General features: G+C 42.3%; 1 protein-coding gene across 1 annotated transcript; it reads right to left on the reverse strand.

Annotated features, from left to right (window-relative positions):
* Window positions 1-14,124: 14,124 nt before the first annotated feature.
* On the reverse strand, window positions 14,125-43,587 carry LOC124775837. The gene is made up of 4 exons (XM_047250672.1): window positions 43,570-43,587; window positions 31,030-31,126; window positions 24,370-24,650; window positions 14,125-14,220 (listed from the first exon to the last, which is right to left on the reverse strand). The coding sequence occupies exons 1-4, from the start codon at window positions 43,585-43,587 to the stop codon at window positions 14,125-14,127; spliced, it is 492 nt and encodes a 163-aa protein (XP_047106628.1).
* Window positions 43,588-72,089: the final 28,502 nt, after the last annotated feature.

Raw genomic sequence — 72,089 nt, forward strand, 5'->3', positions numbered from 1 at the left:
CATACATAAAAGCGGACATAGTACCAGGGCCGTTGTCAAAAACTGGAGCTTGGTGTAAAAGAATGTTGCACAGTTGCGTGCGTTCGTCGCCTCTATTTGCACTGCTCTGTTTAACTATATCAGAAATCATTTGCATAACGTCATAGTCGGCTTCGTCTGGAGTATTATAGTTGTGTACGTACGTATCTGTGAACAATGTGGAATGACAGTCTATGTTACGTGATGCGGAAATGACCTCTGTACGATTAATTGTTTGTTCTTCTGCAGATAAAGAGTGCTGAAATTCTAATGCCAGTTGTACATTTTCATCCTTTAACATTAAATAGGAATTTTGAAAGTCAGTAATTGCGTCGTGTTGTACCAGAAAATTCGTACCTAAAATAACGTCTGTTGCCAATAAGGGAACAATCCAAAAATTTGAGTGAAACGTATGACCTGCTATACAAAATGATAAGTGTGTCTGTAACTTTACATCTACTCCTTTACCAGATACTGCTCCTTTTACTTTAGTTTTGCCTAATGGTAACGTAGGATAGGTATTCTTTTTGTTACATTCGTTGAAAATTTCCTCATTTATAACTGACATAGGTGATCCAGAATCGATTACTGCTGAAAATTTGGATGATCCAATCTTTACTTCAATGACAGGGTGTGAAATGGTTTTTTGAATAACTGGTCTTTCCTGCAAAAGAGTGTCTCGGATGTCGTCAAAAGTAATAACATTTTCGTGAACAAGAATCTGCGTGTCAAAAGTATTGCTTGCGTTGCTAGAAGATGCAACCTGTACTGTATCTAGTCGAATTCTACCTGACGTGCTATCATTTTCGGGAGAATGGTGTGGCATTTTCACCATTTGTACTGTTCTGTTATTTCTTCCTGACGTATTACGTTCGGGATGATATCTACTGTCTGGTTCATTGATGATAATATGTTGTTGCGGATGATTTTGCTGCTGATAAGACCGACTATTATTAAACGTACGCTGAAAATTGTGACCATTATTTTTACGTCTGTAATGATAGTCATTGCTATAAGGCGCGTTGCGATAGGAATTGAATTCTGTACGTACTGGTTTCCTTGTTGCAGTGCGTTACTATTTGGTGAAGCCGATGTTATACGTGCAGGCGGCGAAACATTAAAGCTTGGTTGACCTTGCAGACTACTTTGTGGGTTAGGTATGCTAACCGGCTGGTTTTGTTGCTGTTGCGTAGAAAAGCCTCTATTGTTACCAAAATGCTGTTTCTGTTGCTGATAATTTTGACGATACTGATAATTAAAATTTTGTCTGTTATTAAAGTTACACTGGTAGTTCTTGCCATTTCGGGAGTGTCTAATGAAAATTGTCACTTTCGGTAAAACTTGTCATATCGGGTTTTCTTTACACGTTTCTGATCCTAGATAGATCGATAGTTGTAGAGCTGTTTTTGATAGATTTAAAGGATAGTAGAAGAGAAGGCAGCAGTGCAGAAAACTAAAGATGAAATAGCACTACTTCGGCTCGGGGCCCTGTGCACGCTACGGCACATATTCATCGAAGTGTAATGAATCCCCTGAGGTCACTTACGCGCTGCAAATAAATTTTGGTTTCTGTGTTACAGGCAATGCCGGTGAAAATTCACAAGTAAATTGTCGTATCCAGTCGAAAGGGTGAATCTGTGTTCTGTCATTTTTAAATACCTTAAATTTCCTAACAGATAGAAAGTGTTTGTAATCAAAATTATCGTCTCTGTATGTCTGAACAGGATCAGGATTGTATGAGAATCTATTTGTCTGTGACTGTTCGGAATCTAACTCAGGTACTCTTTGTAAATTACCTAAATTATACTGGCTGTGTGAGTCCGACAAATTTTCGCAAAGTGGCGTATGCTGTGATGTGTTAAAGGCTGAAACATTTTTCATCTCTGTTACTTCTTGTTGTAAAGTTGACAATTTTCTACGGAATGTATTATTGGACGAATCTATCTCACTGATCGTCTGCTGTTAATTTTTGGAATTCAGGTGTTTGATTAAACGAAACTGGTGAACTATCGTCCGATTTGGTGTCATTATTGCTTTCGATAACGTCAATACGACTGGCCAATTCATCATATTTTTCAGTCAGTGTTTTTACCTGATCATCGTTTTTAGTATTGCAAGCATTAATTTGTTCTTGTATTTTACGTGTGGCTTTTTTTAATTTTTTAACGTCTGCTTTGATGGCATCGGGATCCTGTATTAGTTCTAAGTGTTCAAGTCTGTCGGTCACTGTCTGAAAGTCTACTATGTGTGTGTCTGTTTTTGTTTTAAGATCAGAGATTTCGTCATGTAATTCGGTGTTCAAATGTTTGATAGTATTAATTTCGTCTGTTACTGTAGCAATATTGTTGTCTACGTATGTTTTTGATTTCGTAAACAATTTATGCTTATCTTCCTGTCTCTGTACAGTAATTGTTTCCATGACTTGTCGCTTTACTTTATTCTGTTCCTGTATAAATTTACGGTAACGCGTTTCACTGTTTTGTAGGTGGTGATTAAAACGTTCGTCAATTTGGCTGTTCTGTTGGTCAAATTTCGTGTCTACTTTCGCATGCAGCGTGCGTGAAAGTTCTGGTGACATTAATTTAAACTCGTCGCGGAACTGTGTTGCGTTATCAGAGCATTGTTTAGCGACTGCACTAATATCGTCTCTAAGTATTTTAGTTGTGGCTGCTTGTGTATTACGTAATTCTTGTGCCACAGATCTAATTTCTTCACTACTGTTCCTAGCACAAACCAATTGTTATCTAGTTTTTCATTAAGTTGTTTGTAATTGTTGTCTTGCTTATCATTCGACTGTTTGAGACTTTCATTAATTTGTTGTTTGAGATTTTCACTAAGTTGTTTGTGATTGTTGTCTTGTTTTTCACTCGACTGTCTGAGTTTTTCATTAAGTTGTAGCAATACTGCCATAACTTGATCCATGCCAAAAGTAGCGACTCTATTTTCTATACTGTGTGATGGTGTATGTACCTTCGTCCCTTTTTGTGTAATCATTTGGTCATTTTCTGATTCTTGAAAAGGTTTGCCAATCGGGTGTGCACTGTGGGTCACTACCTCGGAATGAATTAAATCTGACGTATTTTGACTACATTGTTCATTTTCGTGAGAAAAGTTTGTCTGTTTACAATTCAAATTTTGCAAACCGGGTGTGTCAAACTGGGCAGCGTCCATTGTATCGGAACGTGCCGCGTCATCAATTGTTACATTTACTCTGACATAATTGCTTTTGTTTGCTCATCATTAGGTTCAAAATCAATATTAGTGGTCGGTACGCACTGATTGTCTGTAAATGGAGGATTATCATTATTACACTGAGTGTCGCAAATATTATCGGTCAAGCTATTCGAGTCGGCTATTTCACTCATTGCACATCGCGATGTACTGTTAACAGTTTTTCGTGTCATTTTTCACAAATCAAAACTAAGCACAAAAATGAAACAAAGACGAAGCAAAAATGGAACAACACAATTACAACAAAGAGCAATAAATTGCCGATGATCTGTGAAAGAAGGAGTGACAAATTAGTAAATGCGTTGCACCAGATGCAAACTACATTTAAGTAAATAAGAGCAGATATATGACTACTTCTCAGAGATTCACAAAGAAATACGATCCTGGCCGGATGTCGCCATGTGTAACCTCCCCACAAAAAATTTAGTAAATAATAATAATAATATGATTCTAATTTTAGTGTAACCTCAGAACAAAACTGGTGCCCATTTAATGTACACACAAAATTCGTTTCCCATTTAATATAAGCTCGAAACAGAAAAATTCCTAGACCTCGTAATAAAAAATAAATTCAGTAACCTGGTAAAATTTCGACGACAGCAGTGCTGCGTCATGGCCCTGTAAGATCATTCTGAATAAAAAGCAAAAATTCTCACCTCGATAAAGTCGGCAACTATCTGCTCTTACAATAGCTCTTTTCCGGCACAGCTCTGTGCAATGCTGGCCTATACATTTGTTATTTATGAAAGGAAGCAAATAATTTTTCTTTTGCAACAATCGGATTGATCATGCATTGAAAAAATTTTAAATTCTTTAAATTGAAATGAATGCTTGTTATTATTAGGACATTTTTAAAAGATATACATGGGAGTTTACATAATATTACTGGATATGCGCGAGGCTGCTTTCTTTTTACCTTATACAATAACACTCAGGCTCCGGCATCGCTGCACCGCGACCGGCCCAGCCAACATGATACACCAGACTAGAGCAGACTCCAGACCGGACACACACACTGGCAACAACTTACTGCTTCTGCTACACAGTTCGTACAGTCAACACTGCTCTCTGGTCAGCGATTCTCTTATACCTTGCATATCGCAGGCAGCGCATGAGCAATACATCGAAATTACATCTGCTCGGACCTCTTACATAAATTTACATCTGTATTACATCTGCTCGGACCTCTTACAATATTTTATTAGCAGCTGTGACGTAGCTTGTGAGAAAACATACCATACAAGTGACATAATTCCACACATAAAAATCGTAATATCAATTTATCTGTCATTCACTTCTTTGTTAAATCAATACGTGTGGTTTCTTTCCTGAACGATACGTTAGTCTTACATTTTCGGAATATGTATTTTATCTGATTTTCTTTTTGTGGTTTATGTCTGCTGAATAGAAATTTTAATACCGTGACACACCTTAAAGGTGTTAATGTTGAGCTACCACCACGGTGCAGTATAAATAAACACTGAAAGCCATGCTACTAAGGATCTCATTTTTACACGCAAGAAACGTAATTAGGATACGCTGTGACGTAAACCAAATGGAAACTAAAACGTATTTTACATATTGCGTAATCGGAAAGATTGCACAGCATTTTTCACACAAGAACATATACATATCCTAATGTTACTGATTAACAAATGTAGAAATATGTCTGTCGCTAAAATGAAGGACAATCATGGTAACAGGTTTTACACGAAATATAGCTTTCAAGAATAAAGACGGATGAATTCCGCTTTTTATAATTCAGAGGTAGATCGCTAGTGAGAACATCAATGGCGATTCTATATTATAACGGTAGAAACTTTTATTTGTGTTTTGCCAATGTAAGTGCTGACCCAAAGAAATATACGACAGCTACGGTTAGCTCAGAAGATAATCCTCCTAGTGACGAATAAAATAACAGAAAAGGGCACAAACAGGAGAAAAAGGAAACATAACGACGCGGAGAACCGTACCGAGAGTAAGGTTGAGACGTTCATTGTTTGCAGAAGTAACGTAACATGAACGGTCGGAGCAACTATTTGCATGTGAAGGTGTCAATAACTAGGAGAGAACGGCGAAGACATGCATGATCATCAAAATACGTTTAGTCTTTAGTAGGGAAATAGTTTCAGAAAGCGAATAATTTAAATGTGTATAGTTAAATTTATCCCACAATTTCTCCGCCTAAGTACACATTTTTGTAATGACTGGTTTCAATCAATATTTGAACATCTTCTGATCTAAAAGTAAAACAAAATAAAAATACAAAGTATCTACTTACCATTACCTTCAAGTAGGCAGAAATGTATTACAGGTAACACTTGCTTTCGCCTATGTAATTGTGCAAGCAAAGCGTCTTCTCCGCACAAAACTACCCATTACAACCATTCTACGCTCAATCTCCTACCCTCCCCCAACTTCCCGCAGGTTATTTTTTACACGACGGCGTTCTGTATACAAAGTTGTTCGGAAATTTTATGTGTTACGTTGTAACACTTCTCTACCTACTGTAAAGTGATGGAAAGTAGATACTTAGTATTTTTATTTTGTGTCTTTTTTAGTTCTGAATGTAATAAATTTTAGATCGAAAATACTAATCTTAAATGATGAAGCGATTAATGAAAATTCATACCAAGGACGCGATTCCAAACCGGCCTTGGTACGAACTTTCATTCGTCGCTTCAGTCTGCAAATACACGTCGTAGATGTTCTAAATTTGAAAAGTTCTCTGGAACCATACAGTCTGATTTGAGTACTAACAAAAACAAATGAGAATTGAGACGATAGGTTCAACCTGTGTTTGATCTATAGCGTCTATGTTTTTGAGCATCTCGGTGTTGCTATTGTGAAATAATGGCAGGACTAATTATACTAACGAGATATGAGCAGTTGGTGGACCAGTTGACATCACAGCAGCTAAGAAGAGTGCTCCACCTACCATCTGATGATGGTCATTTGATATCACCGAAACCGTTCACCAATGTTCTTGTAGCATACGTGGTGCGATCAAGACTGAATTTTAAAAATGTTTTGATCGCTGTTCCAAAAATTTTATTAAAATTGTTGAAAGTGTGTTTAGTTTGCTCTGCTACAGTGGTTAAGATTAAGGGCCACCCTCCATTGAAAGTAGTTCAAATGCATGAAGTCACTTACTTATAGGTAGTTCCAATTACTCTTGTTATTCAAGTCAAATTCTGTACAATATCAGGTTCCTCTTGTGTATTAAATGTGCATATTAATGGTGTAACAGGATCCACAATTTGTCTATTGTAATCATGCTAGATAACGATTTATAGGAAGACCACTATCTATGAAAACAGTAACATCTTTATTCAGAAGACAGTGAGAAGTAATTTGTTAGTGAACTACATTTAATTTTCATTCTAAGTAGAAAGGTGTTTAGCAGTGAGAGACTTAATCCATGCACAATAACTAATTTTTCTGTGAACCATATCCATATTTCATGTCAGATAGGAATATGCGTAAAAAGTAATATTGAACCTATGTCCAATTTACGATTCTACAGTGAATATTAAGAGTAACGTTATTGAGGCCGTTCACTGTGACTAAGTGCTCAAGGTAATAGTGTGTTTCGTTATCTGCTATATGTATGCAAATAGTTTGGTCTGCTCTGTCAGCTCCAACCTTAACGTGAACATATGTAGGTCCCAGAGTTCATTGCACTCTCGTGTGACAAAGTATAGACTGTGTTTGCCCATTGAAGTTACCTATTTTCAATTTCTTGAACAAGAATGTTACTCATTCTTATTCCTAATTAGGGTGGCGACCGTTTTTATTATCATTTGGACAGTGTGGATAGGTAAATTATTGTTTGTTACTGTCGAAATATTTACGTAATTCTGACTTTCACTTCCGATAAACCACCTCCGTTAGATACATCAAAGTCAACATAACAAAATTCCTTTCAAAGAGTAACACTGCACTGCTTCTTTATACTATAATTGCCTTGACTAATAATTACGTGATACAAATTCCCACCAGCTTTGAGGTCATAGTATAACAGTAGCAGACGGTAGTGTTATAAGTACCACACGCAACTAGGTGCTTCCAAAACTTCAATTGTATTTAACACGTATTTGCGGGTGTTCCAGCTGCAGTTCTTACTAAAATGGACAGTACTCTTCTAATGGTGGTCGCACATCCCAACGGACATAACCAATAAAGAAATTGCTTGTGGACACATGCCATGTCTTGAAAAGTAATAGGGATCACCACTGCAGCCACATACCCTTATAGGAGACAATAATATTTTATATGAATGCTTGGTGTCTGTTCTTTAGGACATGGCCAAAACAACAGACACCGCGCATTCTTATGATTCGTCTCGATAGGCAATGAATCCATAACCTTCACTGCGGATGCACAACTAAACCCAGCCTCCTGCGGTTATTTCAATATAGTGAGCATGGAGGACATGGGCGCGATCTGAGGCTAGGTGGCTAGGTGGCAATATGGGTCGGTATAGAAGTGTGCAGGGATAGTCTGCACAGTTGAGATAAAAATTGTGTCCGCGTGGCGCAGAACATACACCACACATTCCTGTAGTTGATTCTCCGGGATAGGCGATGAATACAGCACATTCATTGCGGATGAATAATTACGCGGAGCCTCCTGCTAGAATTTCAATGGTAGCGAGCATGGAGGGCATGGACGGGGCAGTGGATAGGTAGCGCTAGATTGAAATTTGGTCGCCTGAGAGGTGTGACGAGATAGTCTGAACAATTGCTGCAAATACTGTGACCGGGTGGCGCAGCAGTTAAGGCAACTGCGTACTAAGCCAGAGGTCCCAGTCCAGCACACATTTTCACTCGTCGCCGCTGGTTCTGTATGAAGTCTCGATGCAGGTGACATCAAGAGTCCCTTGCATTTCCTTTCCTTTCTCTGCCCTACATCTTCTATTTGTGTAACAATATTTTGTGTTGCACGATGTATTTCTCCGACATGTGGTTTGTACAGTAACTGTGCTGTAATACTGTCAGCATAGACACAAAATGCCCATGGAACAAGGCCTAGATTGATCAGACAACGCGCACAGGACGGGGAAAGTGCGTTGAACGTAAGTGACCAAACTCGTCTTTCGCAGCCCAATAAGTCAGATATTGCCAAACATCGTGTCTCCATACGACATTCCATGGATCATTCCATCACGGAAACCTTGACCTCGACAAGATCCTCTTGAGATTCTGGAAATTGTTCGGTACAAGAGTCTGTTAACCGTGATGGCAGCTTTCAACTGCATAACGCGTGGACTCCGGTGATCTTTTTAATATCTTCAGAAAGAAAATGTTTTATGTCTCGACAGGTAAGTTTTATCAGTTTGTCAGTTTGACATCTGACTCCGCGATCCCGCATTCCGAGAGAGAGCGGGGTTGCAACATCACCATTACGCATGCGTCTGCGCGCGATAGGCGGAGCACTATTCGAAGGCCGTGCAGAGGTTACTCGAGTAGCGGCTGCAGTGTGTATGCTTTGCAGGGTCAATTTTTGGGATAATCAATTTTTGGTGTAACATTAGCGATGTGAAGCAGCGATCTCCAGCGCAAAACACTCAGCTGAAGATGGCTGAATGGTTGTCAGCTCATATATCGCGGCAAGAAGTCTACGTCATCCGGCTGGAATCAGACATTTCACTGAACAAGAATTTTGTAGCGTCCGCATCATTACACTCCATTATGTCGCCACCATCTATCACGGATTAGGCCTTAAGGCGTCGGCATACGTGACAAGGCATCTAACGTTGACGTGCTCGCACCCAGGGTGTCCAATGTCACGGCAAAGAGTGAGCGCTGTCGCCACATGTGACGAGCTGCTTAATGTGATTTTGGACTCTTAGCTCTGTTCAGCGGAGGTGTCGGCTTTACTTTGAACGCAAACAATACAGTTGTTCACGGAAATGGGTGTGCCCAAAATTTCTACGTTAGGTCTATTAAAACGCCCCTTCTCTCCTTTGTTCATATGCTGGTCATGTTCTTCTGAATGTCTTATACATAAATAAAAGCATGTCCGTGAGCATGTAATAAGACAAACAAGAAAGATACATGTCCATTGTGGCCGAGCGGTTCTAGGGGCTACAGTCTGGAACCGCGCGACCGCTACGGTCGCAGGTTCGAATCCTGCCTCGGGCATGGATGTGTGTGATGTCTTTAGGTTAGTTAGGTTTAAGTAGTTCTAAGTTCTAGGGGACTGATGACCACAGCAGTTAAGTCCCTTAGTGCTCAGAGTCATTTGAACCATTTAAACCGAGTCAGCGAGGACATCGGCTTACAAAAGATCACCAAATCGATCAATCTTACTCCTGACAGAGAACACTCTTACATTTATATAACATTACTATTATAGAAATTATTTCTATTAATTTCATAAGAAAGTCCCACAACCTTTTACAGAGAGTGAAGATGAAAAAAAAAAAAAAAAAACAGATTAGATACAATAGGACACGAACTTTATGACCACATAACTTATGCACTATAAAATGGTGCTTCTACATACTAAACTGGGCTGAAGCTTCGTTATAAGAGGCTTTGAGTCTTATTTATAGTCTTCTGTAGGCTTTAAGCATCGATACGATACTTATTTACCTTTAATTATATCGTAACAAGAACGACACATTTCTCACGCACCTTTAACGTGCCTTAAAACGGCTTACTCTGGTAGCATGTGAATTATAGCGAGGTAATAACTAAATAGGAAAATCCTTTAAACATAATTATGACGTTACCCCAATAACAATTCATTCTCGAGATGTTGAATGCGCTGGTGCTTCAAAACAGCGTTTATTCATTGGGTGTCGAGTGTAGCGTAAAATTCACCAAATACGTGCTTCTGCTGAACAAATAAAATATGGCGTCTTGCTGACTGCGGGCCTCAAGCTTTCTGCTTGTGACGTAGGCAGCATTCTTGCTTCCTACTAGTTCTTTTTTACGTGACACGTCGCCGAAGTATCGCAGAACTTATTTTATGTTTCACGTGACGAAACGGCTCCTCAACGTAAAGCAGCAGGAAGTGACGTCACAAAACTAGTAGAGCGCCAAATCAACGTTAGCTAACTCGTCCAGTGTACCGACGGAGGAGGAGGAGATTAGCGTTTAACGTCCCGTCGACAACGAGATCATTAGAGACGAAGAACAAACTCGGATTAGGGAACGACGGAGAAGGAAAGCGACCCAGCCCTTAAGAAGGAATCATTCCGGAATTTTTCTTAAGCGATTTAGGCATATCACGGTAAATCTGAACCAGGACGGGCGGACACGGGTTTGAAGCGACGTCCTCCCGAATGCGAGTCCAGTGTGCCGACGTCCTTAGGCCTGTTCTGATTGACTGACCCCTGCTTACAAGACAGTACGGGGAGTGATCTATGATCGTGGGACACGTAATCATCATATCGTCAATCACTCTAGCCGTTATTGGCAGTGGATGAGTCCTGATGGTGCCACCTCTTCTTTATTCAAGCAGCTCTTAATATGGCCTCATGATGCTGACTGGACTCCGTTGCAGACCTCCCTGCTGCAGAAACACCACCGGAGGTACTCGATATCGAACCGGAAGTCTTCATCGGAGGCAACAATGCTAACCATTCGACTACGGAGGCGGCCCCGTCCATTATGTACTGCACTGGAAATACATCCTTTCGTGTGTTATACCACATTAGGTAATGTATGATCCCTTATTTGTAGCCTAGTTGCTCTGGCCAAAACATTGCTGGATGCGTGGTAGTCATCGTGAATGAAGTACGAAAGAGCTCAGACGAAGCACTTTCACGCAGTTCTGTAGTGGCAGCTTGACTCACACAAAAGCCACAAGTGTTCTTCTCTGCCCTCGCCGGTTCTTCTCCGAGACGTTTCTCGTAGCAGAGCAACTTTCATCCGACAACTTTCACTTGATTGGGTCCAGTAACAGCACTTTTACCTCCGAGGTCAATGCCATTCGCGGCACATTTTCTTCCCCTCGTCCACAGACTGGAGCGTCTCAGCTTTCCTGTCGCAGTCTCAGTTTCATAGGAAAATTTTGATAGTGACACATCCTCCGTATGCGTCATTCTCGGAGACAAAAGGCTATACTGTAGCTCAGAAGGAGCAGAACATCATGAAACGTTTTCATAAATAGTTTGAGACATAACAGTAGGTACAGAATGTAGGACAATTTTTCGTGGGAAAGTGTATTCAAACTAGGAGACGTGTGTCGTAGACGAAATATTCCTGTTCATCATTTCAGGGAAGTAATTCTTTGAATAAATACCTTCTAAAGCTATTATTAACACAGGAATAAAGTGATATTGGTATAAATCTCCAGTCAGGCATTTTCTGATGATTTGTTTTCGTTAGCGTTCGAAGTAAACCCAGAAAACTAGGAAATGTTTTATTTCCAGCGTCTGTGTTTCAGCAGTAAATTACTAGTCAAAAGAGTATGCAGGCATTAGTACTTGTTTTATGGTACGTTTCATTTTGTAAGAAAACGATGTAGCACCATTTCTGACATTTACCCTTATTATTTTAGGAATAGCTCATTCTTTTCAAATGTTTGCCAGAGTACTAAATACAGCAGCTGTCCGTCATACAGTAGTATAAGAGAGCACTGATCCGAGTAGGTAACAGCGTAATGCTCGTCTAGCGAACGGCAGGGAGAATTGATGTCCATTAGTCTCTGATTAGCGTAATAAAAACCTCAAAGCAGATGGCAGTTTCTCAGTCGTTACTCTGTTTCTCGTATTGTGTCTCAAGATAATATTAATAATAATAATAATAATAACAATAATTCAGTAATAAGGTTACCATAACTGACTGGAGCTCCCTCTTGCAATAGTTTCGCTGTCAACTCGTGTTCTATTGAACTCAATAATCAGATCACATTGCTAAGTTAGATTAGTTTCATCTTCAACTTTATCAATAATTTCCTACTGCATACTTACGAACGATGACGGAACTGATGTTACGTAACTTGCACGCACATTCAGACTTGGAAAAAAATATGTTCTATGAACTTTACCAAGATGCAGAAAGAACAAATGTTCTTGAATGGTAGGTTTTTGCGGTTACGGTTTAACATCAAGCTAATTAAGGGTCGCGCTGCCTTTGTATTCCTACTATTTCATTTAAGTATAATTTCAGCAAGATGAGATTGTATAAGTTCTATATCTTTGTTTCTGTGTTACGTTTGTTTCCTCGGGATACATGTAACCCTCATTTTAATTGAGAGTTCTACATTTAACTTACTTTTGTGTTTTGTCAGTTTTGTTAGGAATCGTTAGGATAGCTCTGCAAATCTATTCCATTTTTAAACTTCCCCCTGCGTTCGTTTGCGGAACTGTTACTGACGTATACATTTACTTATAAGGAAGTACTGTTGGGGTATGTACTCTGTTTCCCACAAACTGAACCAAAATCTCGGAAGATTACGATGCCTCCGTAGCCTAAAACAAGGATCGGACGAGGGGAAGTGGTTTTATGCTTCGTGTACCAATTTAATTGAAAGCAGGATCTGCTAAAGCTTTAAAGCAGCGGTGCATTATTCTGATAGTCTATCGCAGTAGACAAGTAGGGTGACGTATACATCATTCATGTAAACAGAGCTTCTAGCCCTTGCTTTAACATAACCCCCATCACATTTACACGTAAGCGTATAGAGCTGGGACTCGACAACATAGCTGGCAAATGTAATGTGCACATTTCCGCCATACAGTCATAGTGAGATGTAAAAAGATGTTAGGAGGAGCACGTAATTTATTGTCCAGTACGTTAAATAATATTTGTATTTGACGCAGAAATCCACATCAATTTTGCTGGCTTCGTTTACATGTGGACACTTATGAACACCATCACGAAATATGATACACTTGAGAGATCTTTTGCAGGCCTAATTTTCCATCCTGCACCCTCAGTAGAGATGTTTGAAGTTATTTACCCCGTGTAGTTACAGTGGGAAGGTACTGACCAGAGATCCCCTCCGATGACTACAGCCTATCAAAAATGGTTCAAATGGCTCTAAGCGCTAAGGGACTTAACATCTGAGGTCATCAGTCCCCTAGACTTAGAACTACCCAAACCTAACTAACCTAAGAACATCACACACATCTATGTCCAAGGCAGGATTCGAACCTGCGACCGTAGCAGCAGCGCGGTTCCGGACTGAAGCGCCTAGAACAGCTCGGCCACAGCTACAGCCTATCGATTATTGTCATTACCTTGTAATCTATATAAACACCTGCTATAATAATTTTGTTACATCGTAAGAAACTAAGCGTGGAATATATTAACGTTATCCATTGTATACATCCTGCACTTGGAGTCCATAATAGCCCTGGAGAGTCGTTTCTACACTGAACTTCGCGAAGTAGGTCTACACAACAGTAGATTAGGTTTGAATACCTACTCCTAAAAATATCCTATTCCTAAAAATCATACGTAAGTATCCAATTTACAGTATTAAAATGGCGGAAAATTTAATGCCTTTGTATCAAATTGATACTTACGACGCTACTGAAATGCCGTATTAGATGTGTTAGTATAGGATGCAATTCATTTTGCCGCCAACACATTGTTACAACACGCTTCCCTCGAATTCATTTATAACACATGATTTAAACCATTGATAATTGTTTCTAGAACTTAGAGTCCTTAGTTCTAGTTGACTAGTGCGTCGAAGTAGCAACAATAAGAGGAAATTGTGTCTCATGAAGACCCATCTGGTATGTTAAATGATGTACAGGAAGACGGTTGTGAACATTTTATTACAAAAGAGTTTGATCACTTACAAATGTATCAACAGAGAAACAGATAACAACAACAACAACAGTTAAAGCAGTCTATGGGCAGTGTGGTAAGGCACCGGGAGCTGGGAGCGGCAGCGGCGGCGGCGGCTTCAGTGGTGGTGGTGCGGTGCGTGGTGCAGCACCGGCTCGTGGTGTTTGGGGATGTGGTAGATGTGCTTGTAGACGGGCACGTGCACGGGGAAGGGCTGCGGCACGGGCACCGGCACGTGGCGCGCCACCGCGATCGGCACCGGCTTGTCCACCGCGTACGGCACCTGTCAACAGAGAGGTCCGCTGTAGTCACTCACTGCAGCTTCATGGCTCTTTTCTTGCAAGCGTCAGGTCTCCTTTGGGGATGACCAGGAAGACAAATTGGTGGAACCCAGACATCATATAAGGAGTTATGCAAAACCACATTAAGGAAGCACGATCATAAGAAACGGTAGAAGCTAGGAAGCTACATTACAAAATTCATCAGCAGTTTAGTACCTATGACCACTAGGTGAATGGTATAATTCAGAATGGTTGAAATAATAACAAATGAGAAACAATCACAATCAGTATAGTTCACGTAAATACTTTTCCCACACATATCACATATCCTATAGATCCATAAAATTGCATAAACACCGCTACAAAGCTGCTGAAGCTCTACAACAAACCTCGTTTGTCAAATGGTTTCTAAAAGAGCAGACACGTTATTTATCGTACGACTCCTCAATGTTTGATTTCTAAAGTTTTGTACCTGAACTGTGAACAAACAGAAATAAGTGCAGTTACACTCACTCATCCAGTAAGCTAGTGATGTACTGGGTGATCAGAAAGTCAGTATAAATTTGAAAACTTAAAAAACCATGGAATAATGTAGATAGAGAGGTAAAAATTGACACACATGCTTGGAATGACATGGGGTTTTATTAGAACCACCCCATATTGCTAGACGCGTGAAAGATCTCTTGTACGCGTCGTTTTGTGATGATCGTGTGCTCAGCCGCCACTTACGTCGTGCTTGCCCTCCCAGGTCCCCAGACCTCAGTCCGTGCGATTATTGGCTTTGGGGTTGCCTGAAGTAGCAAGTGTATCGTGATCGACCGACATCTCTAGGGATGCTGAAAGACAACATCCGACGACAATGCCTCACCAAAACATCGGACATGCTTGACAGTGCTGTTCACAACATTATTCCTCGACTAAAGCTATTGTTGAGGAATGATGGTGGACATATTGAGCATTTCCTGTAAAGAACATCATCTTTGCTTTGTCTTACTTTGTTATGCTAACTATTGCTATTCTGATCAGATGAAGCGCCATCTGTCGCCAATATTTTGAACTTATGTTTTTTTTTTTTTTTTTTTTCGTCCTGATAAAACTCCATATCATTCCAAGCATGTATGTCAATTTGAACCTCCCTATCTACATTATTCCGTGATTTATTCAGTTTTCAAATTTATACTGACTTTTTGATCACCCGGTATATGAAAATATATTGAGATGGGAAAAAACATTTTACATGAAAATACATTTTAACTGATATTGGGAACTAGGAAAGGAAGGATAATAGCAAAGTTGATACCGACGTTGAATGTAAAACGAATAGAATGGCTGAAATTTGATATGAGAAACGCAGTCAGTGGCTAGCAAGACGTATGTTTTTGTTCAAATCGTTTGTAATAGCTTACATATTCATCACCGCTGCGATAATTTTATCGCAAAAATTACATTTACTATCCTCTCATTAGATCTGTAAGGTGTTGTGGTTGTTGTCTTCAGTCCTGAGACTGGTTTGTTGCAGCTCCCCATGCTACTCTATCCTGTGCAAGCTTCTTCATCTCACAGTACCTACTGCAACCTACATCCTTCTGAATCTCCTTGGTGTATTCATCTCTTGGTCTCCCTCTACGATTTTTACGCTCTACGCTGCCCTCCAATACTAAATTGGTGATCCCTTGATGCCTCAGAACACGTCCTACCAACCGACTCCTTCTTCTAGTCAAGTTGTGCCACAAACTTCTCTTCTCCCCAATCCTATTCAACACCTCCTCATTAGTTATGTGATCTACCCACCTAATCTTCAGCATTCTTCTGTAGCACCACGTTTCGAAAGCTTCTATTCTCTTCTTGTCTAAACTATTTATCGTCCATGTTTCACTTCCATACATGGCTACACTCCATACAAATACTTTCAGAAACGACTTCCTGACACTTAAATCTGTACTCGATTTTACCAAATTTCTCTTCTTCAGAAACGCTTTCCTTCCCACTGCCAGTCTACATTTTATATCCTCTCTACTTCGACCATCATGAGTTACTTTGCTCCCCAAATAGCAAAACTCCTTTACTACTTTAAGTGTCTCATTTCCTAATCTAACACCCTCAGCATCACCAGACTTAATTCGACTACATTCCATTATCCTCGTTTTGCTTTTGTTGATGTTCATCTTATATCCTCCTTTCAGGACACTATCCATTCCGCTCAACTGCTCTTCCACGTCCTTTGCTGTCTCTGACACAATTACAATGTCATCGGAGAACCTCAAAGTTTTTATTTCTTCTCCATGTATTTTAATACCTACTCCGAATATTTCTTTTGTTTCCTTCACTGCTTGCTCAATATACAGATTGAATAACATCGGGGAAAGGCTACAACCCTGTCTCACTCCCTTCTCAACCACTGCTTCCCTTTCATGCCCCTCAACTCTCATAACTGCCATTTGGTTTCTATACAAATTGTAAATAGCCTTTCTCTCCCTGTATTTTACCCCTGCCACCTTCAGAATTTGAAAGAGAGTATTCCAGTCAACATTGTCAAAAGCTTTCTCTAAGTCTACAAATGCTAGAAACGTAGGTTTGCCTTTACTTAATCTTTCTTCTAAGATAATTCGTAGGGTCAGTATTGCCTCACGTGTTCCAACATTTCTACGGAATCCAAACAGGTCTTCCCCTAGGTCGGCTTCTACCAGTTTTTCCATTCGTCTATAAAGAATTCGTGTAAGTATTTTGCAGCCGTGGCTTATTAAACTGATAGTTCGGTAATTTTCACATCTGTCAGCACCTACTTTCTTTGGGATTGGAATTATAATATTCTTCTTGAAGTCTGAGGGTATTTCGCCTGTCTCATACCTCTTGCTCACAATATGGTAGAGTTTTGTCAGGACTGGCTCTCCCAAGGACCTCAGTAGTTCTAATGGAACGTTGTCTACTCCCGGGGCCTTGTTTCGACTCAGGTCAAACTCTTCACGCAGTATCATATCTCCCATTTCATCTTCATTTGTATCCTCTTCCATTTCCATAATATTGTCCTCAAGTAAATCGCCCTTGTATAGACCCTCTATATACTCCTTCCACCTTTCTGCTTTCCCTTCTTTGCTTAGAACTGGTTTTCCATCTGAGCTCTTAATATTCATACAAGTGGTTCTCTTTTCTCCAAAGGTCTCTTTAATTTTCCTGTAGGCAGTATCTATCTTACCCCTAGTGAGATAAGCCTCTACATCATTACATTTATCCTCTAGCCATCCCTGCTTAGCCATTTTGCACTTCCTGTCGATCTCATTTTTGAGACGTTTGTATTCCGTTTTGCCTGCTTCATTTACTGCATTTTTATATTTTCTCCTCTCATCAATTAAATTCAACATTTCTTCTGTTACCCAAGGATTTGTACTAGCCCTCGTAGTTTTACCTACTTGACCCTCTGCTGCCTTCACTACTTCATCCCTCAAAGGTACCCATTCTTCCTCTACTGTATTTCTTTCTCCCATTTCTGCCATTTGTTCCCTTACGCTCTCCTTGAAACTCTGTACAACCTCTGGTTTATTCAGTTTATCCAGGTCTCATCTCCTTAAATTCCCACCTTTTTGCAGTTTCTTCAGTTTTAATCTACAGCTCATAACCAATAGATTGTGGTCGGAGTCCACATCTACCCCTGGAAATGTCTTACAATTTAAAACCTGGTTCCTAAATCTCTGTCTTACCATCATATAATCTATCTGAAATCTGTCAGTATCTCCAGGCTTCTTCCATGTATACAACCTTCTTTTATGATTCTTGAACCAAGTGTTAGCTATGATTAAGTTGTGCTCTGTGCAAAATTCTACCAGGCGGCTTCCTCTTTCATTTCTTAGCCCCAATCCATATTCATCTACTACGTTTCCTTCTCTCCCTTTACTTACTACCGAATTCCAGTCACCCATGACTATTAAATTTTCGTCTCCCTTCACTATCTCAATAATTCCTTTTATTTAGTCATACATTTCTTCAATTTCTTCGTCATCTGCAGAGCTAGTTGGCATATAAACTTGTACTACTGTAGTAGGCGTGGGCTTCGTGTCCATCTTGGCCACAATAATGCGTTCACTATGCTGTTTGTAGAAGCTTACCCGAATTCCTATTTTTTATTCAGTATTAAACCTACTCCTACATTACCCCTATTTGACTTTGTATTTATAATCCTGTATTCGCCTGACCAAAAGTCTTGTTCCTCCTGCCACCGAACTTCACTAATTCCCACTATATCTATCTTTAACCTTTCCATTTCCCTTTTTAAATTTTCTAACCTACCTGCCCGATTAAGGGATCTGACATTCCACGCTCCGATCCGTAGATTGCCAGTTTTCTTTTTCCTGATAACGACGCCCTTCTGAGAAGCCCCCTCCCGGAGATCCGAATGGGGGACTATTTTACCTCCGGAATATTTTACCCAAGAGGACGCCATCATCATTAACCATACAGTAGAGCTGCATGCCCTCGGGAAAAATTACGGCTGTAGTTTCCCCTTGCTTTCAACCGTTCGCAGTACCAGCATAGCGAGGCTGTTTTGGTTAGTGTTACAAGGCCAGATCAGTCAATCATCCAGACTGTGGCCCCTGCTACTACTGAAAAGGCTGCTGCCCCTATTCAGGAACCAAGCGTTTGTCTGGCCTCTCAACAGATACCCCTCCGTTGTGGTTGCACCTACGGTACGGCTATTTGTATCGCTGAGGCACGCAAGCCTCCCCACCAACGGCAAGGTTCATGGTTCATTGGGGGAGGTATCCAAAATTAATAACCAAGTTTCTAATGCACTGTAGCTGAGTTGTATTGGACACGAAAGTAGTCAATTTGAATGCTATTAGTGGAAGAAATATTCAGTTTAGGAGAAGACATAGTTACGTGAAGATTTTTGTCACCGGAATCTGTGGTAATGACCTCGGCAATGAAATCGATTACAAAGAAAATAGCAGCGTGATAGCTGTATTAAAAAGTCGTAAAATGGCTATCCTACTAAACAAATGCTGCCGTGCGCCGTCACAATAATTGTCTAAACGAAGAAAACCTTTGATCTAACGCTGCATAATGATCGCACTGATGGTAAAGGTATAAATTCTCGGCAAAAGGTCTACGAATAGTAGGTCATTGCCCATCAGAAACGGTAGCGGTTTATCCCTGCGAATTCTTAATTATTGCTTCTGAATTATGCACGTGAAAAAATGAGAAAAGTTGTGGGGAATAGGTGGCGACATTCTTTTATCAAGTTCAGTTGTGATAGAAAATTCTGCCGATAACCAGCTTCAGATCGTACGAGAAAGTAATAATTCAAGCACAGTGGGGAATTATTTTCTCTGAAGATGACCAGCTACCTCAATTTGCATATTTATACTATTACACCGGACAATAAACCATGTTAAAATGAACTCAGACAGTCATAGACGCTTTCATAGCGACTGAGACGTCAGGACGGCCGAAACAGGAATTTATATTTCAAATCTTATGTGACTGTGTCGGACTATAAACTATTTTAAAATGAATATTATCCATATGTTACTCACGTTCTGCAGTGCGGGGTTTGGGCTGTCACCGGCGACGGTGTCGGCTTCAGCCTTTGATTACATCGGTTAATTAAAAAAGTGTTGTAGAAATATAAACGTTCCTAAGCTTGATGAAGTGACGTATCGTTGTTGAAATTTTTTAAGATGTTGGCGATAGGCGCTACTGGTCATATTTCGTAAATAAGACTACCAGTCAAGTTTTCTAAGTAAGGGAACTGAAAGCAGATGGATTGCAGAAGATGTGGTATAAGAACGCATGTGCTGTGAAGGGTTAAGAGAAGGAACAGAAGTGGTAGTAGACAGGAAGCACTGAAGCAGTGCAGGAAGTGAAATGTTAACAACAAGCTATTATTGTAATTACGTTAGTTAAGTAACGTCTGGAACCTGTCGCATGAATTCTGTATACCATCATTCTAATTCAGGTTGAAGTGATAACAACGAATGAAAATATGTACATTGTCATGTCAACAAGTTAAAAATATCATGCGGGCTTAAGACGTGTGATTCAGTATTGATTTGTATTTCGCTTAGTACGGTGCTGAATTTGGCACACCGTCAAAAAGTCCGTTATTTAAGATGTTCTGGAATATCGTATGACTTTCTTCCTTTTCTCCTAATACAGTTAACAGATAATTGTAACATACTCTGTCATTTTATTTCTGTTTTATCGACCAAAGGACAAGTGATCATTCACAGTACGTAGATAAGTAGCTGAGTCAATCTTTCTAAAGTTACTGCCTCCAACGACAGCGTGTGGGGATATTTCTAGGGTATTTACTTGAAAAATAATATGATTAACACATTTATTTACTAAAGTGATTAAGTTTGTAAATTATGAGGTGAACAGTAATTTGAAAGAGCATCTTCAGATTTCACTTTCGTCTTAGCATGCCACTCACCCCTCTGACAGCGGACAACTCTTGGCATGATCATAATATAGCACGAGCATAATGTCTTTCCGTGATAACAAAAATTTATTTCTAAGGGACCCTTTTAAATACAGCCATATGCATTGTTGCAAAAGGTAGCTTAACTCATAAGCTTATTTCTATAGACTTCTGCATGAGCTCTGATAGCATTTCATTTCTTTACTCTCTGTCTCTCTCTCTCTTTCCTTTTTTACAGGTCGCGTAATTTAGAAACGCCGCTCCCATAATGGCGACCATACAAGAGAAAACACGATGTGTATCTCAGTTTCGTGGAACAGATCTGAAGCGGGTGACGACAACGTTGATACGTGAATAGAATATTTCAGTGCACTCGGTGGAAACGGAAATGTTATTTTTGTAGAGAAACATGCATACCTCTGCCCAGTGGTGAAGATTTTACAAAAACTGCTGCATCTTCACATGTAAAAGATGTCACTTCTGCAAGCAGCGTAGCCAGATGATACGCCGAGTCGAGCTGAGTTTGCTAGGAAACGATGGAATGTAGCAATTCCATGACTATCTTACTAAATCTTGTTTTTCCTTTGAAGCAACTTTTCAAATCAATGGGAAAGTAAATAGGCATACCGTGCAGATCATGTGTTTGATACCCCGTATGTTGTCGTACACCAGGTAAGGGACAGCCCTACAGTGAATGTGTAGTGTGGCTGGGGGCACAACAAGCGTATTGTACGATTATTTTTGACTGAATCAAGCACTATCGCAACAGTTTACTTGAACATGTTGAAATTGTACGTTATACCGCAGTTACAGGGATGACAACCATGGACAGTGTATGAACAAGATGAAACATTTCCTGACAGATGGATCGGTAAAGTCGTTACAACATCGTGGCCATCACGTTCCCCAAACATAACCCACATTTTATGGAGACACATTCAGGACAAAGTGTTGAGTTCAACAATCCTGATGTGCAGACTCTTACAGCACGAATAGAAGGTAATGTGAAGGAAATAATGGAAGAGATGTTGGAAAAGACGTGGACAAAAACTGAGTGTCCTATAGACCTTCTACGCACAGCAAACGGAGCATGTGTGGAAGTGGATCCATCAAGTTCTTTGAATTTGAGTTGGAACCACATAACTGTATCAAATATGGTTCCTTAGAAATAGATTTTGTAATAAGGGATAGGCTGGCCCTGTACAGTAGTGTACTTTACAGATCTATTCGTCGGGAAAAGTTTCATCCAAGAACCCCCGGCGTGGCGGTACACCATCATGCTGAAAAGCTGTTATCCCTGTAACTGAGGAGCGACGTAGAGTTTCAACATGTTCAAGTAAACTGTTGCCGTTGTGGTAGGCTCGGTGAAAAAATAATCGAACAATACTAGTGAACTAAGTCACACTACACATCCACTGTAGGGCTGTCCATTATCTGGTATACCCCATTATATGCGTTTTCGGAACCTCTGATCTGGACATTACGCCTATTTACTTTCCCGGTGAAGTAAAAAATCGCTTCAGAGGAAAAACAAATTTTACTAAGATAGTCATGGCAACTGATTCAGTCCAGGGTTTCCTAGTAAACTCAGCACGTCTGCGCGTACCATCTGGCTAGGCAGCTTGCAATAGCGACATATTTTACAAATTCGAATGCAGCGATTTCCTCTAGAATAGTCACTGTCCCATTTTGTCGGACTGCATTGAAATGTGGTCTGCAGGGTTATGAACAGTGTAGTCTCTCACTACAGGTCTGTTCCACGAAATCTGTTCCACGAAACCGAAAAACGTGTCGCTTTTTCTTCCTGATGGGCGCCATTGTGAGAGCAGCATTCCTAAATTACGTTACACGTAAAGAGAATGTGTGTGTATGTTGCGGTTGTGTGCGTGTGTGTGTGTGTGTGTGTGAGAGAGAGAGAGAGAGAGAGAGAGAGAGAGAGAGAGAGAGAGAGAGAGAGAGACAGGGAGAGAGAGAGTAAAGAAATGAAATGCTATCGGAGCTCAAGTAGAGGTCTATATACATAAACTTATGAGTTGAACTATCTTCTAGAAGACACCATTTGGCTGTATTTAAAAAGTGGGTGCAATTAGAAATAAATTTTTGTAATGAGGGAAAGACATTATGCTAGAGCTTTATTATGATCATGCCACGAGTTGTTCGCTGTCAGAGGGGCCAATGGCATTTTGACCCTGCACCTCGAAGGATAGCAATGTGCGGCTGTTTGCTGATGATGCTGTGGTGTACGAGAAGGTGTCATCGTTGAGTGACTATAGGAGGATACAAGATGAGTTATACAGGATTTGTGATTGGTGTAAAGAATGGCAGCTACCTCTAAATATAGATAAATGTAAATTAATGCAGATGAATAGGAAAAAGATTCCTGTAATGTTTGAATACTCCATTAGTAGTGTTGCGCTCGACAGAGTCACGTCGATTAAATATTTGGGCGTAACACTGCAGAGCGATATGAAGTGGGACAAGCATGTAATGCCAGTTGTGGGGAAGGCGGATAGTCGTCTTCGTTTCATTGGTAGAATTTTGGGAAGATGTGGTTCATCTGTAAAGAGATCGCATATAAAACGCTAATACGACCTATTCTTGAGTAGTGCTCGAGCGTTTGGGATACCAATCAGGTCGGATTGATGGAGGACATAGAAACAATTCAGAGGCGGGCTGCTAAATTTGTTACTGGTAGGTTTGATCATCACGCGAGTGTTACGGAAATGCAGAACGACATTTTCACTCTGCAGCGGAGTGTGCGCTGATATGAAACTTCCTGGCAGATTAAAACTGTGTGCCGGACTGAGACTCGAACTCGGGACCTTTGCCTTTCGCGGGCAAGGGCTGTACCAACTGAGCTACCCAAGCACGACTCACGCCCCGTCCTCACAGCTTTACTTCTGCCAGTATCTCGTCTCCTACGTTCCAAACTTTACAGAAGCTCTCCTGTGACCCTTGCAGGACTAGCACTCCTGAAAGAAAGGATATTGCGGAGACATGGCTTAGCCACAGCCTGGGGGATGTTTCCAGAATGAGATTTTCACTCTGCAGCGGAGTGTGCGCTGATGTGAAACTTCCTGGCGGATTAAAACTGTGTGCCGGTCCGAGAGTCAAACTCGGGACCTTTGCCTTTCGCGGGGAAGTGCTGAGTCGTGCTTGGGTAGCTCAGTTGGTAGAGCACTTGCCCGCGAAAGGCCAAGGTCCCGAGTTCGAGTCTCGGTCCGGCACACAGTTTTGATCTGCTAGGAAGTTTCGTTACGGAAATGCTTTAGGAACTCGGGTGGGAGTCTCTAGAGGAAAGGAGGCCTTCTTTTCGTGAATCGCTACTGAGGATATTTAGAGAAGCAGCATTAGAGGCTGACTGCAGTACAATTTTACTGCCGCCAACTTACATTTCGCGGGAAGACAACAAAGATACAATAAGAGAGATTAGGGCTCGTACAGAGGCATATAGGCAGTCATTTTTCCCTCGTTCGGTTTGGGAGTGGAACAGGGAGAGAAGATGTAAGAGGTACCCTCCGCCACGCACCGTATGGTGGATTGCGGAGTATGTATGTAGATGTAGATGTAGTGTATTTAGATTTGATTTTGCAGCAATTCTGTGGAGGAAGAACGAATGTAGTGGTGCTGAGACGGTGTGGGCGGAAGGCAGAAGCGGGGCACGCACCTTCCTCTCGACCTCGACGGGGTAGTGCTTCTCGACGGGCACGTGCACCTGCCGCAGCACGGGCACCTCGACGGGCAGCGGCACGCGGATGTGCACGGGCACGGGCTGCGGCACGGGCACCAGCACGGCGTGCGGCACGGCCACGGGCACCGGCGCCGCCACCGGCACGCGCACCACCTTCACCACCGGCACCGCGTACGGCCGCAGCTTCTCCACCGTCTTGCCCAGGCCCTCGCCGCCCGCCGTGCCCGCGAAGCCCACGTCGCCCACCGCGTTCTGCTCTGTGAACACGGCGCGCGCGTACCATGTAGTCGAGCTAAAAAACCCTAAGGAAATGCAATCCGAAAACAAAGGAAGTAGGTTACAGTACACTTGTTCGCCCACTGCTTGAATACTGCTCAGCAGTGTGGGATTCGTACCAGATAGGGTTGATAGAAGAGATAGAGAAGATCCGACGGAGAGCAGCGCGCTTCCTTACAGGATCATTTAGTAATCGCGAAAGCCTTACGGGGATGATAGATAAACTCCAGTGGAAGACTCTGCAAGAGAGACGCTCACTAGCTCGGTATGGTCTTTTGTTGAAGTTTCGAGAACATACCTTCACCGACGAGTCAAGCAGTATATTGCTCCCTCCTACGTATATCTCACGAAGAGACCACGAGGATAAAATCAGAGAGATTAGAGCCCACGCAGAGGCATACCGACAATCCTTCTTTCCACGAAAAATACGGGAGTGGAATAGAAGGTACCCTCCGCCACACACCGTCAGGTGGCTTGCGGAGTATGGATGTAGATCTAGATGTAGATGTAGAATGCACTTTACGAAACCTTCGATACCGGTGGGTATCAATCTCGATACCACTGGGTATCGATCTTTTCATTTATAGTATAAAATCGGACAAGTGTGCACTCTGAGGGTTCCGTAAAAACTTAATATGTATATACGGTTAATCCACAGGTTATGATGAGTGAGGCTGCGAGTACCAAAATATGTGACATAATATGTCTTTTGATTGCATTCAGTTAGAAGCTTCAATTTTGTACACCACAAAGGACAGTAGACCCTAGTATTTGACGTTAATTTCCACTTGATACTTCCTCCTGTTTCTGAGAAATGGATCTGAATAGATGGGCAGACAGAGAGACAGACAACGTTCAAATGGTTCAAATGGCTCTAAGAACTGTGGGACTTAACATCCGAGGTCATCAGTCCCCTAGACTTAGAACTACTTAAAACAAACTAACCTAAGGACATCACACACGTCCATGCTCGTGGCAGGATTCGAACCTGCGACCGTAGCAGCAGCGCGGTTCCGGACTGAAGCGCCTAGAACCGCTCGGCCACAGCGGCCAGTGACAGTCAACGAAGTGATCAGGTAAGGGGGCCGTTTCTACCGAGTGGGATATGGAACCTTAAAAAAATAATATCTTTGTAAATCGATTTCTGTGTGAGTGATATACTTTGTCACCTACTGCTTTCATTTGATGTGAACTGAACAGTTTTGTAATTACTTAACAAGAAACGTACATGTGTTGATTTGATACAGGTAATTTTATTGTAAAAAATTTGTAATACTTACGTAAATCGTTGTGTTAAGCAAATTTAAATATCTCTGTCTCCATCTAAGTAAATGATGACAGTGTTTGCTTATAGTTCTACTATGTTGCACCTCTTGTCGAGAGGGAAGAGATGAAGTAATAGTAAGTCATGTTGAGTCCATTCAACAGAGAGACACATTTGGAGTGTTGCGACGGAGAGACAAGTTTATGTAGTCGTATGGGGTTTGTATTCCGTGAAACTTGATTTGTCAGTGCGCAAAAGTTTGTTTCTTTACTAAAAGAAATATAGAAGAAATAAGGGGGGATAACTCTTATTATTTAAGTGGAAGAGCTTGGAAGAGCATGTCACATACAGCATAAGCAGATGTCACACCATTACACCAGAAAGAAAATAGAACTAACCTGCTGAATTACAAACCCATGTAAATGACATCGATTAGCAGTAGGATTCTGCAACATACACTGTGTTGCAGTTTTATGAAATCGAAGGGAGCGATTTAGTAACACAAAACTAGACAGATTCACATAACATCGTTTTCGTGAAACTCAATTGTCTCTTTACTCATGTGAAGTAATGAATGCTGTCGACAGGGAATCTCGACTTTATTGCACATTTCTAGATTTCTAGAAACCTTCAGTAGCACTTCGTCTCAAACAGTTTCAACTCAGCCGGCCGGAGTGACCGAGCGGTTCTAGGCGCTTCAGTCTGGAACCGTGCGACCGTTACGGTCACAGGTTCGAACCCTGTATCGGACATGGATGTGTGTGATGTCCTTAGGTTAGTTAGGTTTAAGTATTTCTAAGTTCTAGGGGGCTGATGACCTCCGCTGTCAAGTCCCATAGTGGTCAGAGCCATTTGAATTTGAAGTTTCAACTCAAATCGCGTGCCTATCGAATATCATCTTAGTTCAGCGCGATTTGTGATTTCCTCTCAGTTGGTACAACTGGGGGACATAGAAATCATCCAGTGAACTAACCCACAAGAAAAAGTTATTGGTCCTCTGCTATTCTGAATCTATGAAACGACTTATCAGGCAATTTGAGCAGCCCTCTCAGATTTTTTACAGACGATAATGATGCATGTTCCGTCTAGTAATCAGTACGTCAAAACTAATTTCAAAATAATTTATACAAGATCTCCACATGGCGCAAAAGGTGGCAGTTGAACCTAAACTAAATACTATGGATTACAATTAATAGCAAATTCATTTAGAACCATCACACAATGCTGAACGTAAAGCGAACGGAAAACGATGTTTTACTGCTACAACACTACTAAAGAGACTGTATCATCTCCTAGAGTACTGCTGAGAGATGTGAGTGAGAGATATGATAAACGAGTTGGGATGGGAATTATTAAAAAAACCGGAATCTTTTTACTAGTTTTCAGTTTCACTAGATTTCAGCCATCAACTTTGTCCTGGGAACGACGAAACCTTTTATTGATTTGCACTGACATAGGGAGAAATGTCAGTGCAACTGAATAAAACATTTCGTCGTTCGCAGCACATAGTGAGAAATGGAAATGTTGGAACACGTGAGGCAAGTCTGACCCACGACTTATCTTAGAAGATGGATTAAGGAAAGGCAAACCTACGTTTCTAGCATTTGTAGACTTCGAGAAGGCTTTTCACAATGGTGATTGGAATACTGAAGGTGGAAGGCGTCAAATACAGGGAGCGAAAGGCTATTTACAATTTGTGCAGAAACCTGATGGCAGCTATAAGAGTTGAGGGGCATGAAAGGGAAGCAGTGGTTGAGAAGGGAGTGAGACAGGGTTGTAGACTATCCCCGATGTTATTCAATCTGTATATTGAGCAAGCAGTAAAGGAAACAAAAAAATTCGAGTATGAATTAAAAGCCATGGAGAAGAAATAAAAAGTTTGCGGGTTGCCAAGGACATTGTAATTCTGTCAGAGACAGCAAAGGACCTGGAAGAGAAGTTGAACGGAACGGACAGTGCTTTGAAAGGAGGATGTAAGATGAACATCAGCAAAAGCAAAACGAAATTAACGGAATGTATTCGAATTAAATCAGATGATGCTGAGGGAATGAGATTAGGAAATGAGGCAAGGTAGTAGATGAGTTTTGCTATTTGGGGAGCAAAACAACTGATGATGGTCGGAGTAGAGAGGATATAAAATGTATACTGACAATGGCAAGCAAAGCGTTTCTGAAGAAGAGAAATTTGTTAACATCGAGTATAGATTTAAGTGTCAAAAAGTCATTTCTGCAACTATTTGTATGGAGTGTAGCCATGTATGGAAGTGAAACATGGACGATAAATAGTTTAGAAAAGAAGAGATTATTAGCTTTCGAAATGTGTTGCTACAGAAGAATGCTCAAGGTTAGATGGGTAGATCACGTAACTAATGAGGAGGTACTGAATAGCATTTGGGAGAAGAGGCATTTGTGGCACAACTTGACTAGAAGAAGGGATCGGTAGGAAGGACATGTTCTGAGGCATCAAGGGATCACCAATTTAGTATTGTAGGGCAGCGTGGAGGGTAAAAACCATATAGGGAGACCAAGAGATGAATACACTAAGCAGATTCAGAAGGATGTAGGTTGCAGTTGTTACTTGGAAATGTAGAAATGGAGAGCTGCATCAAACCAGCAACAACAATAGGGATAAATGACGATAGTAATAAAAGAAGAGGTATCAGAACAAGCATAGCTACAATTGTGTGTCCATTTTGCATTTGCTGTTTGAGAGTGGAACGGTTGAAAAATAATGTGGACATTCTTCCAAACACTTAAGAATGAATTGCAGATAAATCGTTTGGATGTCGATGTTGATAACCGACACATTGTCTGACAACCCTCTTCAAAGTACGCTCCTACTGCACTACTGTGCAAACATAGGCATAAGTAATACAGATGGGTAAGATATAGAGCAAATGCCAGCAAGCAATGAGAAACTAGCATCGGATTACAAGGTTTGTGGTAAACTTCTGAACTCCATCATGCTGTTCAAATCTATTTCTACATATACAGCTCCAGGGTATTTCAGAAATGACATCTTATTATCAAGGAACACTTCTGAATCGCGCTTGAAGTTGACAAATACTGCTAGGGCTAACACGGCCGATGTTGGATTCAGTTAAATGCGTGAGCTGAGAGTATGTGGTCGCTGTGTAAGACCATTTAGTAATGGTTCGTCCCCATCAGCGGGAATCTGATTAAATGAAACTCTGAATTTAATAGATAACATTTGCTTTTGGGAAGGAAAATGAATGGCGATGTCAGAGGAGGATACAAAATGGAGACTGGTAATAGCAAGTAAAGCTATTCTGAAAAAAAAAGAAAACATGCAACATAGATTAAAGTGATTTCAAGTAGTTTCTGAAAACATTTGTCAGAAGTGTAGCGGACTGCGGAAGTGAACTTGGACGATAACCACTACAATGCAGTCTTTCTGTTGCGGCGGGAGGAACACCTACTGTGTCTAAGATGACAAACAAGTGTGTCGATGCTGCATATATTAGTTGAGTTTCTTTTATTTGATGTTTAGAGAGCAGATCTGTGTTTTCCACAGGACACGTTCTCTATTTTAAATGACACAGAGACGAGTGTGGTACTTGTTTTTACGTTTTGTGGCTCAGTTCCCTAACCCAAAAGAATGTGAGGTTTTAGTGTCTGCAAAATGCCTGGGTGCATCGATCATTTTTGAAGAGGCACCGAGCCACAGTAATTTAGTCCCTTTTAGAGGTGTCTGTATTTTCATTTTGTGATTAACCAGCAATCCATCGCGGCTTCACGCGGATGGCAATGGATATCTACAATCCGGCGACTTATTCATAACATGTAGAGATATACAGAAACCTTTCTTTTAAATAAGTCTATCTGTTAGTGAAAACTGTATCAAAATCCCTAGAACTATTCCTGAGATTAATCCGACTCCACATACCAAAAGCGCTACGAAGAACTTTAATTTATTATACGTACTGATATAGAAGATATACACGAACCGTCCTCGCGAATCAGTGTACATAGTTGTGAAAACTGCATCAAAATCCCTACAGAAGTTCCTGAGCTTAGCTTTGACATACAGGCAGAAAAAGGTGGCGGTGGCTTTAATTTATAACGTGTACAGAAGGAGGGTGTATGTATATACATACAGTTAGTTTCCTGTCGGCTCGTTGCAAATCTTTCAGTTAGACGTCCTCACAGCCAGTTATCCTACCGGATTGAAAGACAGGGTGGAAAATCCGTGGGCCAACCGGTATTCGATCCCGCGCCCTTTCAGCTTCCAAGCAAAATTTTTACTGCGAGACCACCACGCCCAACTTGGATTGCACTCACGCTTCGCTGGTCTCTGGAAATGCGGCGGCGGGCAGTTCATAGTTCAACCAGTTTCAACGAAATATTTATAAATTATGTATACGAATCTTCCTCGTGCACCAGTGTACCCTTAATTAAAATCCTATCGATATCCCGACGCCGGCCGAAGTGGCCGTGCGGTTAAAGGCGCTGCAGTCTGAAACCGCAAGACCGCTACGGTCGCAGGTTCGAATCCTGCCTCGGGCATGGATGTTTGTGATGTCCTTAGGTTAGTTAGGTTTAACTAATTCTAAGTTCTAGGGGACTAATGACCTCAGAAGTTGAGTCCCATAGTGCTCAGAGCCATTTGAACCATTTGATATCCCGACAGCAGTTTCTGTGATTAACCTGAGCATACAGTTAGAAGCAAGTAGGGGACTTCTATTTATACATGCACAGATTTGATCTATAGTTATTTGACTGTCTTTTTTTCCATTTCATGGACTGTTTTCTATGAGCTTCCTTATGTAAATGTTTTACTTCTTGTTCATACAGCGGGGTGACGTAAAGAGGAGGCTCGGATACGATCTTCGGGGCACCTGTAAAGAGCACTCATAGGTACGGTACTCTCCTCGCATTTCGGCGGTAGCTGCTCACCTGCCAGGGAGCCGCCCACGTCGGCGACGCCGCCGTAGTCGGCGGTGAGTGCCGCGGCGTGGGCGTAGCTGTCACCGGCGCCTGCCGCCGCCGCCCCCACGTCCGCCACTGCTGCTGCCGCTGCCGCCCCCGCGTCACCGACGCCGCCCCCGTAGTCCCCGGCGGCAGCCGCGTAGCCGCCGTCGCCGCTCAGGCCGCGCTTCTCCACAGGCTTCTCGTCCGGCTCCTCGTGCACCTGGATTGGCTCGGCCAGCGCCGCCACAACCAGCAGGAGCAACTGCAACACGCCAACCCAGTAAGAAGCTCGTCACCAGTGAAGCGAGGGAGTTGGAAAATGAAACTATCTGCAACGGTGGAGGCCTAGTCAGGAGGCTGGTGCTTTATATAGGGCGTGGGTTACAGCTATTCAACGCAGCATTTCGCTTCCTTCATAGCGAACCAGTTTTTCGGGCAAGTACCGTCCTTCAGAGAGGAACTGAACTGTGTGGCAGTATTTGTCTTCTGCATTAACGAGCCCCCTTTGGTCGTGTACAGTGGCCTAGAAGGAACAGTCATTATTCACAGATATGAAGGAACGCTCGTCTGGGCATACGGACTATTACGAATGGATTCCGAGATAGAGCACATTATTAATGTCACTGTTGTATGTTTTCCTTGAATAACTCGAAAATCGCGACCCTTAGCAAAAACTTGTCGCACTATAAAATTAAACTACATTGAATTTCCTATACGAAAGTCCTTTTCATTATTTCTCTAGGACTAACAGTCTGCATGAAGAGAGTGAGAGAGAAAGTCTAGCGCGACGCGCATGCGCTGTAAGTTAGGTAGTTTTTGTAGGCCAATTCAAGATAGAAGAATACGATTAGACTTCAGCTGCATAATTTATTGGTGACGTATGACAAGCTTTGCCGCACCCGGATATCGCGCTTTACGAGAGTGGTCGCCTTAAACTATTTGGCTATCCGGGCGCTTCCTGTGCCGACCCAAACCTCCATATGTCACCGTATGTCCACGTCCTGTATTCGCACATTTCTTGATATACTCACAGGAACAGACTAATTTATTACTATCGCAGCCTGTCTGGGCATGTACTACAATTTTGCAATGCCCGTGTTTTATGGTTTACTATGCGATGTCATTCAGACATGCTTGCACGTGTTTTACTTATTACTACGCAATGTCTTCTAGACATGCATTAATGTGTTTTACGGTGTACTCTGCAATGTGTTTCAGTCATGTATGCATGTGTGCGTGGTTCAAATGGCTCTGAGCACTATGGGACTTAACTTCTAAGGTCATCTGTCCCCTAGAACTTAGAACTAATTAAACCGAAGCAACCTAAGGACATCACACATACCTGTGACGTAGCGGTCGCGCGGTTCCTGAATGTAGCGCCTAGAACCGCTCGGCCAGCCCGGCCGGCATGTGTGCATGTGTGAAGGATATTGCACAGTGCATTGTAAAACACAGACAATGGAGAATTGTACGATTTAAGATAGTTTGACTTGACTGACCGTAAGTGACCCATATCAAACTGTTGGTCTCGACTTCCTCTGTCTAAACTTCTGAGGTACAAGGTAAACAATGAGAAAGTATTGTGTAATACAGAAAATAAATAACAATGTACATTAAAATGCTTAAGACTAAAAGCAATCTTGGTTGCGAAGTTATTTAATATTAATGACGCGTTTCATCCTTTTGGGGCATAATCAGATTGTCAATAAAGAACGAGAAATCAATCAATTAGAAACAAACAGAGGATAGGGCATTGCCCTATCTCACACGACTAGGCACGTAAAATGAACTAAAAGTAATAGTAACTTAAGTAAAAGTAGATGAATATGTAAATGACCTGTGATATAACCATATAAAATGGAAAACGTACATAAGAGTAACCAGAGATATAATCCATCCGTCATAAAAACGTATAAAATACAAGGTGGACCTAGCGAAAAGAAAAGAAAACCGCCAGTACATCATTAAGAAGATACAGGAAGGTGGTAGCTTTGTGCTGCGTGCGGCTCGTACCGCGTTTATTTTGTAAATGTGCCCCTATTTTGCACTGCCGTGGCGCAGCCAGGTGATTAGCAGAAATAACATCCGTTAGTTGCCGAAATTTAGCCGCCACCTTTCTGCCCCTTCTTGAAGGCGGTTTCCTTTTCCTTTAACTTGGTCCACCTTGAATTTTATATGTTTTTATGACGAATGGATTATATGTCAGTTACAGTTATATCGATTTTCCGTTTTATATGGCTTTATAACAGTGGGTTACATATCCAGCCACTTTTGCGTAAGTTTCTAGTACTTTTAGCTCAATTTGCCGGCGTAGTCGTGCAAGATACAACCATTTCTTTTTAGTTGATTGGTTTATTGTTGTTTTATTGACAATCAAATGACGCCACAAAAAGGGTGAAAAGCGTCATTCATGTTAAATAATTTCTCAACCGAGACTGTTTTTATTCTGAAATAATTAGAAAATGGTTGCTGTAACGCCCTGCCACAATGCAATGGAATATTTTTTACATTAAATGTATCCATGGAAACCATTCGGATTAGTGCGCATGTCCATATGACTGTTTTCTGCTTCAAATAATCGTTGCTGTATATCCCTGAATATTGTTTACTCCTCCTGAGACACTCTACATATACCACCTGGCCAGCCGAGGAGGTAATCGGTAAGACTGAGGTATGCATCGACGTCCGCCGTGTGTTGGTCTCTGCCGTGGAATCGCAGACGCTCTTCCGATGCAGCTATCATCGGCGCAGCCAGGATGCAAGTCAGCTGCCGCGTTTTGCCGGCTCAGCCATCAGGCCGCATTCAATCCGCCACTGTCTCCTCAGAACCGCCAGTCGGGCATCCTGCCCCCGCCTCATGGTCCGAGGTACGAATTGCGACCCTCCTAACGCCAAGCCGCTGGGGCTCGACGCTGACGGATGCAGCGTTCCAGCCAGGAGATCAGGGTTCGTCATCCTGACGCGTTTCCTGCCTGGCAGGCTACTGGCCTGCTCCACTCCGCCACGCCATCGTGATTCATCAAGAGCCAGCCGCTTGATATGCCCTGGTTGGCAAGGCCGCTCGCTACCGGGCTGCTTCTTCGAGCAGTGCTTATTATAGCGGCGCGACCACTCCGGCGCGCCAGGGTGCAGGGTTCAACGCCCATCGGTTGTCGTTTGGCTACTTCAGGCTCGCCGCACTACGCCCCTTTATGTTAAACCATAACGCACCGCTATCTATCTCTCCCGCGCCATTACATTTTACAAACATCAGTTTACCTTAAGTACCCAGAAACAACATAAGATTCCGGGGGACTCGAAAATATCTCGGTTTGTTCCAGTATTTATGGCTTGTCGCAGGTCAGGTCTACAGTCCGGACTCATTTGATACAATTTTTACAGCAGGAAGCGATCTACTAGAAATACTCTTCTTCTTAAATGTCCTAACAACGTTTGCTGGATTTGACAGTAAGATCGTTTCGACATTAATGAGTCATAATCAAAACCAGTATCTTGTCACAGAAGTATCACCCTGACGAGAGCTCTCCATGGTCATTTAAATTCATGTGGTAGATGACAGCTTATCATTTTGGCTAGAAGATGCCGGTCAAAACTGTTGTCTAATCCACCAACTGTGAGTAAGATATTTGAAAGCGGATGACTATACAACCATGGCACATAGACAGCGCTCTTGAATGACGAAATATGTGGAGAGCAAGGACTTGCCTGTAGGAGCAAAAACTACTCTTGCAAGGTCTCGAGGACTCTGTTCGGCCAAAACATCCAGAAACTAATAGGTACCAGATCCCATCAGTATGTATGTGTGGTTCCCATCAGCCAGATAGCTATTCGCTCAGTTCCGATCACTGCTGAATTTAGTACTTGCTTCTTTACATCTACATCTATACTCCACATGCCACATTACAGTGTGTGGCGAAACTTGCGTCTGCTGGTACTACCATCTCACCCTTTTCATCTTCCATTTGCAAATGGTGCATGAGAAAAACTACTATCGCTACGCCTCCTGTGATCTCTAATTTGTCTTTCTCATCGTGATCGTTTCCATTGGTTCAAATTGATCTGAGCACTACAGGACTTAACATCTGAGCTCATCAGTCCCATAGAACTTAGAACTACTTAAACTAACCTAAGGACATCACAGACATCCATTCCCGAGGCAGGATTCGAACCTGCAACCGTAGCGGTCGCGCGGTTCCAGACTGAAGCGCCCAGAACTGCTAGGCCAGTGATCGTTTCGCTAGACATATTTGGGAGGAAGTAATATGTTGTTTGACTCTTCATAGAAAGCAGACTCTGCGAATATCATGATAAAACTGGCTTTGCTACACAACGCCTCACTTGTAACAACTGCCACTGGTTTCTGCTGAGCACCTTCTTAACGCTCTTCTGCTTACTAAGCGCACCCGTGACGAAGCGTGTTGATGTTTTTCGAATCTTATCTGTTTCCATTCAGGAATTCTAGCGAGGGTGCCAGACTAATGACGAAAGCGTAATAATTATGCTAAGGGTTCCTTTGTGAATGAATTACATGTTTTTACGTTTCTTCCATTTGAATCTCAGTCTGACATCTGCTTTCCAGCAGTTAGCTTTACATGGTAATCCCACTTTTGGTCGTTAGCTCCTTGGTATTTTACTGTCGTTATTGTTTCCGGTGATATGTCGACAGAAGAGTGATCAACCCTTATAGGATTTCTTCTTTTATTTCTTCGCAATACGTTGCATTTATTCACAATAGGTAGCATTTGTGGGTTAAATTCCAGCCTCTGTTTCAATAACCGATCTTCCACAGGTCTTCCTGCGTTTCGTTATAGCCGTCCGACATAGCAGCCTTATCGAATATTAATCAAAGTACGCGACTAGAGAGAGGATTGTTAGAAAACAGAATTCAGTACCTCCTTTTCAAGGGTGATATATCATTCTTAACTCTAGGAAATGCAATAGGTCCGTTAAAAGTTAGTAAGTAAACTTCCATGAGAAACTGAAATAGAGATAGCTGCTGCGTAGGGAAGAGAAAGCTACTGCCGCCTCAGCGAAAGGAGTGAATCAGCGTTGTACGTGACTAGGATGTCATCACGGACTCGACTAGTGGAGGATGGGCTTTTATGGTCATGATCGCAATTCCTTCGTGGCTCCACTTCGTATGGGACACACTATCTTTGAAGTAATTCATATCACATAATGAGTGTGTGTTTGTTTTCGGATATACCCGTCACGCTCAGAATCAAATGTTCTTGACAATCAGGAATTGTTAGAGAGGAGACAGCACAGCACTGCAATCGGTGATGCAGCCACCTGTAGCTAGTCTTACTAACCACAGGCAATACCTCGTGAAATGGTACTGAAAGTACTATCCGACATACGTAGTCCTGCTCACGGAATGCTGACAAGGACAGAGATTAGCGAGTGCGCCGGAACGCTACCACAGGACGTTCTAAGCATCAAAAGGTTTAACAAGTTTTTATGTAATAAAAAACAGTGTGTATCGCATACAAAATTTTATTTTAAAAACGGTGACCGGTTTCTATTAGTGTTTTAGTATTTTCAGACGGTTACTCCATGCTGACTGCCGGAGATGATGGCACGGATCATGAACGGCTCTAGGATGGCGTGAGCAGGAGATGCGCTGAAAATGACCAACTACTGATAAGAACTGGTCGCCGATTTTAAAATACAATTACTGTACTCGATCTACAGTGTTTTTTAATTATATCAAACATTTTAGTAGGGTTTTACCACCGCTGTTGCTTCGTACAACTATGTTTCAAAAAATCAAAAGATTTACCTTGACTAGTGAGTCGAGCTACGTGATAGTACACGCCAGCGGTAACATAAAGGCGGAAACCAATGTGAGACGATGAATTTGTCAGCCAGCTGCAAACTTTTCAGGGTGGTAGTGGAGCTACTCTCATCAGGGAGTTTTTTAAATGAGGTACAATGAGGCCACTTGTAAGTTTTGAATAACAACAATCTACTTTTCATTCATATCATGCAACAGTTCTTGTTTCTCAGCTATAGTATGCGGTATGTGACCTGCATCTTCAGCAAGACAACACGCTACTCCATATCCCCCATGGAAATGGAAATACCATGTGGCTAGGGCCTCCCGCCGGGTAGACCGTTCGCCTGGTGCAAGTCTTTCGAGGAGACGCCACTTCGGCGACTTGCGTGTCGATGGGGATGAAATGATGATGATAAGGACAACACAACACCCAGTCCCTGAGCGGAGAAAATCTCCGACCCAGTCGGGAATCGAACCCGGTCCGTTAGGTATGACATTCCGTCGCGTTGACCATTCAGTTACCAGGGGCGGACATCGCTCCCATAATGTTTTACTATTGTTGCGGAAGACTCAAGAGAAATGGGGATGCTTATGCCGGTCACATGATCTCATTCCTACTGAAAACATCTGGGATGCCAACGAACGAGAAGCCCGAGCCTTTGAACAACACCCACCCCAAAATTCTCTTTCGATTTTAGACTCCGTTTGAGAGGCCAGTCAGCCATTTAGTTCCTCTGTGTAGTAGTTGCCATTCCACGACGCGTGTAGCCATCAGGGAGAAAGTTATTGATTGTCTCTGACGTAGTGGTGTACTTGCATTCAAGAAAAACATCAGTTCACACTTGTAACTCCCTGAGAACGTATACATTGTTATTAAACAGATCTTTATTTTCATGTAAAGATCCGTATCTTTCTTTCTTTATAGAACACTAACAATAAAATTTACTTATTATTGATCAAGTCGTATGCATTTCAATAAAAAATTAATAAACATAAAAATTAAATACTAATCGTATACGTCTTATTATAAGGTAATTATGTAATCGATAGTGAAACTACTTGTCATATTTTGGATACACGAGGGCAAACTGAACGGTAATGCCTCTGAATTTTTTATGTGAAAACTCTTAAGCATTATAAATGAAATAAACGTTATTAACTTCCTACATCTTTGTTCTTCACGCCTACATATCCATTTTTCGACTTGGTCACCATGGCGACAAACACATTTCTCCCAACTAGAGACCAGTTTGTTGATACCGCCCCTGTAGATTCTTTGAATTGTTGACGATACCACAACCTCAACTCTGCGTGCACCGCTTCATCACTATAAAACTGGAGTCGTCGAAGGTGTTCTTGAAGTTTTGATAGCTGATGCGAATCGGAGAGGACCAACTCAGGACTGTATATGGAATGATCGATGACACTGAACCCAAGGAGTTGGATTATTGCAGTTGTCACAGTGCTGGTGTGTGGTGTGGAATCGTCATGCGGAAGGAGTGGGTGCGTTGTGGGCGGACTAACTCTTCGAATTCGAAACTCCATTACAGTACCCTGTTACTCACGCACCTATGTAGTTGCGTTACACACCGCCACGTTACACTTTACAATTTAGAGCGCTTTTGCGCAGAAGGCTGCAAATGTGAAGACACGAAGAATAATGCTGTTTTATTTCAAAAGCTTTATGAGTTTTCATACAAGAAAGTCTGAGGCATTAGTTTTCAGCTCGTAAAATATTATAGTAATAAAGGAGAAAGTTCATTTTGCTGTCGAAAGTTCTACTTGTAGATGTGTACTGTGTGACAACATCAGAAATTTGTTACAAAATGCAGCAAGAGATGAGGCGGTCAGCACTTAGTGGGAGCATTGTCAATTGTCATTACACATAAATCAATGTAACGCATATTATTTGCCTTCACGATCAGTTGCGTGTCACTGTAATCTCTGACTCTACTCATCTGACAAGGAATGGTCACATTAAATGTTATTAGCGTAATCAATAGCTACATTGGGATGTGTCGGAAGAATTCTAGAGCAGTGTGGTAATTCATCTGTGGAGAAGGATTAAAACATTGTTCCATCAATTCCATAGCATTCCTTGTCAGTTTTGGACCTCAACCAAGTTGTATTGACGGAAAAGAAGATTTAGATTTTAAAAAGAAAAAGGAAGTTTTACGGTAACGGTCGCTCAAGGTTGCTGTCGTTAACGACAGGGCACAAGCTCGTAGTAGGGAAAGTAACTGGCCCTTTTGTTTTCAAACAAAAGATCTCGACATTAATGGTAACCCTGAAAAACTAAGTTTGAACCACAGTCCTCCCGAATGCGAGTACAGAGTCTCAGAACGGCATCTTCAAAGAAGAGCTGGGCAGTTCGTCACTGTTGTTATTATTCTGCGAAATATCATAATATAAGTGCACAGCAAAATCCAGTGGTAGGCATAAAAAGAAAACCACCGTGTATCACAGAAAGTTTCACTCTGAGAATTTCAACGGCTACGGATCAAACACAAATGATATACCCGTATCAATTCCTCCGATACACGTTTTACATCATGACAAGGGTAGAAACAGGGATATTTGGAATTATATAAGAGGGGAACACCAGTCGCTCTACCCACGTGCTATCTACAAATAGTATTACAAGGAAATGGAGGTAGAGGTGAGGGGGGGGGGGGGATGTAAGCATAGCTCACACCGTGTGTGAAAAAAATGAAAATGGCTCTGAGAACTATGGGACTTAACAGCTGTGGTCATCAGACCCCTAGAACTTAGAACTACTTAAACCTAACTAACCTAAGGACATCACACACATCCATGCCCGAGGCAGGATTCGAACCTGCGACCGTAGCAGTCGCGCGGTTCCGGACTGCGCGCCTAGACACTGTGTTTGAGATGTATTACATAGATAAAACTCTGTCGTCAACTTCACTGTTAATTTATTTCATTATTTAAGTTCAAATTACCACACAAAATATTTCACCTAACAGCTGAGAGGAATAAATTGACTTCCAAAAAGATAGCTTATGGTCGAAGCTGTTTTTACTATACCAAAAAGCCAGGAATATGACCCACAAACATTTATTGCTTTCACATACTGTGGGTTCTGACAAAATAAGACACCGAAAATAGCGGAACATTTTAAAAGATAGAGTAACAGCAACGTATTTTCATTCGATTAATCTCCCTCATTTTGTGGAATATCCGCTGATGTATATACACTCCTGGAAATTGAAATAAGAACACCGTGAATTCATTGTCCCAGGAAGGGGAAACTTTATTGACACATTCCTGGGGTCAGATACATCACATGATCACACTGACAGAACCACAGGCACATAGACACAGGCAACAGAGCATGCACAATGTCGGCACTAGTACAGTGTATATCCACCTTTCGCAGCAATGCAGGCTGCTATTGCCCCATGGAGACGATCGTAGAGATGCTGGATGTAGTCCTGTGGAACGGCTTGCCATGCCATTTCCACCTGGCGCCTCAGTTGGACCAGCGTTCGTGCTGGACGTGCAGACCGCGTGAGACGACGCTTCATCCAGTCCCAAACATGTTCAATGGGGGGCAGATCCGGAGATCTTGCTGGCCAGGGTAGTTGACTTACACCTTCTAGAGCACATTGGGTGGCACGGGATACATGCGGACGTGCATTGTCCTGTTGGAACAGCAAGTTCCCTTGCCGGTCTAGGAATGGTAGAACGATGGGTTCGATGACGGTTTGGATGTACCGTGCACTATTCAGTGTCCCCTCGACGATCACCAGTGGTGTACGGCCAGTGTAGGAGATCGCTCCCCACACCATGATGCCGGGTGTTGGCCCTGTGTGCCTCGGTCGTATGCAGTCCTGATTGTGGCGCTCACCTACACGGCGCCAAACACGCATACGACCATCATTGGCACCAAGGCAGAGGCGACTCTCATCGCTGAAGACGACACGTCTCCATTCGTCCCTCCATTCACGCCTGTCGCGACACCACTGGAGGCGGGCTGCACGATGTTGGGGCGTGAGCGGAAGACGGCCTAACGGTGTGCGGGACCGTAGCCCAGCTTCATGGAGACGGTTGCGAATGGTGCTCGCCGATACCCGAGGAGCAACAGTGTCCCTAATTTGCTGGGAAGTGGCGGTGCGGTCCCCTACGGCACTGCGTAGGATCCTACGGTCTTGGCGTGCATCCGTGCGTCGCTGCGGTCCGGTCCCAGGTCGACGGGCACGTGCACCTTCCGCCGACCACTGGCGACAACATCGATGTACTGTGGAGACCTCACGCCCCACGTGTTGAGCAATTCGGCGGTACGTCCACCCGGCCTCCCGCATGCCCACTATACGCCCTCGCTCAAAGTCCGTCAACTGCACATACGGTTCACGTCCACGCTGTCGCGGCATGCTACCAGTGTTAAAGACTGCGATGGAGCTCCGTATGCCACGGCAAACTGGCTGACACTGACGGCGGCGGTGCATAAATGCTGCGCAGCTAGCGCCATTCGACGGCCAACACCGCGGTTCCTGGTGTGTCCGCTGTGCCGTCCGTGTAATCATTGCTTGTACAGCCCTCTCGCAGTGTCCGGAGCAAGTATGGTGGGTCTGACACACCGGTGTCAATGTGTTCTTTTTTCCATTTCCAGGAGTGTATTTGAAAAGGAGTCAATGTATTGCACCAGTCACTTCTTTGTAACCAGCAGAACGCGTTCCGCGAAATTATTGTTAAAACTGTGTATGCTACACTTTCTGAATGTGACGCATGCCTGTATGATATTCTCGGTTTTAATGCTGTAGGCATTCTGACGAGATAAGCGATAAGGGAAATAGCGTAGGATAATAACGAACTAAAGAGTGCAACTTTTAAGTGTAGTTGAGGGATGTTCGCTCAATGGTTTGTTACTAGGAGCCCATGGTATGCAGTGGCTCGCCACTCTCTACAAATAGATGGACACGTTACACATTTCATGTCTGCAGGACTATATCATACGGACTGTGACGACATAGTTTGATGTGGGGAGCTATTCATTATCTTTAAACGACTATTTTAACATCGTGTGTGTAGAAACTGTCAGGCGACGCGCACTAGGCGTTTCATTCTATGACAGTTTACTACAGCTTCAACAACTGAGACTGGCCTAGCGATCACGTGATTCGAGTATCGGCTGGATATCACACACAGGACTCCAGAATACCGTCGGTATCATGACTGATGACCGGACCGGTCGTAATACATTACTGCTAACGGCCAACTGTCGCTGAAAATGTTAATGCCAAGACAATACCAAATACTGCATGTAAGGTGCGTCGATGCTCCGTTGCGCTACGCCGCGTTGCTCATACTTTATCAGTGGTACATTCATCCGCAAATGTGAGTGGACATTCTGAAGAAACTTTTTGAAGATTTTTTATGCGCTTGATTAATGCAGTTAATCTAGTACAGGCTATTCCGTTTCATCATATTTTTATAAAAAACTAATCAGCGTACAGTCACTGACCCTAAGATTATCACCAGAAAGATGAACATCATAGCCGCTTCTGGAACAGACAGTTCGTAATCAGACCCACTGAATCAGTTTTAATAAGTTTAAACAAAATTTTGATAACGAAATTTATGTTCCGAAAGCGACCATGCTGTAATACATGGCATAATAAAAGCTATTGTAAAATACTTTTCCTTTACTTGAAACACAAAAGTTGCATATTTATAATTAGTACGCCTGATTTCTGTAACTGCAGACCACAAAAGGAAATCTGTTCGCACAGTAGATTCGTAAGTTGACCAGTAAGAAGTGCTTGATGAGCTGTATGTAGGTTTGTGGAACGTTTTTACTTTTTTTAACTGCATTTCATTGGCATCATCTTAGTAGTCGTAAGTGAAAGTAATTCACTTGTCACTGGTTACTTTCAAATAAACAAAATAGGTAATCTGTAGCTCTCAACATGTGAACAGGGCTCTGGCGTGACTGCAGGTAGAATACTAGCCTTTCGTGCGGTGAGGCACTAGGAGCGGGAGGGTGACGAGCCCATCACCGTGCCTGTCTCTAACCTCCTGAAAAGATCCACAGTCCTCAGTTGGATAGGAGTCTAGGCGGAGATTGGGTCGTCCTGGAAAGAGGAAAAGTTTCCGCTCCTACCGGGGATTGAACATGGAACCTCGAGGGCCAAAGTCTAGCGCTCTAGCCGCTAGATCATCACAACCACTTTCAAGTAAATATGATTTGCAAAAGGATTCTGCTTTCAGGTAAGAAAGTTTCCTTCCTCTTTCTACTCACTCCTGTATCAGTGATCGCCGTCATCAGTGGGTTTACATTTTTTTAAATTTTTTTTTTTTTTTTTTTTTTTTTTTTTTTTTTTTTTTTTTTTTTTTAGTAGGGCATACTTGTGTTCCTGTAGCTGCTTGTAATCTGAACTAGCAAACACACACAGTACAGCCGTTCATGAGGACTGTGTGCTCAGTAAACAGTGGCACAGTGTATGTTTGCGAGAACAGTTTCATAGAGTCATGAAAACCAGGAATCCACTAAAATTGCAGATGACACGCTACTGTACTGTCGATGACAGATAGCTATACGAACATCAGTATGTGCTATTAAAAAAAAAAGAAAATGAACCAACTGATGATGGTGAAACTTCACCGAAACATGAGTGGTCATGAAAACAAAATTGAGTTTGATCGAAGGCAGAATCCTTGACACGTGAAAATTCAGCAGAGTTTGTCAGTGCTGTCTTACAAGAAACGCCTCTTCCTCACACAGTATAATCGTCGGTGTTACTCACTGCCTCTCACTGCACCTTTCATTCACCTACTGATACTTAACCCTAGCACCCGGCGTCGTTGATACAAGTCCGATAACGGTATGCGCGAAAGGCAAACGTACGATCTCGATGGAGAAGGACGTGATGTGCAGAAAGAGGTGGTGAAGGTAGTCGACTCACCGTCACGACGGTCCTCATGGTGAGACGAAGAGGGAGCCTTCTCTAGTTCTTCAGTCCAGCTGCGGCAGCGGCCTCTCACCGGCAGAATGGCTGTATTGGGGGGCGGGCCTTCTTATTATACCAGTGTTTCACTTTCTCCGCGGCAGTTTCCCCCGTGACCGCGGCCACGGCGGTGACGGCTTTCCCCGTGGACGGAGCCGCTGGACCGGACCGGTCTTACCTGGCGGTCAAGGCTCGGTCCGCAAGGCCGACCTGCCCAGCCCAGCCCAGCCCAGCGGTGGCGGGCAGCAGGTACCGCCGGCAATGGCATTGGCCGCTGAGAAGCCGCTACTAGGCCACCTTAGCACGCCTCGCCCCTCTCACGTAGGCGCCGCTACGGACTACTGTGCGACGTGAATGCCTCGCCTGCGAGACTGAGAGTGCCCGAGCAAACAACAGATGGACTGACAGAGAGACCGCGTCGTCATCGACAGCGACCTAATTGGTGGTATATCAAACGCTGGGTGAGAGGCGAGCTCTAGATGTCCAGGCATTTAGAAGTGTTTGACCAGGTGCGAGAGGGGGTTCCGCGCTCTGACGGTTCCGTAAAAACCTAATTATCCTGCATAGACAGTTCATTCATCTCAGAAATCGAGAATCTCTACAATTTTTGCTTGTTACCGACATTAATACTGGCAAGATATCAGTCCGTGGTATTCCAGAACTTTCGAGAATGTTTAAATTTCAAGTTTGAAACCGAATAGCAAATGACAAAAAATTAGTTTTTCGTGTTCTATGATTACAAATAAACACTTTTCGGACATTTTCGGCTTTAAACCTTGCCTCTAGTCTAATTTTATGATTCTGGGTCAACGGGAAGTGGGCTGTAGGTTTTCATGAATGATTGGGTTGGGGTTGCTTTGGGGGAGGAGACCAAACAGCGAGGTCATCGGTCACATCGGATTAGGAAAGGAAGTCAGCCTTGCCCTTTCGAAGGAACCATCCCGGCATTTGCCCGGAGAGATTTAGGGAAATCACGGAAAACCCAAATCAGGATGGCCGGACACGGGATTGAACCGTCGTCCTCCCGAATGCGAGTCCTGTGTGCTAGCCACTGCACCACCTCGCTCGGTTTCATGAATGAGTTTCCTAGTATCGAAATATGTTACACGAATGGAATATGTTTTATTAGGATCAACGTAGAAGCTTACGTTTTGTACACCGCCAAGGGACCATAGATCTTAACATGTGACAAATTTCAATGTTATGCGTGTACCATTTCCTGAGAAAAAGTTGGTCTTAACGGACAGACAGACCGATTCTCGAATAACAGATGACAAAGAAAATTTTTCGTGTGATACAATTACAAACTTGCAGTTTTACAATCTTTTCCTTTCTTGCCAAATTTCATGATTCTGAGGTAGAGGTAATTACTCTACACATTTTGATGGGTGAGTTTTCGATTGTTAAAGTATATGACATAAATTGCCGTATCTTTTGATTGCACTGACTTAGTAGCTTTAATTTTTGACACAGTCAAGCGATCATAGATATAAATTTCAAATTGGTATAAATTTCAAGTTCATACGTCTAGCTGTTTCTGAGAAAGAGGGGTCTTAATAGATGGACGGACAGAGGGACAGATAAAATGGACAAAAAAGTCTTTCGTATGATGTGATTAAAAATTAGCACTTTTAGGATTTTCTCCTTTAGTTGTGATGTGAAACTTTGTCTCTTACCAAATTTCATGATTCTGGGTGAAGAGGAGGTAGACTATAGGTCTGGATGAGTGAGTTTGCGAGTCTCAAAATATGTGACATACATAGCCGTGTGTTTTGATTGAATTGGTACGGAAGCTTTAATTTTTTCATCGTCCAAGAGACCATAGCGCTTAATATGTGGCATAGAGTTTAACTTGATACGTCTACTCGTTTCTGAGGAAAAGCATTCTTAACAGTCCGCCAAACAGACAGACTCGCTGCAAGACAAATGAACAACAAAGCGATTCAATAAGGTTTTCGTTTTTGCAGTTTGAGGCACGGAATCTTAAAAAATAACGTTTTTCGCACGGATGGTGCGAGGTATGTGCCACTTGTTTTAGCACAGTTTCCAGACGTCGTTTAGCGTAGCGTAAAGAGGCATAACGGCACTGTAACGGTCGTGGGATTGAGTCCCAAGATGGATCCATTTTTTTCCTCTCAATTTTTACATTACTTGCACTGACACTAAACCGAAGTAATGTTGAGCATATTGAATTTATTAATAATTACAAAAACGTGTGAAAACAAGAATCAAAGGAAAACTTAAGATTGTTGCAGGGGCGATTAGGACGGCCCTGCAGCGTCTCCGATGGAAAAGGTTTGATCGCTCACTTACAGACTACACTTGGTTCTCTCTGATTTTCGTCTCTGTTCACGTGAACAGCTGGCCATGGAGACAACATTTTGGTATAGACAACGAGCTGTAGACCCGCCTAGAGAATTGGTGGAAAGCGCAGGCGGCTACCTTTTATGACTAAGGTATTTGGAAGTTGGCACAGTGTTACGTTATAAACATGACCCTGTTTGCAGATGTTCAAATAAAGTAATCACTAAGTCGGAGCGGCGAGCATCTATAGAAGTAATTGGATAGTGTAGTCAACTGCTGGAAATAAAACATTTTTGATTTTCACTGTGGTTTCTATTTCGCGACCGACTGGTCCTTAATTTCGCCGGCCGCGGTGGTCTAGCGGTTCTAGGCGCTCAGTCCGGAGTCGCGCGACTGCTACGGTCGCAGGTTCGAATCCTGCCTCGGGCATGGATGTGTGTGATGTCCTTAGGTTAGTTAGGTTTAAGTAGTTCTAAGTTCTAGGGGACTGATGACCATAGATGTTAAGTCCCATAGTGCTCAGAGCCATTTGGTCCTTAATTTCCGAATGACCGTCGTGTAAATGTAGAAGCATTAATTTTCACAGCATCTTGCGCACGTTATAAACGCTCCAGTTTTACAATTACTTGATAGTTTCAAAGTTACATAAAGAATTGTCTTACTTTCATAAAATGTTCTTTCTTATCGCAGTTTGATAGCGAACCACGCGTAACGCATCATTTCGCTAAATATTGGCGAGGATAACTGATGATGTTCAGTAGAATTTATTTTGATGCTATCTTCTCGTAATGTGATTTCTTTTTCTCTGTCGAGGAGATAAGAGCAGTTTTAAAGCTTCTTGACCAAATTCCTTAGCTGACGATATAAGTAAGCATCACCGGAATCCACCAGCTAAGTACATTTGAGGGAATTATTTTAACACTTCACGATGGCAAAATTTCATCTTGGAGACACCTTGGCGCATAATTGTGAACTTGTTCTTTCCAGTAGTCAGTTAACAGAAAAAAATTGGTCTTCTGTACTTGAAATACAATATATAGAACATTATCTCGGTTGATTTGTAGTGTAACTAATGTAAAAACGGAAAGTAAAAACAAAACAAAAGCTCAGCTAAAAAAGTATTCTCACATTGTCACTCAATCGCATGACCGCAGGATTAGCGCTAGCCGTTGCATGAAAACTAAGCTAACAGAAATGACCACGAAAGAATTTTTCTTTCTTCACGCTTGGCCACATGCAGCTCCCACTTCTGCCCTTTTCATTTGTGTCCTTAAATTTGGACGAAATCGTTTATGACGAGTAGGTGCGGTTCCCTTGAGAGATTTCCTGCCAAATCACAAGCAATGTGGAAAGAGAAACATCTGAGAAGATTTATAATATTACCTGTTTTAAGGAGTTATTTAGCAAGCAGAACACAAATGTGAGGAATGTATTCACTCCCCGGCTGTACCGTCCACATTATAAGCCACGATCAAACTACTCCCATCTGCATTCCTTTCTCCACATCCAATTCCCCCATCCCCAGTGTATAAACTACAGATGAGACCTAGCGACTTCAACGCTATTTCTTCAGTTTCATTATGCTTTGATCTGTCAGAGAACCCACTGATTCAAACAGCAATAGAGGTGCTACACATATTTAAGATTTCAGTTTCTTAAGTTATATAATTGTTATTTTGTTTAATTTTAAGGAAAGATTCCTTTAATTTCAACACCTGCAGGTCACGTCGTCAAGGGCTCTCGCCGACCTTCCGTGCGGATGACTGGTTTACTTTTCAACAACCTGCATAGTTTAACAATGGAAACTCTCGCATGACACAAGAAACTGGCGCAGACGAAGCCGATTTTGGCGAGCAGAGGACGGGCTATAAGAGCGGGTGGAGGCCTAAATCAAAAACAGCTCAGTCGTAAGCGCATTAGTGCAAAAAATGGCTCCAAGCACTATGGGACTTAACATCTAAGGCCATCAGTCCCCTAGGCTTAGAACTACTTATACCTCTCTAACCTAAAGACATCACACACATCCATTCCCGAGGCAGGATTCGAATCTGTGACCGTAGCAGCAGCGCGGTTCCGGACTGATGCGCCTAGAACCGCTCGGCCACAGCGGCAGCGCATTAGCCTGCGAATGCCAAAGCTCCAAGGTTCTTGTCTCGTCCGGCCCCCAGTCTTAATATGCCAGGAAGTTCCTAGTATATGCTTGTTTACGGAAGTATCCGTTGCAAGAAAAAGCAGCTAACGTGGCGTGAAGCAGATATGGCTGGTGTTATCACTACAGGAAAGAACCCTCCTCTGAATGGGAAGCTGTATGGAGAAACGAAGGAGAGAATCAGATGTTACCATTTCTAAAGTAAGACGTGGGCTTTACATCCGATTTTTTTTTTGTGTTTAATTTTATAACTACTTCATACTTTTCTACGTGCATGTGTAGAAGAGATGAACGCAGACAGTCAGGTGATCGAAGTTTGACTTCCGAAACATGTAGTTGTGAGCTACATTCGTCACACATTCCACGCCGCGCGAAGTGGCCGCGTGGTTTTAGGCGTCATGTCACGGACTGCGCGGCCCCTCCAACCGGAGGTTCGAGTCCTTCCTCGGGCTTGGGTGTGTGTTGTTCTTAGCATAAATTAGTTTAAGTAGTGTGTGAGTCTAGGGACCGGTGACCTAAGCAGTTTGGTCCCTTAGGAATTCACACACATTTGAACATTTGATCACATTCGACGTTTAAGAAATATCGTCGTTTGAATATCGTACTGTCTAGCATGTAGGACGTAGAAATAGGCATCCATGACGTAAGGAAGCAATTAAAGGAGTTAAAAACAAACAAATTCCTACATAAAGGTGGAATCCCAATTTTGTTTTCCAGAGAGTACTGTGCGGTATTGGGCGCATACTTAGCTTCCATTCAACGCGATTCTCTAGCCCTGCACAAAGTCCAAGCGTTTAACAAAAGCGCAGGAGACTCCTGTATATTATATAGGAAACGTAAAAGAAGGGATCTGTATAATTACAGACCAATATCTTTAACATTGGTTTCCCGCAGAATTCTTGAACAGAATTTGAGTTCGAGTATAATTCATTTCTTTGAGGCAGAAAGGATTCTGTCCACAAATCAGAAAGGCTTTAGAAAGCATCACTCAAGTCATATCCTACGACCATCTGCCCGATAGCTGAATGGTCAGCGTGACGGATTGCTGTCCTACGGGCCAGGTTTCGATTCCCGGCCTGGTCGGGGATATTCTCGGTCAGGGACTGGGTGTTGTGCGGTCTTCATCATTTCATCCCCATCCAGCGTGCAGGTCGCCCAATGTAGCAACGAATGTAATAAGACCTGCAAAAAGGCGGCCGGACCTGCCCAGCTAGGGGCCTCCCACCCAATGACGCCAAACGCTCATTTCCGTATCCTACGAACCATGGATGGAGGACAACAGGCAAATTCCACATTCCTAGATTTCCGGGAAGCATTAGACACTGTGCGTTACTGCCGTTTGTTGACAAAGGTCCGAGCTTACGGTTTAGGTTCCGATATGCGCGTGTGGCTCGAAGATTTTTTAAGTGAAAGAACTCAGTAAGCTTTCCTTTACGGCGAATGTTTATCGTAGACAAGGGAACCGTCAGCAGTGCCCCAGGGAAGTGTGATGGGGCTGCTCTTATTCCCCAAATACGTCAATGATCTGACCGTCATGGTGAGGAGCAATTTACGGCTGCTTGTTGATGATACTACGGTTTATGGCAAGGTGTCGCCATTGAGGTACTCTAGTATAATAGATGACTTAGACAGAATTTCTAGTTCGCGTGGTGAATGGCATCTTCGTCCGCCTCGGTAGCCGCGCGGTTATGGGCCGGCACGGTAGATCTGCGTGTCCGGTCAGAGGGTTTAGCTACCCTCTGTAACAAAATAGTGAGTGAACGGATCAATGAACAACCTGAACGAGTGTCATCGGACGCCCGCCACGAACTGAGTCAACGAACAATAGAACTAAATTAGATTAAAAAAAAAAAGTTATCGCGGCAGATTGCTAACCAAAGAGTCCTGGGTTCGATTCTCGGCGAGGACGGAGATTTTCTGGTGGGTGTTGTTGTTTTTTACGTCCATACCGCCATGACTGACATTCCATCGTTGAGATGTCTGCATGAGCACGTCCTAAAAATCAATAAATTAAAAAATAGGCATAGTGTTCTAACTATAGAAAAATCTAAGTCAGTGCGGATGTGTAGGTAAAACAATCCTGACACGTTCGAGTACAGCATTAACAGATTGCTGCTTGACACAGTCTCATCGTTTTAATATCTAGGCGTAACGTTACAGAGAGATATGAAATGGAAAGAGCACGCTAGGTTGGTTGTAGGGAAGGTGAATACTCGACTTTGTTTTACTGGATGAATTTTGTGAAGGACAGTTCACTCGTAAAGGGAACGGCGTATAGAACTCTAGTATGACCCATTCCTGAATACTGCTCGGGTGTTTGGTATTCTCATAAGGTCGAATTAAAGGAAGATATTGAAGCAATTCAGAAGCGTGCTGCTAGATGATTTGATGCTGGTAGGTTCGATCAGCATGCGATGCCATCTTTCCTCCAGGAATTCCTGGAGGAAAGACGGCGCTCTATCCTCAAGACACTACTGCTAAAATTTAGCGAACCGGCATTTGGGGCAGACTGCAGAACAATTATCCTGCCGCCAACGTACATTTCGCGTAAGGAAAGCGAAGATAAGACCGAGAAATTAGGGTCCCTAATATAGGTACATAGACAGTCGTTTTTCTCTCACCCGCCATACACAGTTCGGTGGCTTGCGGATTATGCATGTAGCTGTAGATTTGTGTGTTGTAGGCTATTTAACGATAATGTAGTAGTTGTCAGACGAGATTCAAGGAAAATAAAACAAAACTGGAAACATTTCTGAACAAAATGGAACACGATAAACATGGATACGAAACTAGGTGAAACTACGCAATAAAGATCAAAGAGGTGTCGTCCAAATTAACTCCATTCGAGAAAATTCGTAACTGGATAATTTTAAAAATTGATTAACAGGTACAAAGGAAATGTGAGAACTGCATTTAGTGACGAGCATGTTGATCTTATATCAGTGGAAGAACTAAAGGCAGCGTTAAAGACACCCAAAGACAAATATCCCTTGGAGAAAACAATGTCACTATAGAAGAATATATACATGCTTGAGAATCATCACTATTCAACCTACTACATTTTGTAAATACATGTCGGAACGATAGTAACATGTCGGAAGAGACATTCTGTAGCTTATCCCACTATTTAAAAATAATGGGACTCTAAGATGTGTGACATCTCTGGATAAAAGATAAATGCGAGGCTAATAATTTATAAAGATATTTTCAGAAACGTCACTTACAGAACAGAATGGTTTTTGGCTGGGAAGATAGCGCGTTGACAACGTTTTTCCTGTCTGCCAAACTACTGAAAACGCAGACAGTACAATCATCTCACATAGATAGCCTTTATAGCCTATGAGAAAGCCTTTGACAAAGTTAATAAAGTAGAGTCATGGGAAATTTTAGAAAGGACAGGTATACCTCAGCATCAAAGAACTGTAATATGACGTATGTAGGTACAAAAAAAAATCTAAATACAGAAACTAAGTCGATTTGCGAGAACCATGCCCCTAGGAGTTAAGTAAGAGTATCTTTTGTTTATTATGTACACAGACGATGTTGTAAAGATGTGACATAATAAAGCAATGCACCGTAATAAGCTTATAAATAAAGTTACAAACGTACTCCTGTTTGCAGATGATCAAATAAACTTAATGGGCACTGAATATAAATTACAGAGAGTAATTTGCTGTTTGACCAAGGTAGAAACGATTTTACTTTGACAATACCTAAGGATAAAACGAAGGTAATAGCATTCAATGCTAAAAATCATTGAAGAGGTCAAATAATAGTTGATGATAAACCACTAGAACTAGTAAATAGCTTTAAATACCTGGGACGTGAGATTTCATATAACACATCCAATTCAAAACTTCCGACAGGCAGTAGGTCTTTTAAATCGCACTCTCTTCGAAATATCCTGTAGATGATTACAAAGTCATAGGCTGGAAAAAAATAATCGTGAAATTGGAAATGAACTGGGTTTCAAATGTATACTTCATAAAATAGACGAATACTGGAAGGAATGACATGAACACGAGGAAAACACGGCAGTTAAACGAATAACTAAATTAATATACAAAATGTTGAGCGTTCTATGATGAGATGAAAAGATCAATTGCAGTCTTATACGAAGTGTGTTACATAGGAGCGCAGAACAGGGAATTACCCAAAATCGTTCTGCGCTCGTAGGTAGCATACCGCTCCTTGTACACGTCCACCGCGGCGCTCGGGGGGCCACAGAACCAAGTCACGACACTTGATGATGGGCTTATAAGAGCCCGAAACCGGACGCGTGATATCAAAAGAACTTAACAACTGAAGCGACGTTCTCAACCTCTGGTAGTTCCATTTCTGTTCCATTTTCTCCATGACACACTATTTCTTCAAGGAGGAGCGATTTTTGCTATGAAAAAAAAGAGCTATTTGTGAAAAAATACCACCACTATATTAAAAAAAGAAAAAAAATTGCCGGAGTGTTCTACATCGAAGAAACAGTGACGGAAATAAAGCCAAGGCTCAAGAATGGGATTCAAAATCAGGATTAAAGGGCATCAGAGATGTAATTCATTGAGGATACTGCTGTGTTCAGGCCCTGTTGAACTCAATGAACAGTATAATAGGAGTGCTCTCTATGGGTTGCGGAAAGAATGTATAAGACGAAAGTATTGAGGGTAGTAGAAATGAGATTAGTGATGACCTCAACGTCAAAATTGGAGATCACGGGGTAGAAGAAGGGACGGAATTGTGCTAGCTCCGAAAGAAAATCGTGCATGATGGCCGTAGCAGGGAGGAAATAAAAGACAGTCTAGCACAGGCAAAGAGAAAATTTCTGTAGAAGGGTCATACTTCAGTTTTTGTTAATCTTTTGAAAGAAAGACATCCAAAAGCAAAGAGTCGCTTACTACAATAGTGTTTGATTACCTCCAAAAGACAGTGCCACAGGCTGCCCGCAATTATAAACATATAACATACATGCCCCATTAATTCAGAAGTGCAATCTATGTACACAGGGTGTTACAAAAAGGTACGGCCAAACATTCAGGAAAAATTCCTCACACATACAGAAAGATAATATGTTATGTGGACATGTGTCCGGAAACGCTTACTTTCCATGTTAGAGCTCATTTTATTACTTCTTTTCAAATCACATTAATCACGGAATGGAAACACACAGCAACAGAACGTACCAGCGTGACTTCAAACACTTTGTTACAGGAAATAAATGTTCAAAATGTCCTCCGTTAGCGAGGATACATGCATCCTCCCTCCGTCGCATGGAATCCCTGATGAGCTGATGCAGCCCTGGAGAATGGCGTATTGTATCACAGCCGTCCACAATACGAGCACGAAGAGTCTCTACATTTGGTACCGGGGTTGCGTAGACAAGAGCTTTCAAATACCCCCATAAATGAAAGTCAAGAGGGTTGAGGCCAGGAGAGCGTGGAGGCCATGGAATTGGTCCGCCTCTACCAATCCATCGGTCACCGAATCTGTTGTTGAGAAGCGTACGAACACTTCGGCTGAAATGTGCAGGATCTCCATCGTGCATGAACCACATGTTGTGTCGTACTTGTAAAGGCACATGTTCTAGCAGCACATGTAGAGTATCCCGTATGAAATCATGATAACGTGCTCCATTGAGCGTAGGTGGAAGAACATGGGGCCCAATCAAGACATCACTAACAATGCCTGACCAAACGTTCACAGAAAATCTGTGTTGATGACGTGATTGCAGAATTGCGTGCGGATTCTCGTCAGCCCACACATGTTGATTGTGAAATTTTACAATTTGATCACGTTGGAATGAAGCCTCATCCGTAAAGAGAACATTTGCGCTGAAATGAGGACTGACACATTGTTGGATGAACCATCCGCAGAAGTGTACCCGTGGAGGCCAATCAGCTGCTGATAGTGCCTACACATACTGTACGTGGTACGGAAACAACTGGTTCTCTCGTAGCACACTCCATACAGTGACATGGTCAACGTTACCTTGTACAGCAGCATCTTCTCTGACGCTGACATTAGGGTTATCGTCAATTGCACGAAAAATTGCCTCGTTCATTGCAGGTGTCCTCGTCGTTCTAGGTCTTCCCCAGTCGCGAGTCATAGGCTGGAATGTTCCGTGCTCCCTAAGACGCCGATCAATTGCTTCGAACGTCTTCCTGTCGGGACACCTTCGTTCTGGAAATCTGTCTCGATACAAACGTACCGCGCCACGGCTATTTCCCCGTGCTAATTTATACATCAAATTTGCACCTGCCAACTCCGCATTTGTAAACATTGCACTGACTGCAAAACCACGTTCGTGATGAACACTAACTTGTTGATGCTACGAACTGATGTGCTTGATGGTAGTACTGTAGAGCAATGAGTCGCATGTCAACACAAGCACCGAAGTCAACATTACCTTCCTTCAATTGGGCCAACTGGCGGTCAATCGGGGAAGTACAATACATACTGACGAAACTAAAATGAGCTCTAACATGGAAATTAAGCGTTTCCGGACACATGTCCACATAACATCTTTTCTTTATTTGTGCGGGACGAATGTTTCCTGAAAGTTTGGCCGTACCTTTTTGTAACACCCTGTATACAGTGACTCGTAACAGTAAGCGTTTCAGTCACTTTCGTAGGTGATACGCTCATTGTCTGAATAAGGGAAAGAGTAAGGAAACAAAGACCCAAACACTTCCCCAACTTACATTTTAGGTTCTCTTACTATTCATCTTTCTAATGACACAATCACATGAGCGTTACTCAGTGTAGTAACCTACTTCGGAAAGCGAGTAGTAATCTTCAGACTGAAGCATTGTGAAATATGCATGAGATTTTGGTATTTAATAAATAAAACCACTTAATTTACATGAACAGGGTGTGATTTTTTTCCCAGTATCGTAAGTATAATGACAAAGAAACTGTCGAGTTTGTAATGAAGACACACTCGCTCCGCCTGCGCTGAGCCGCAGCAAGTGCATAGTGTAAGTAGGCTGTTTAGGTTTTTTTATTGGTAACGCCACCTCTGTATGAAAATCACTGGCTGTGCTGTGTGCAATCTGTGGCTAGTTTGTATTGTTGTCTGCCATTGTAGTGTTGGGCAGCGGCAGCTGGATGTTAACAGCGCGTAGCGTTGCGCAGTTGGAGGTGAGCCGCCAGCAGTGGTGGATGTGGGGAGAGAGATGGCGGAGTTTTGAAATTTGTCATGAACTGCTATATATATATATATATATATATATATATATATATATATATATATATATATATATATGATATTAAGGTAAATACATTGTTTGTTCTCTATTAATATCTTTCATTTGCTAACTATCCCTATCAGTAGTTAGTGCCTTCCGTAGTTTGAATCTTTTATTTAGCTGGCAGTAGCGGCGCTTGCTGTATTGCAGTAGTTCGAGTAACCACGATTTTTGTGAGGTAAGCGATTTGTGAAACGTATAGTTTAATGTTAGTCAGGGCCATTCATTTGTAGGGTTTTTGAAAGTCAGATTGCGTTGCTCTAAAATAAAAAATATTGTGTATTAGTTTAAGCACAGTCTTGTATAATTGTTCTAAAGGGGACGTTTCAATAGTTGCACCATCTGCTTACACGGCATCGTTGCAGCATCTAGTACCGTGAAGGTTGTTACTCCACAGCGGTCAAGAGCGCTGTGGCTGGCGAAACGCCGTCACGCTTCTGTAAAGCCACTCGCCGTGCAGTGAGTGTCAGTCGAGTAATTGTGCTTCTACTTTACGTGGAACGAGTAACGTCTCCCCCTCCTTCTTCTCCCCTCCACACACACACAAACACACACACACACACACACACACACATACACACACACACACACTTTTTTAGAATCGGGCACCATAGGTCCAATAAATTCAATGACTTACCCATACAAGTCACAAGCAAAATGAACTTCCAACAGTTAGAGTTCTGAGCAATCATATAATAAATAGAAAACACGTACTCTAACACATGCACATGGACCACTGAACACTTTAATTGAGATCATAGAAGAAAATTAACACGGATGTAAACAAAATCTACGCACCACCTTTAGTTTTATAAAATAGACAAATATAATTTTAATTTTTTAAGCTCCCTATGATATACTGGAATTATATCAAGCTATTATTTTACTCGGTATATTTAATATGTGAGCCTCGTTAATCAAATCTTGCCCCCTATTAGACGCCGTATTAGCCTCAACCGAATTAGCTTGGTGGGTAATCCTTCCTTGTAGAGAAGTACGTTACGTGTATAGCTTGTCTTAAGCTGAAACTGTAAAGCAAAACCCTGTGAAGTATTCGAGTGCCGCAGCTGAATGCGTAATATGTGCCTGCTGTTTCTGTATGAATATTTTGTACCTCTCCCAAAAATAAAGCGAAAATAAATGAAGCACTCTGTCTTGAAATAAAGGGAGAGCCGTATAGCATTGCTAGATTGGAGATCTTGAAGGTTTATTTATCTGCCCAATCGGAAATACATTCCAATCGGCGTTTAACAGCTGTGTCTTACTTGTAAGTAATGAGCCTAGTTGACAGTACGGAATGTATGTGTCTAGTGTCGTATCACGTTAATATTTTCTAGATGAAGGAAAGGAGAGTGTGAACCACTGAGCCAGCACATAGTCTATTCCTATCGAATAGAGCAGAGCAGACCGCTTAGCATAACGTCCCAGTCCGACTTGCCCTTTCTTCATGAGACACAGCGAAAATATTTGAAGTTTAATAAACAAGACCTTGAAGCAAAACTGGTGATCAGGAACTGTGCGTCACCACCATTTCTCCTCTTACAGATGAAATACTGGTAGTGAAAATTTCTCCCCGCTCTTGGATTCGAACCGCCTAGCTCCTAGTTAGTCACCACCACCCAGGAGTGCTTTAGCGACTCGACTCCGAAGGCAGGTTACCTCCAAGCATTTCCTCACCACTCCATACTGACCGTTGTTTACATTACAACTAGCAGAATTTGGAACGTTTTCGAAGTTACATCGGCTTTGGTCCTCATGCAAGATACATTGCATTAACTGTCGGTCAAGGTTACATACGTTATGTTGTGGGGCTTGCAAAAGCGGCAATCAAAGACCATAAACGTCGTCGTATGCTGAGAGTGGATGTAGCTTTGGTGAATTCCCTGAACGTCATTCCTATGTGAGACCACAAACTATCAACAGTGGTTTCTGGAAGAACTTGACGAGTGCGAGTCAGAGCACTCTTCCTCGCTACACAGACCCAGGTGTAGAAATGCTAGCGTATAACATAGAGTTGTCTGGGATAGTGTTAGGACCTCAAAATCTGACAGCTCCTTTTCTTTACCGCAAAGGCGTGGAATCAGAATCTCTCCTTGTATCTAATGACGCCTCTACCACAATATGTCGATCAACTAAACGTGCTGCAGCTTGCCAGAGAGCAGACATTTGCCTCACAGTAAGCCAGCGGCATCGATTGCCTTTTTTTTGCAGTCCGAGGTGACGTGATTTTACGACATATTTGTGGAGAAAATAGTATGCGTGCAGATACTCTAGTCCGCAGCAGACAGTGTCGAGGTGTCGACTCAGACAGGTCAGAGAGCCAGAGTCACATCGACACTGGATAGAGCTGCCCGGTCAATTACTGCCATGCACGGTAAATAACTTTCATCGTTTACTGTGGTCAGTTTGCAAGCTCCAACAGATGCTAACTGGTGTACACGAGGCTGTTCATACCAAAGGTCTGCTATGTGACCATTTTTAACGGACTGTCCTGTAATACAAGTCAAACCCAGAAGAAAGAGCCAAATCGAAACGGAATAGATAAATCTCCACAAGATAATGGAATGTAAATCAGGTACTGATTGCCAATAATTAAATACTTACATTACTATATCCTGTGTTGAATTGCATGAATAGCTAAATGAGAAGCCGCTGAGAAAGCAAGTTCCACTCCGCGGACAACGAGGAAAGCGCCGAAGAACCATAAACTGCAGGGAGTCAGACCCTACCCTGATTCCTTGAATCCCTGTTCGGCTCCATGCGGAGGAAAACACCAGGCTGATATATTGTTCGGTCGGGCTGTGTTTTGAAAAGGAATCTGCTGTGGCGCTGAACGTCCGAAGTGAAACAATGCTGCATATACACATACCTCCAGGATGTGCGTGCCAAGAGCGACTGTTTTTCGCAATTATGTCGCCATGCATGCCTCCAAACGGCAGAGTCCCGGAAGAGCTACCACAGTGGAGAGAAACTCGGGCAGTTAAAATTCACCTTAAAACACGGGCTGTTACAGTAACATCTTAGAAAGGGGAGCAGGAACAGCAAGTTTAGGGCTCCTTCGAAGATCATGAGATACCGACACCTCGCCCAGGTGGAAATGTAAAAACGGCTACCACTGTCTCACGTAAATAATTTAGAAGTGGGAGTAAGTATTGCCGCAGTGCTTACAGAGGTCCTTAAGTACTGGCCGAAGCACGAACACGTAACAGAGAGAAGACCGAAATACTGAATTCGGTCTTGCGAAATTGTTTCGCCACAGAAGACCGTAACATGGTCCCCCTTTTCAATAATTGTACAAACGTCGAAGTGTAAGGTACTGACATACCCGATCATAGAACAGAAAATCAACCACAATCGTTTAATAGTGGGAAAAAAATCGGGACCAGGTGAGATAGCTATAAGATTCTACAAAGACAGTGTGAAAGAACTTGTTCCCTCCTAGCAGCAGAGTATCGTACATCGATGGAGCAACGAAGGATATCTGGCGATTGAAGATAACCGCAGCTCATACTCATTTTAAGGAGAGTAGTAGAATAGATACAAATAACGACAGCGCTCAAGTTGATGCCGTGTCCCTTGACTTCAGGATGGCATTTGACACCGTCCTGCACTGCTGTTTAGTTATAGATATACAAGCCTACCGATTATCGCACCAGACCTTTGAATAGATTCAAGACTTCCTAGCAGATAGAACTCAACAGGTGGCTCTTAATGAAACAAAATATATTGATCAAATGTAATTTAAGGAGTACCACAAGGAACTGTGATAGGGTGGTTACTGTTTACAATGCATGTAAATGTTCTATTAGAAAGCGTCGGTAGTTCTCTAATAGTATTCGCAGATGATGATAGGCAGTTACTGTTTAAAATGCTTGTAAATGTTCTATTACAAAGCGTCGGTAGTTCTGTAACTCTATTTGCAAATGATGTGGTTGCTATGAGAAAGTAGCAAACACCGGAAGACAATATCGATTTGCAGAATGGCCTGCAGAGGATTAATGAATAGTGCAGGCTCTCATAGTTCTCTACATCTACATCTACATGGATACTCTGCAAATCACATTTAAGTGAGGGGTTCATCGAATCAACTTCACAATTCTCTATTATTCCAGTCTCGTATAGCGCGCGGAGAGAATGAACACCTATATCTTTCCATATCAGGTCTGATTTCCCTTATTTTATCGTGGTGATCGTTCCACCATTTGTAAGTCGCTGTCAACAAAATATTTTCGCATACGGAGGAGAGAGTTGGTGACTGGAATTTCGTGAGAAGGTTCCGTCGCAACGAAAAACGCCTTTCTTTTAATGATTTCCAGCCCAAATCCTGTATCATTTCTGTGACACTCTCTCCCATATTTCGCGATTATACAAAACGTGCTGCCTTTCTTTGAACTTTTCCGATGTACTCCGTCAGTCCTACCTGGTAAGGATCCCACACCGCGCAGCAGTATTCTAAAAGAGGACGGACAAGCGTAGTGTAGGCAGTCTCCTTAGTAGGTCTGTTACATTTTCCGAGTGTCCTGCCAATAAAACGCAGCCTTTGGTTAGCCTTGCCCACAATATTTCTATGTGTTCTTTCAATTTAAGTTGTGCGTAAATGTAATACCTAGGTATTTAGTTGAATTTCGGCTTTTATATTTGACTGATTTATCGTGTAACCGAAGTTTAACTAGTTCCTTTTCGCACTCATGTGGATGACCTCACACTTTTCGCACCATTCAGATATTTTTTCTATATCGTTAAGCAGTTTGTTTTGATCTTCTGATGTCTTTGTTAGTAGATAAACGACAGCGTCATCCACAAACAACCGAAGAGGGCTGCTCAGATTGGCTCTCAAATCGGTTATATAGATAAGGAACAGAAAAGGGCCTATAACATTGCCTTGGGGAACGCCTGAAATCACTTCTGTTTTACTCGATGACTTTCCGTTGATTACTAAGAACTGTGACCTCTCTGACAGGAAATCGCAAATAGAGTCACATAACAGACGATATTACATAAGCACGCGATTTTTCTACGAGCCGCTTGTGTGGTACAGTTTCAAAAGCCTTCCGGACATCCAGGAATACGGAATCGATCTGAAAATCCTTGTCAACAGCACTCAGCACTTCATGTGAATAAAGAGCTAGTTGTGTCCCACAGGAACAATGTTTTCTAAAGCCATGTTGACTATGTGTCAATAGACCGTTTCCTTCGAAGTAATTCATAATGTACGAACACAGTATATGTTCTAAAATCCTGCTGCATATCGACGTTAACGATATGGGCTTGTAATTTAGTGGATTACTCCTACTACCTATCTTGAATATTGGTGTGACCTGTGCAACTTTCCAGTCTTTGGGTACGGATCTTTCGTCGAGCGAACGGTTGTATATGATTGTTAAGTATGGAGCTAATGCAACAGCATACTCCGAAAAGAACCTAATTCGTATATAGTCTGGACCAGAAGACTTGCTTTTATTAAGTGATTTGAGTTGCTTCACTACTCCGTGGATATTTACTTCTACGTTACTCATGTTGGCAGCTGTTCTCGTTTTGAATTCTGGAATATTTACTTCGTCTTCTTTTGTGAAAACATTTCGGAAGGCTGTGTTTAGTAAATCTGCTTTGGCAGCACTGTTTTCGATAGTATCTCCATTGTTATCGCGCAGAGAAGGCACTGATTGTTTCTTGATGCTAACATACTTCACATACGACCAAAATCTCTTTGGATTTTCTGCCAGGTTTCGAGACAAAGTTTCGTTGTGGAAACTGTTATAGGCGTCTCGCATTGAACTCCGCGCTAAGTTTCCAGATTCTGTAAAGGATCACCAATCTTGGGTATTTTGCGTCTGCTTAAATTTGGGATGTTTGTTTCGTTGTTTCTGCAACAGTGTTCTAACCCATTTTGTGTACCAAGGAGGATCAGCTCCGTCGTTTGTTAATTTATTTAGTATAAACCTCTCAATTGCTGCACATACTATTTCTTTGAATTTAAGCCACATCTGGTCTACACTTATATTATTAATTTGGAATTAGTGGAGATTGTCTCTCAGGAAGGCGTCAAACGAATTTTTATCTGCTTTTTTGAATAGGTATATTTTTCGCTTATTTTTCGAGGATTTGGAGATTACAATATTCAGTCTCGCTACGACAACCCTGTGTTCACTAATCGATTTTGACGCTGGTTATTAACTCAGGATTATTTGTTGCTAAGAGGTCAAGTGTGATTTCAGAACCGTTTACTATTCGTGTGGGCTCGTGAACTAACTGCTTGAGATAATTTTCAGAGAATGCGTGTAGCACAATTTCGGACGATATTTTATGCGAACCTCCGGAATTAAACATGTATTTTCGCCAATATATCGAGGGTAAATTAAAGTCGCCACCAACTATTATCGTATCAGTCGGGTGTTTAAAATCAACCTCAAGTTTTCTTTGAACCTTTTAGCGACTGTATCATCTGAACTGGGAGGTCGGAAAAAGGATCCAATTATTATTTTATTCCGGTTGCCAACAATGACCTCTGCATATACTAACTCACAGGAAGTATCTACTTCAATTTCGCGACAAGTTAAACTACTTCTAACAGCAACAAAGACGCCACCGCCAACAGTGTTTATCCTGTATATATGGTTCTCGGGCGAGACGTCGGATGTCATAGTGCAAACTCCACAATATTTCGTCAGCGCAACTGGCCGACATCTTCAGGTGCGTCGCACCTGAAGATGTCGGCCAGTTGCGCTGACGAAATATTGTGGAGTTTGCACTATGACATCCGACGTCTCGCCCGAGAACCATATATACAACATGTCCGTCGGGAAAGCCTCAAGCAACACAGTGTTTATCCTGTCTTTTCGGGACACCGTTAGGTTCTTCGCAAAAATTTTGGCTGAGCTTATATCCGGCTTTAGCCAGCTTTCAGTGCCTATAACGATTTGAGCATCACTGCTCTATCCCTGAACATAAATAAATGTAACATATTGCGCATACATAGGAAAAGAAATCCACTACTGTTCCGTCACACTATTGATGAGAAATTGCTGGAAACAGTATATGCGGAAAAGTATCTAGAAGTAACTATCCAGAGCTACCTTAAGTGAAAGACCACACAAAAGAAATTGCAGGGGAAAGTTGATGCCAGACTGACATTCATAGGAAGAATCTTAAGGAAATATAACTTCTCGACCAAGGAAGTGGCTTACAAGGCACTTGTTCGACCGATTCTGTAGTATTCTTCATCAATCTGTGAGAGGACTGATAGAAGAAATAGATAAGATCCGAAGTCGAGCGGTGCGCTTCGTCACGGAATCGTTTAGTCGGCGCGAGAGCGTTGCAGAGATGCTTAACAAATCCCAGGGACAGACGCCGCAAGAAACACGTTGTGCTTCACGGAGAGAGTTACAGTGGAAATTTCGATAGAGTACTTCCCGGGAAGAGTCGGACAATATATTACTTCTAAAGGTTTTGTCCAGATACATGTTCACTTGAATCACATTAGACATACCCGATCCAAACTGCCAAGACGTTAGTCCAACCATTGTAATGTGTGTCACATTTCTTTATTGTGAATTTGAATACGTACGATTGACAGCAAAAGAAGTGGGCCATTACTGAATGCAACCGACATAGCTGTGTCACAGGTCCTCTAAATGTCGAAAGCCTGTGGGGTTCAGTCGTTTGACTATACACAATAGTTACCACAAGAGACAACTAGAGAACACTGCTCAATATAGCAGTTAGTCAAGATGTTTCCAGAATGAGATTTTCACTCTGCAGCGGAGTGTGCGCTGATATGAAATTTCCTGGCAGATTAAAACTGTGTGCCGGACCGAGTCTCGAACTCAGTACCTTTGCCTTTCGCGGGCAAGTGCTCTACCAACTGAGCCACCCATGCACGACTCACGACCCGTCTTCGCAGCTTTACTTCTGCCAGTACCTCGTCTCCTACCTTCCAAACTTTACAGAAGCTCTCCTGCGAACCTTGCAGAACTAGCACTCCTGAAAGAAAGGATATTGCGGAGACATGGCTTAGCCACAGTCCGTGGGATGTTTCCAGAACGAGATTTTCACTCTGCAGCGGAGTGTGCGCTGATATGAAGCTTCCTTACAGATTAAAACTGTGTGCCGGACCGAGACTCGAACTCGAGACCTTTGCCTTTCGCTAGTTCTGCAAGGTTCGCAGGAGAGCTTCTGTAAAGTTTGGAAGGTAGGAGACGAGGTACTGGCAGAAGTAAAGCTGTGAGGACGGGTCTTGAGTCGTGCTTGGTTAGCTCAGTTGGTAGAGCACTTGCCCGCGAAAGGCAAAGGTCCCGAGTACGAGTCTCGGTCCGGCACACAGTTTTAATCTGCCAGGAATTTTCAGTCCTGATGTTGGCTAATACTACAATACAACAAATATTGGAAAACACGTTATTAGATTTGAGACAATCCCTAAAGCTTGTAAATGAAACTTCATTTCAGTAAGTGACACTGAAGAAGTTGTGTCCCACCAATTAGATGACATGATGAGTTTTGGTTTGTGATCTGAATTTGAAGCCACTGTTAAGCACACTAAGCTTGCGTGTCTGATCGAGACATGACTGGGGATAAAGATAAAATATTCAAATTTTCACCAGTATCAGTTTACAACGCCGAATGTCCGAACCTGGAAAAAATTAAGATACTTTTACACAGCACCAGAAATCCCATGAAGCTGATGTTGCCCGTGAGACGATACCATGAAAGGTATGTAATAAAGTGCAATGTACAAGTGTGAAATGGCACGAAGTAAGGTTTTTGTGGTGGATGGAAAGTAGAAACCAGAATCTATATGAATTGTTAACAGTACAGTTAGATGTCAAATACTAAATATGTTCACTAACACGGGATAGGCAAAATAATGTGAACACCTGTACTTACTTGGGAACGGTTTATTAATAAGGGGTATGACCCCCCACCCTTCTATCAGAACCTCTTCTAACTCTTGTAATGACGAGAGAGGTGGAAATCTGCTCCGGAGTCTGCGCTCCAATACCACCCACAAGGATGGCTGTAACACTGCCTTTGATTGTAATGCAGGGACCAGCAGAATACCATGATATGGCTGCCCACACGCTCACATTTCCACCTCCGTGCTTAACTGTTCGAATCAAGCAGTCAGGATTGTAGGCTTCTTTTGGCGATCTCCAGACGTAAACCCGGCCCGATGTTGGAAATAACGAAAACGTTGACTGGTCCGACCATATGACGTGCTTCCATTGATTAGCCGTCCAGGATTTATGCTCCTGACGCCACGTTTTACGCTTCTTTGCGTTGATTGTCGTCTCTAATGGTTTGAGTATAGCAGCTCATCCATAAATATTCGCTTTAAGGTGTTCTCGGTGGACAGTGTCGATACATAACGCCGTCTTGAAGATGGCTATTGAGCTCTGCAGTGTTTTAGCCGCCGTAGTTTGGTGTTGTTTTGACACAATACGTGGTAACGTACTACGATCTCTATCATTTAGTTTCGATTTGCTCGCAGTATTACGTTTGCACTATGGTGTCTTTCCTTGTTTTGTGTAGGCTGTCACGACTGTTGAAACAGTTGCTCTTGAGAGATTCAATAAGTTGGCTGTCTTGGTTACTGATACTCCAGCTAATCGGGCCCCCACAATCTGCACCCTTTGGAACTCTGTTGGGTCTTTCATTGCACATCGACCTCAGCCTCTGAATGCAAATACGAAGTGTGCTCTAGTCGTAAACAATCTGCACTGATGCCTAGTCCGTACTGAACACGTACAGTCTAGGGCGACAGGTGTCTTACCTGTGTTGTTGACCGTCAAATACAACCATCCCTTTACTACCACTGTTCACGTTATTTTGCCTATCCAATGAACAGTGTGGTCTTAGAACCTGAAAAGATGATACAAATGATTTTTGCCTGGTAGGGATTAGAAGCCGACACCTTTCGCTATTGTTTTACAACTACGATCAGACATGAAACATTTATTGTTTCTTCACCAGTAGCGGGATGTGCACATGTTCAGCTGAAGATAATGCAACCAGTCACGTTATCTTTCTACCGTTCCCCTCCCAAAAAAGCGCGTGGAAATAATGAACATCTAAACCTTACCGTGCAAGCATTGATGTTTCTTATCACAATGTTCATGTCACTTGTGTATGTAGGGGTAAACAGAATATAGTGGCATTCAGCGGAGGCGGTTGGCGATTCGAATTTAGTGAAAACACCTCGCCGCAATGTAAGACGTCTACGTTTCAATGATTTCCATCCTAAATCGCTTACTATACACGTGAAACAATTACTCTTATTTCGTGATAATAGAAAAAGAGCTGCCCTTCTTTGACCGTTTTCGATTTCTTCCGTCAGTCCTACGTTGTAGAGATCCCAGACCTAGTAGGTCTCTACTCACGAAGAGGACGGAAATCAGTTTTGCAGGTGATCACTTCAATTGATTGGTAACATCTTCTACGTATTCTACCAATAAAAGGTTGTCTTTGGGTTTCGTTCCCCACAGTATTTTCCATATGACGGTTCCAGTTTAAGTTGGTGATCGTAGCTCCTAGATGGTTGAATCGACAACTTTTAAATATGACTGATGTATCGCGGGAATTCTTTCGCTATTTATGTAAAGAACCTCGCAGATTTTATTTTGCAGTATGACGATATATTTTCAACGTTATTTTGTAATTCGCTTTCTTCTTCTGGTTAGTTTACTAGACGACAGCAGTACCTGTTCTCTGCCAAGAGAAATGTTCGGGGTGTTTGCTAAATAGTTTGTATATAGTGGCAATAGCAGAAGGTCTACATCAATTTACTTGCGGAATCACACTCATACTTCTATTTTACTAGGAGACGTCCGTTCAGTTACTGCGATGTGTGACCTTTCAGACAGGATATCACGAAGTCGCACAACGGAGACGGTTGCCTATAGGAAAGCAATGTGGTTGGAATCCGCTTATGAGGAATGATATCAAAAGCCTTTTTGGAGCTCTACAAGTACGGAATGAATTTGAGAGCCGTTGTACACAGTACGTCATGCTACTAAAGTGCCAGCCGTGTCTCACAAGAGTGATTCTTTCCAACACCATGCTGGTTTGATGTCAGTGGGTGATATACTTCGGGGTATTTCACAACGTTGGAACAAAGTATTTGTTCTCACGTCCTGTTACATGACGATGTCAATGAAATGGATTTGTAACTCAGTGTATTACGTTTATTTTCTCTTGTATGTATTGTGGTGGACTGTGCAACTTTCGATTGTTCTCTCTAGCCGTAAATACTATAATATTTAAATACTAGAATACTCCTCATGATGCCGGCCGGGGTGGCCGAGCGGTTCTAGGCGCTACAGTCTGGAACCGCACGACCGCTACGGTCGCAGGTTCGAATCCTGTCTCCGGCATGGATGTGTGTGACGTCCTTAGGTTAGTTAGGTTTAAGTAGTTCTAAGTTCTAGGGGACTGATGACCTCAGATGTTAAGTCACATAGTGCTCAGAGCCATTTGAACCATTTTTTTTTAAAGTGTCTGGTGACGCTGTGATCTTGCAAGATTCACTTGATATATTTGTGGTATACTATCTAAAGATCCTGAATAAATTCCATTTTGGAGTGTCATCAATTTACCAAATATATGTTTCTTGGCACTGGACTGGGATTAGAGCTTCGATTCCAGTTCTCCCCTTCAAGATGATATTGTCCCATCATTTCGTTGTTTCTTCACGATGCCAAACTCCTCCAGATCTCTGTGAATGGCGCGATCCTAACTACTACTGAAAGAGGATCTGATAGTTGACACCTCTTTGTGTGGGGTTAGGAATGACGCTACGCACGGGTTGCTGTCCCGGGAAGCACATAACTATTCGTTGCGTTACCACTAGCGGAAAATGCACATTTCGCTACTGGTGAAGAAACAATAAATATTTCATGTCTATTCGTAACTATAAGACAATAACGAAATGTGCCGGATTCGAATCACTGCCCGGGAAAAATCATTTGCTTCGCCGATTCAGGTTCCAATATCACACTTTCGGTGAACGTGTTTAATATCTAACATACACTTGCAGTTAGTAAACAATCCATATAGGTACTGGGCTCTGCTCCTTGCCCATCACTACAACTTCACTGCATGTCGTTTCACACTTGTGCGTCGCACTCTATTACACACCTTTCATGGTTACTTCTCAAGGGGAATATAAGCTTCGTTGGAATTCCTGGTGCAGTACACAACGTATTGTCAGTTCTTTCCAGCCTCGACATTCGGCCTTGTAAACTGATACTGGTGATATTTTACGCGTCTTTATGCCTAGTTGAGTCTCGATCAGACACGCAAGCTTTGTTTCATTAATAATGGGTTCAAATTCAGACCATGAATAGCAACTGATCATGTCATTTAATGAGTATAATAAGACTTCTACAGTGTCACATATTGTAATGAAATGTTCAAATGTGTGTGAATTCCTAAGGAACCATCGGTCATCGGTCCCTGGGCTTACACACTACTTAAGCTAACTTAAACTATCTTACGATAAGAACAACACACACCCCCATGCCCGAGGAAGAACTCGAACATCCGGCGGGAGGGCCGCACTATTGTAATGAAGTTTAATTTACAAGCCATAAGGACTGTCTCATCTCAAATAAAATGTTTTCTAATGTGACTGACTGCCGTTCTGTAGCAGATTCTTGTGGTGCGTTTCTATCCAGCCAAACGACTGTACTGCTGATGTTTGCCGGCCGCGGTGGTCTAGCGGTTCTAGGCGCTCAGGTTCGTATCCTGCCTCGGGCATGGATGTGTGTGATGTCCTTAGATTAGTTAGGTTTAAGTAGTTCTGAGTTCTAGGGGACTACCGAGAGAGGTGGCGCAGTGGTTAGACACTGGACTCGCATTCGGGAGGACGACGGTTCAATCCCGCGTCCGGCCATTCTGATTTAGGTTTTCCATCATTTCCCTAAATCACTCCAGGCAAATGCCGGGATGGCTCCTCTGACAGGGCACGGCCGACTTCCTCCCCATCCTTCCCTAATCCGATGAGACCGATGACCTCGCTGTCTGGTCTCCTTCCCCAAACAACCCAACCCAACCCAATCAGCTTCTAGGGGACTGATGACCACAGATGTTAAGTCCGATAGTGCTCGGAGCCATTTGAACCATTTTTTGCTGATGTTTAGAGGATCTTGTGACACAGCTATGCTATGTTGGTTGCTTACGGTAAGGTGCAGCCTACTTTTTGTAATTTAGGGATGCCCCACTTTTTGTGCTGTCGAGTGTATGTGGGTCATAAACTGGCATAATTGACATATTTGTTGAATTTCGCAGTTAGATAAATTCCTTTATCATTAATATGATGGATTACAATTTATGTATGTCAGATATACTGGACCCTATTCAATCAGGCAAAGATTCCAATTAAAATGCTCCACCCACAAATCGCATGATATGACATAAACTTAGCAGTATTATAAATCCATCACTTTAATAGCAACATGTCCACTACGAACCAGAATTTCATAGTATTAACCGATAACCCATAGCCCAATCATTTATTTCAACTGTACCACTTCACAACAATGACTGTATATTGGCATTTGCTTCCAAGCTGTAATCATGGTTTACACATCTCCTGTACCCTATTTTGACGTGAAGCTAATGGGCTATGTCTCACAAAAGATAATGTTTCTCGGTCGGCGTGAGTCATGTTCATATGAACTTCATCGCTTTCTAATGACACATTTTGTGAGGTGGTAAAGGTGATCATTCTGCATTGCAGATATCACTTGCTATTCTATTGAATTAAAAATTATAATATACCTGCTAACAGATTCGTGTGGTCTTCATGGATTCTACTTCTAGGATAATTTTCCCTTTTCACTTATGAGTACACGTTAATTCTGTTGAATAATGATCACTAATTTTCTTCTCAACATTCCCCTTATATGCAACTGCGATCTTTTAAGTGATTATAGCTCTCAGAATAATGTACTGCTTCATACAGATACTGCAGTTGTTAATTGTTATTTACTCAACATTTTTTCCAAGTAATTTATTTTTCGCTCCAATACTACGTACATCTGTTGTCACAATGTTTATCTCATTTTCTCCTCATGTTGTTATATGGCTACTGATATGCTACACGAGCGTCCTGAATTTTTTAAGAGTTACGTTCTTTAATTTCTTTCGTCTAGACAAGATTATAGACTCATTATTACCACCTGGCAGCTTATAGCGTGAACTTAATTGGCTTATAAGCTTTATGGTGCGAATCTTGTTGTCTGACGAGACGCTTAATTCCCTACCCTCAGACCTGGCCATATATAGTTTCCACAATGACATATGCAATGATTTTACTCTTCATCTGAGTGCACGCTGTTTTTGAACGCTTTGGGTGATTATAACTGTGTGCTGGCCAGTACTCGAGCTCAAAACATTGCCCTCTGTGTGTAGTGCTCCTAACGACGGAGCTACGTATGCACGAGTTACGACCCACTCTCACAGCTTCGCATCAGCTAATCTCTTCTTCCTTCGAAACTTCACCGAAGCTAACTGGACTGGAACTCTTACAAGAAATACGATATTGCAGTGCCTGTGGTATTCTGATTACGATTCAAAGTTCCTTTCGACATGCATGCATGTCCAAAGGAACTTTGCATCGTAATTAGAATAACACAGGCACTGCAATATGGTATTTATCTGCCTACCCCGGGCATGTGACTTTCAAATGGAACGTCTGACCTGTATAGGAATATACAAACGGATGTACGAGTACAGGTCGTAGACGCATGGTTGACGTATGAAGGTTTGGGTCTGCCCGTGAGTCGTGCACAGATAGCCGAATGGTATTGCCAGCGCGGTAGCTCAGCGTGTTCGTTGAGAAGGTTAGCTGCCCTCTGTGATAAAAAACTGAGTGAACGGATGAACGATGAATGGTAAAGCGATCAATCGTCATAAGCGAGAAATCTGGATTCACGTCCCGGGCCGGCTTTAATTTTAACTGTCGTCATTTCATTCTACAGCTGATGTTTGTCCTTATTCGCAATTCTGAAATCAATTAATGTAACTTACAAGAATAGACGGTGCAGAGAAATGGTTTTGCCACAGTGTTTGGAATTGACCCCAGAGTGCATTTTTCAGCATTAACTGGACTATCTTGGGGTGTTCTATGGGTAGCGTCTTTTATTCATTATCAAAACGCCTTCTGTCCCGGGTTCGAATCCCGTCGGTGCTAAAATTTTGATTAATAATCAGCGTTGACTGCCGAAGACTTATAGAATAAGAGGTCATCCGTCATTCTGCCAAAGGCCTTGTCAAAGAGGGCAGAGGAGCGGACAGAAGTTATCCTAGAGGTGTGAAAATACCCCTAAAGGCGGAAGAACCGCCAATGATCAATGGCATGAGGGTGCAGAAGGCAATGGAAACCACTGCACTAAAGACATGCAATGTGTATCCAAAGGCCATGTGAGCTCTAATTGAATAAGTGCCATGATGATCTCTCCATTGGCAAAAGATTCCGGGATAGTCCCCCATTCCGATCTCCGGGAGAGGACTGCTAAGGGCGAGGTTACCACGAGAAAAAGGTTGAATAATTAACGGAAGGATAACGTCGGGACGTGGGGGTGGAATGTTAGAAGCTTCAAGGTGTTAGGGAAACTAGAAAATCCGAAAATGGAAATGCAAAGGCACAATCCAGATACAGTGGGGGGTCAGTGATGTGAAGTAAAAAGATGACAAGGATTTCTGGTCAGATGAGTATAGGGTAATATCAACAGCAGCAGAAAAAGTTATAATGGGAGTAGAATTCGTTATGAATAGGAAGGTAGGGCAGAGAGTGTGGTATTGTCAACAGTTCAGTGACAAGGTTGCTCTTCTCAGAATCGACAGCAAACCAACAACGACAACAATTCAGGTGTACATGCCGACGTCGCAACCTGAAGATGAAGAGATAGAGAAAGTGTGTGAGGTTACTGAATGGGTAATATAGTATGTGAACGGATATGAAAATCAAATAGTCATGGGAGACTGGAATTCAGTTGTAAGGGAAGGAGTAGAAGAAAATGTTACAGGAGAATATGGGCTTGGGACAAGGAATGAGAGAGGAATCACAAGAGGAGTAGGTATACTTGTAAAAGGCCGTTTGATACGTGAAGATTTCAGTTAGTTTACATCATGGCCAAACAGGGATTCAGGAATCAGCTACTGGATTGTAAGGGGTACCCAGGAGCAACCATAGACTCATATCACAATATAGTAGTGATGAAGAGTACGCTGAAGTTTAAGACATTACTCAGGAAGAATCAATACGCAAAGAAGTGGGATACGGAAGTACTAAGGAATGACGAGATACGGTTGAAGTTCTCTAAGGCAATAGATACAGCAATAAGTAATAGTTGGGTAGGCAGTACAGTTGAAGAGCAATGGACATCACTAAAAAGGGCCATCACGGAAGTTGGGAAGGAAAACATAGGTAAAAAGAAGGTAACTGCGAAGAAACCATAGGTAACAGAAGAACTACTTCAATTGATCGATGGAAGGAGGGAGAACAAAAATGTTCCGGGAAACTCAGAAGTACAGAAATACAAGTCACTGTGGAATGAAATAAATAGGAACTGCAGGGAAGTTAAGACAAAGTAGTTGCATGAAAATGTGAAGAAATCGAGAAAGAAATGATTGTCAGAAGGACAGACCCAGCATACAGGAAATTAAAAGCAAGGCTGGCAAAGAGTGAAACGGAAATTCCACCGTTAAATGTAGAGGAGAGAGTGCATAGGTGGAAAGAATACATTGAAAGCCTCTATGTGGGGAAGATTTGTCTGATATGATAGAAGAAG

Source organism: Schistocerca piceifrons, chromosome 2 (assembly GCF_021461385.2).
Source record: "Schistocerca piceifrons isolate TAMUIC-IGC-003096 chromosome 2, iqSchPice1.1, whole genome shotgun sequence".
In the NCBI taxonomy this organism is placed as follows: Eukaryota; Metazoa; Arthropoda; class Insecta; order Orthoptera; family Acrididae; genus Schistocerca; species Schistocerca piceifrons.

What these genes read in the sequence shown, in the direction of transcription:
- LOC124775837 (XM_047250672.1), bottom strand. An exon ending in GCGCGGCCTGAGCGGCGACG is followed by an intron (nt 24,651 to 31,029) that starts GCGGCTACGCGG and finishes CCGTGTTCACAG; the next exon opens with AGCAGAACGCGGTGGGCGAC. An exon ending in CCGTCGAGGTCGAGAGGAAG is followed by an intron (nt 14,221 to 24,369) that starts GTGCGTGCCCCG and finishes CCCGTGCCGCAG; the next exon opens with CCCTTCCCCGTGCACGTGCC.